The following is a 71,697-nucleotide window of genomic DNA, read 5'->3' on the forward strand; positions in this document are numbered from 1 at the left end:
TGTCTCTCTCACTGTCTATAACTCTCCCTCTGTCTCTCTCACTGTCTAACTCTGCCTGGCCTATATATATATATAGATAGATAGATAGATATAGATATCTATATATATATGATGCTAGCATCTCTGGAAATGGCTTAACCCGCTGTGCCACAATGCCAGCTCCTTGGAGTTACTTTTTATAGGCACTTCAGGTTGCCGGCGCAGAGGGCCTGCAGGCCACACTCCGAAAAAAAACCAGCTTCCACATCGTGGCTGCCTTTTTCATTAAATGCCTGCCTTGGTTTTTTCTTTGAGGATAAAACAGAGCTGGGGAGAAAAGGAGACCCGGCTACTGCTGGTGAAGCAGTAGCCAGGCAAGGCTGCACACCTAGGTGCATGGAAAACACACACACACACACACACACACACACACACACACCCCGGGGCAGGGGCCAGAGTGAAAATAGATGACCTGTGTTAGCAAGGGAAGCGCAGTTTCCAGTGTGCATTCCAGCGGTGGCGGGCGGGGGCAGGACGGTAACACTGGGGAGAGAGCCCTTCCCTCCCCTCCCCTCCCCTCCCCTCCCCTCCTCTCTGGAGAGAGAATTATGAACTCCATCGAGAGCAGAGGATCCAAGCGGCCACTGGGCGACTTCTCCTAGGATGATTCTATCAGGTGAGGCTGGACAACGTGGCGGTCACCCATGGCCTTGACCAAAGGAGTTGCAGAGCAGAGGTGCAGACAGAAGCCGGGTTGGAGGGGCTTGAAGAGCGGATGGAGAAGCAGCGATACCAGCGCGTTGTCCGCCCCCTGCTGGAGAAGTTTTGCAATGAAGCAGAGCGGAGAAAGGAGGGGAGAAGCCTAGAGCCCAGGGAGTTCTAGAAATACGCTGTTATTGAATGATGGGCGGCTTAGCACGTGTGTGAGTGGTGAGGGTGAGCCAGAGGAGCGGGATTGGTGGTGCAGGAGAACACACTTAACCGGGGGAGGCAAGTGCTGCTGCTTTGAGCAGACTTTCGGAGCTGACAACGCAGGGGGCGCTGCTCCAGGTGTGAGTCACAGAGCACAGGAGGGCCCTCACAGGCCCCCGTTCTCAGGACGCTGCAATTGCACAGCCCCAGCCTAGGAGCGCCTGGGGTCTCCAGGAGGACTGTGGTCCTGCCCATGCCTTCATTATGGATGCCTAGCTTCCAGAACCGACAGAGAATACTTTCTGAAATCTTGGGGCAGGGCAATTTTTTTTCTCTCCCATCTCTCTCTCTTCCTCTCTCTCGCTCTCTCTTCTTTTCTCTCTCCCCTCCCCTCCCCTCTAGCATCCAACCAGTGTTCCAACCACTGTGTCAGACGCCCGCCCCACTTTTCTGCTATCTTAAGCCACTAGTTTGGAGTAATTTGCGACAGCGTCCCTGAGACATGAATAGAGGAACCTGAAGCTGTGGCATTGGCTGCTCCTCCCTGAGGTTGTAAAAATCTCTGAAAGTGCTGAGCAGACCAGAGCTGTTGAAGGGGTTGGTTAAGGACAGTGAGGAGCAAAGCTGGGACATGACGGGTGGGACGGCACAGCTCTGGTATTAAAGGGAGAGGGAGGGGCCAGCGCTGTGGCATAGCAGGTAAAGCTTCCCCTACAAAAACCCCATCCCATATGGGTGCTGGTTTGAGTTCTGGCTGTTCCACTTCCCATCCAGCTAGCTCCCTGTTAATGTGCCTGGGAGGGCAGCGGGAGATACCCCGAGTGCTTGGGTCCCTGTACCCACGTGGGAGACCTGGAAGAAGTTCCTGGCTTGGCATGACCCAGCCCCAACCATTGTGGCCATTTGGGGAGCAAACCAGTGGATGGAAGATTCCCTCTCTCTCTCTCTCCTTCCCTCCCTCTCTCCCTTCCCTCTCCTCTCTAACTCTGCCTTTCAAAAGAATGAGAGGGAAAGCGAGAGAGAGAGAGAGAGCGAGCTTAGAAGTGGCAGTCCCAGCAGCCGTGAAGGGAGCTGGCTGAGGGGAGATTGAACGTGGCCTCTGCTGACCATACAGAGCCGGGGCGAGGGAGGGGACGGGGCCTTGAGGCTTGCACCTCTCTGGAGACCTCGTGGACAGGTGCTCGAGCCCTGTTAGGTGCAGTCCTGGGTTCAGAGAGGGCGGTGGGCAGGATTAGGGGCTGTGCTGCTCCACACAGGCATTGGGGTCACCCCGTGTGCCAGCTGAGGGTCTCCGCCCCCTGCCACCTCCCCACCCCCTGCCCCGCCAGGCAGCACACACACCTGCGAGCTGCTGTCTCTGGTGCAGCTGGCTTTATGGCTTCTGACAGTGACGCCCCCGGGGCACAGCAGAAGGCGTGCAGCATATTTGTCAAGATTAATGCCCAGATTGTATCTCGGGATTTATATCCGTGTGCGTCTAAGGGTCGGGGTCTCTTCCATAAATTATGATGCATTGCTGTGTCGGGATGTTGTGCAGTGACTCCGTCACATGGTTGAGGAATGAGGCAAAGCTTGCGGAGGTAGTGTCTGCACGGGCTCAGGTAACAGAGCACCGTGGACCCAGGGGCTGATGGGTAACAGCGGCCTCTTGCTCACAGCTCTGCAGCCAAGAAGGCCACACTCAAGGCCCAGCAGACTCTGCTGCCCAGGGCGTCCTGGCTGGCAGATGGCACCTCCCTCTGTGGCCTCAGAGGACACAAGGGTGCAGGAACTCCTCCGGGGGACTTGTGAGGGCACTCGTCTCACTCATGAGGGCTCCGATGGCCTCTCAGAGGCCCCACCTCCTCATGCCTTGGGGGTGGGGCTTCCATGTAGGACACAGGGAGGACAGAAAAAGGTAGAACACAGCAGAGAGCTAAATGCACAGACACATACGATAGGGTCCCGATCTGGCAGAACAGACAAGGAGAAGGTATGCTGCGGACAGAAATATGGGAAATTGAGGGCCAGCACTGGCTGTGGTGTAGCAGGCTAAGCCCCGCCTGCAGTGCCGGAATCCCATATGGGTGCTGGTCCAAGTCTGGGCTGTTCCACTTCCAGTCCCGCTCCCTGCTGGTATGCCTGGACAGCAGTGGAAGATGGCCCAGGTGCTTGGGCCCCTGGGGTCCCATATAGGCCCATAGTGGACCCACATGGGAGACTTGAAGGAAGCTTCTGGCTCCTGGCTTTGGATTGGCCCAGACTTCAGATCAGCTCTGGCCATTGAGGCCATTTGGGAAGTGAACCACCGCATGGAAGACCTCTGTCTCTCCCTCTCTGCCTGAAACTCTGCCTCTCAAATAAATAAAATAGCTCTTTAAAAAATCAAATATGGGAAATTTTAATTTTCTCCTTTGTTTTCATGTATTTTCCGAAAGCGATGATGAATGTCTGTCATTATCATGATCCGAAGACAAGAAAGCGAATCCGACCCAACATGCTTCTCAAACACTCCCCCGCCCCCCGCCGTGAGGAATATTTCGAGAGACGCTCGTGGTTTCTGACGCTCGCCATGTCTGGTTTTGCCTTTGCCTCTTGCGGCCTGCCCTTCCCACCCCTGCTAGGTTGAGCTGGGTCCTGAATCATCCCTCTGACAGTTGGAGGATCCATGGGCACCACGACCGTGGGGCGTACCCCACCCAACCTGGCTCTGTGGGTTTTCCCTACCGTGTGCCCGAGGAGTGGGCCCCTAGATGAGGGCAGATCCTGTCGGGTGCGAGGAGTGACCCACCAGTCCTCACCTCCTCCCAGCCTGGACCTGCTCCTCCCCAGCAACTCCATGTCCTCCTGGTCCCAGGCTTTGCGTGCCCTCCCGGGCCCTGCCGCTGCCCCTTCCTGCTTCCTTGGGTTTAGATTCCGTCTCTGGCTCCTCCCGCTCTGTCCCCACCACAACAGGATGCCCCACCCCCTCCTTGGAGCCCCTGGGACTGTCCCTCTCACCCTCTCCCAGCTTGGGCCTTTGGACCCAGGGAAGGTGTGGAGGGGGAGACTTGGACCAAGTGCCTTCCATGTATCCTCAGGGGTTTGCATTTGGTTCAGATGCATTGGTTAAGATTGCATTTGGTTAGATTTTCCTAACCGTCTTCTGTTCCAAGGCACTTACAGATCCAGTTTGCTTATTGTCTCTGCCCTGCTAAAAGACACGGATGGACTCAGCGAATGGGCTGAAGTCAGAGAGCCCCAGGTGCAGGTCTCCAGGGAATTCCTGTAGGCCTCCAGCTGCATGTAGCTAACGTCTGCCGTTCAGTTCACGATGCTCCACGAGGCTGAGGTCCAAGGCCTGGCTGAAATCCTGGCACAGATACCCCAGCACGCCCGCTCTCCTAGGCCTCTGCTCTGATGAGCGACTTGGGGCCTCACTCTCCATGCTGTAGGGTGGGGATGACGATGCTGCTGTGAGATGATGCACCTGGCCTGGTAGCTCCTGAGTCCCACGTCATGTCCAAATGGCAGTGCTTGGCCAAACCCTACCAACACCGAGGGTCCAGCGTGAGTTGTTTTTTGTAACTAGGTCCCTTCCCATGAACTTGACTTCCCTTCTCAAGGGTCACGCATCACCCACTTAATGACCTGTTTCAGAACCTTCCTGACAGTTGGGCTGAAACCCGACAGCCAGCAGTTCATAAAACGTGTTCTTGTCTCTCATTTGAAAAATGTGAGTAGAGCACCATCCCCTGATGTGCAACCGACGTGACAACAGTGTCCAGCACATGCCTGGGATACCCGCACATCAGTAAGGGAGAGGTGACCCCGCAGGAAAATTGGCACAGCCCATGAAGAAGCAACTCACAGGGGCTGTCGTTGTGGCATAGCGGGTAAAACTGCTTCCTGCTATGCCTTCATCCCATATGGGTGCCAGTTGGAGTCCTTAGAGTCCTAGCTGCTCCACTTCTGATCCAGTTCCCTTCTAATGGCCTGAGAAATCAGCTGAAAATGGCCAGAATGCTTGGGCCCCTGCACCCACGTGAGAGACCTGGAAGAAGCTCCTGGCTCCTGGCTTCAGCCTGGCCCAGCCCTCTCTCTCTCTTTCTCTTTCCAAATAATTTTAAAAGATTTATTTATTTATTTATTTATTTGAAAGACAGAGTTACAGAGAGGTAGAGGCAGAGAGAGAGAGGTCTTCCAACCACTGGTTCACTCCCCAGATGGCTGCAAGGGCCAGAGCTGTGCTGATCCAAAGCCAGGAGCCAGGAGCTTCTTCCGAGTCTCCCATGTGGGCCATGTTCTCCTGCTTTCCCAGGACATAGCAGAGAGCTGGATTGGAAGTGGAGCAGCCGGGACTGGAACCTGTGCCCATGTGGGATGCCGGCTAAACAAATGGAGAACAGAGGCAAAATGACTCATTCTGAAGTTCTTTTGAAACCGCTTTTGTATCTCTCCTGCAGTTTGCATTTAAGGCAGCACCAGAAGTCTTCCCCCTGCATAGGTCTGCTCTGTGCTTTCTCTCTCTTTACTGAGCCTGGCTGACTTAAGTGCACTGGGAGGCAAAGACTCTCTAGTTCAGCAAGGCTCCCAGGACGACTCAGATACAAATACAAATGGCTACAATCGGGGAAATTGCAGTGTATCCACAAAGGCTAGAACCTGAAGGAGCAGCCTTCTCATGTAAGAAAACCAAAAGCAAGTTAAGACTCTGCCTGTTGGAGCGGGCACTGCGGCGTAGCGGGTAAGGTTGGAAATGCCTCATTCTGCGGGTTCCCTTCCCACTGGGATCCCACGTAGCAGCTGCTCTGTGCACCTGCACTTGTGTGCCCACCTGCATCGCAGCATGTTGCATTCCCTCCTGCAGGGTGCTAGGGACCAGGTCTGAACCAGGTTTTGCATCCTGCATGGAGCCAGGGCTGTGGGCAAGCCCTTCCAGATCTCTTCCAAAGAGATCTTCCATTTGTTGGTCCACTCCCCAGGTGGCTGCAATGGCCACAGCCAGACCAGGCAGAAGGAAGGAGCTTCATCTGAGTCTCCCACATGGGTGCAGGAGCCCAAGGACCTGGGCCATCTTCTGCTGCTTTCCCAGGCCATTAGCAGGGAGCTGGATCGGAAGTGGAGTAGCTGGGACGTGAACTGACACCTATATGGGATGCTGGTGTCATAGCCAGCAGTTTGACCTGCTACACCACAATACTGACCCTTGTAGACACATTCTTAAAAGCACAAACATTCTCATTTCAAAGGCATTTGGTATTGCAATTGCTTTTATTTTTTAAAAAGATCCGTGTATATATTATTTGAAAGCAGATTTACAGAGAGAGATAGAGACAGAAGAGGGAGAGACAGAGAAAAAGAGAACATTTGCTCATTCACTCCCCAAGTAGCCACAACGGCTAGGGCTGAGCCGGCCCTCCATCTGGGTCTCCTGTGTGGGTGCAGGAGCCCAAGCACTTGGGCCATCTTCCTCTGCTTTTGTAGGCACATTAAGAGGGAACTGGTTCAGAAGCTGTGCAGCCAGGACTTGATACGGGATGCCAGCATGAACCCACTATGCCACAATGCTGATCCATTACAATTGCTTTTATTACAGTTATCCCGTGCAAATGTAGTTGGAATTGCTTTAAAACTACAATCTTGGGGGACCGGCACTGTGGTGTAGAGGGTGAAGCTGCTGCCTGCAGTACCGGCATCCCAAATGTGCACCTATTTGAATCCCAGCTGCTCCACTTTCTATCCAGCTTCCTGCTCATGTGTGTGAGAAAGCAACAGAAGATGGCCCAAGTACTTGGGCTGCTGCACCCACGTGGGAGACCCAGAAGAAGCTCCTGGTTCCTGGCTTTGGATCAGGCCAGCTCTGGCCATTGTGGCCATTTGGGGAGTGAACTAGGGCATGCAAAATCTCTCTTTCTATCTCTCTTTCTGTAACTCTGATGTTCAAATAAATAAATAATTTTTTAAAAAAGAACATTTACTTAAAAAAAAAGCACAATCTTCCAGCACAGTTAAACACACTTTAAAAAAAGCATGCTGTATTTATATGCTAATTAATTGTTCTTCAATGGTTTTATCTGTTGTACACTTCCTGCAAAGAAATTTACTATTGCATTAAGCTACTTAATGAACAGTTAGCGTTTTTAAAGCATGAACTATGAAAACTCTCAGCTACGTGCTTCACCCTTACCATTTATAAGTGGAATAGAAATGAATTCAAAACAAGCTGATCCTACCTCCGTTTCCCAGCTCACAGGTGGGAGAAGCCCTCTGAATCCAGAGTGTGACTGGCTCCCACACTGCCCACCCGAGACGTCCCATCCCATCTGGGAAGAAGCTCCCAAAGGAAACCGATCAGCATCGCCACCCCCCACTACGTCCGGTCTCCAGGATTCGAGCCCGGGGCTCAGCTCAGCGCCGATCGGCCAGGGGAGCTTATGGAGTCGGTGTGTGGAACACGTTTGAATTTTGGCTGTCCCACACCAACTCATGGGAAGAACTTGAAAAGAAAGTCACCTAACGGAAGACGAAGGTGATAAAGGAAATGACCCGCGCTGGTGCCCACGTAGAGTGTAGATCCTTTAAAAAGTTCACGGGAAATGGAGGTAAAAGGTGAGCTTATGAATGGGAAATCCACGCATCAGTTTTTTCACCACATGTATTTCCATGACCTTTCTGGAGAGCCCTGCTAGGTCAATGTCATATGTCAGAGCTGACCCCGGGGTGCTGCTTCTGCATTTCATTCTGGCCCATGTCCACGTTCTTCGTGTTGCCAAGAAAATGCCCTCAAAGGCTGCTGTTGCGTCTCTCTGCCTTCCCCACAGCCCAGGGCCCTCCTGTGGGCTCTCGCTGTGCCGCAGGTGTGGCACTGTCATGGGAGAGGGGGCTGTCTCATTGTGGGGTGAGCTGAGGTGACATGGACTGTGAGATCGCCGTCAGCAAGGCATGCATGCCCACCAGTACGAGGTGTGGTGCCTGCACCAATCACATATACAATAGATATTAATGGGGGCCGGCGTTGTGGGACAGAGGGTAAAGCTGCCATCTTCAACGCTGGAATCCCATATGGGCACCAGTTTGAGTCCCAGCTGCTCCACTTCCAATCCAGCTCCCTACTAATGGTCTGGGAAGAGCAAAGGAAGATGGCCCAAGTGTGGTAGCTCCTGGCTCCCGGCTTTGGCCTGGCCCAGCCTGGCCCCTGGTCATTGCAGCCATTTGGTAGGTGAACCAGCACCTGGACAATCTCTCTCTCCCCCTCACTATAGCTCTTTCAAATAACTAAATCTTCAAATAAGTCAACAATAATAAACACTGATGGGTTAAGTGAGTGGCTCCATGGCCAGGCGGCAGTGCAGGTCATGGCTAGGATAGCTCCCCCAGGAGTGGACACCACGGGGCCAGCTCCTTCCCCGCTCTGGGTCTCCCATTCCATCCTGTTTTCTCTTTCTCCATAGACAGGGTGCTCCATAGGACACCCTGAGGTTGGGTGATGGGGTAGGGTGGAGAATGTTCTAGAAATATGCACTTATCCTCTGTGTGCTTCCACAATAATCCCACTCATGTTGGATGCTGAGTAGCAGCCACCACAGAAAGAGGAGCAAGAGTAGAAGAAGGGCCTTCAGAGAGCCGAGGGGGAAAGAACCAGGTTATTCTGTAGTCTGGAGCAAACACAATCCTGGCAAAGAACCTGTTACAAAGTCAGATGAGACAGGCAGAGGTATAAAGAACCCAAGCCAGTGGCCATGCTCACACCTCCCCACTTCCTCCCCCAGAGCCCTGTGCTGTCCTGCTCTGGGCCCTGGGGGGTGCCATCCACTTACTGGCTGCCTGCCTCGGGCTCCGGACCCCCTGCCTCCGACCTGGGTCCCGGCCTCAGAAGCCCTCCTTAGCCAATGAGAGGGAAGGTGGACAAAGCGAGGGCACTCATTTCTCCCCCGCCTCCCCCCACCTTGTCTGCCTGGTTTATTGCAAGATTCAAGCTAGGTTCTACTTAAAAAAAAAAAAAAAGAATACTTATTGAGAGGCAGAGAGAAAGAGACAGAGGGAAAAATGGGGAGAGAGGGTAAGACAGAGCACTCCCATCTGCTAGTTCATTCCCCAGACGCCTGCAGTCCCAGGACTGGGAGAAAGCTGGGAGCGTGGAACTCAGTGAAAGTCTCCCACGCAGGTGGAAGGAACTCAGTCACTCAGGCTTTCACTGCTGCCTCCCAGGGGCTGCACTGGCAGGAAGCTGGGGCCAGGAGCCACAGTGGGGCATTGGGGCCAGGAGCCACAGTGGGGCATTGGAGCCAGGAGCCACAGTGGGGCATAGAACCCAGGGACCACAGTGTCGGATGTGGGTGTCTCAACTGCTAGGCTACTTACTCAGTTCTATTTCTTTTAAAAAAAGATTTTATTTATTTGAAAGGCAGAGTTATGAGAGGGAAAGCAAGAGCGAGAATGAGAGCGAAAGTGAGAGTGAGAAAGAGAGAGAGGGAGAGGGACCGTCCACCTGCTAGTTCATTCCCCAAATGGCCACAGCAGCCAGGCTAGGCCAGGCCAAAGCCAGGAGCTTCCTCAGGGTCTCCACGTGGGTGCAGGGGCCCAAGCACTTGGGCCATCGCCTGCTGTTTTCAGGCAGCTGAAGAAGCCAGAGAAGTGTCTGCAGCAGTGGCTCCCAGTGGTTTTGAGTCCAGACATGGACTCCGCGGCAATGAATTGGAGCTCCGTGGGCACCCAGAGGTTGCTTCCCCCGCTTCCTTTACTGGTTAACCTCAGCCAGACGTTCTCTCCAAAAGGTCAAGAGCAGCCTCTGGTGTCTTCAGGGGTCTTCAGGATCCTGCCTTGCTGCCACTTTGGGAGTGCAATGAGACACTGGAGAGTGTCACCCACTGCTGGCCAGCGGAGTCACCAGCATGGCTGGCCAGCTGCGAGATGACCAGAGAGGCCTCTCAGAGACGCATTTCTTCCAGGGGTCAGGCCAGCGCTAAGCGCTTCCACATGCACCGCCTAATTTAATCTTCTTAACATCCCTGATCTGATAGATAAGAAACCCGATTACTGAGAGCTTACGTAATTTGCCCAAGGTTACAGTGGCTCCTGACTGCCAAGGCGGGATTCAGACACAAAGACGCCAGGACGCTTGTTCTTAACCACCAGACTCCACCACTGTGAGAACTCGGACGAGCCTGTCAGCCTCTCCAAACCTGAATTTCCTCCACTGAAAAATCAGAGGGCATGATTATAAATCCTTGCTCCCAGCCAGTGCTTGGTCTCCTCGGGACACTGCTTTACCTTCATCTGCCGCCAGGTGGCGCGCGGCCAGCTGTGCCTTCAGGGCTGCGGCCCGTGTGGGCTGAGGGGTGAAGGGCTCTGTTTCCCTCTCAGCCCACAACGACTGTGGCGTGGGAATGGAGCGGAAACTCATTCCCAGTGGTAATTGGTGCAGAGACCCACAGCTCCCATGGGGAAGAGCCAAGCGTTTACCCAATTGCCCTGACCCCAGAGGGCACGATATTTCCAGCAGCTACGGAGCGGCTGCTGGCTGGGACCCGAGACCCTGCCTGTTAGCAGCTGCACTCACAGTGAATGGAGATGAAGTAGATGCATCGCCAGCCTGCGGTGCAGGGAGAGAATCGCACACCAATCCCACTCTCTGAGACCCCCCGTGAGGCCGCGGACCCCTACCCTCTGTGGATTCCACTGAATCCACTCCCTGCCTTTCGAGTCTTCAAATGGCACCTCCGGGAAGACCACGAGTAAGTCACAGAAGCACTGGAGGTCCGACCGTGTGTGTGCTCCGACCGTGTGTGCTCCAACAGTACCCCACCCCCACCCCCGGGCAGTGAGAGGGACAGGAACGGCTCCGGTGTGCCGACTTTCCTGGCTGGTAGAATCAAGAACACCCCGCCCCCTGCCCCCCCCCCGCCCCCCATGGCCTGCCTCTTCCCGCTGGAGGGTGGAGATGCGCACTGATGGCTGGGGACCCAGGGAGTGGAAGAGGAGAGGCGGGGACGAGGATTCTTCGCGGTCAGTGCCTGCCCGAGTGTGTGTGTGTGTGTGTGTGCACGTGCACACACACCCCGAGTCTCCCATGGTGAAGGGGACCCTCTCGGGAAGGTACGGGGACCCCGGTTCTCAGATCAGCACTACTGCCTCTTTCCTAGCTGCACACCCCAGTCTCCAGATTCCGGAGCATCGCTGGGGAGAGCGCATCAGGCAGTTCTGTTTCCTTAGAGCCCTGTGGGGGGAGAAGTGAGATCCGCAATCCTGGCGAACTGGATCTCTGGGGAAAGCAGTGGAAAATGCTAGAGAAGGCAGCTGGGAAGCTCACGGTGCCCGTTTGTGGCTGGGTTTTCCAGCGGAAGCGCCTGTTAACCACCGTGAAAGTGAAGAATGGCTCTGGAAGTCTTTTAGAAATTTGACTGCCTTAGCAAGCGGTGTGATCTGTGGAGATGATTCCACGGAGGGGTTACCCTCCCCCCCGGAGCTAGGTCACCCCGACTCGCTGAGAGCTGGAAGTCAGCTGGGGACCGGCATCAGCAGGCTGCGTGGGGGTCATTAGCGCTGAGTCAGGCTCCCCAGCAAGCTGGGAGCTTATGGGACATCCCGCTGTGTGAAAACGCAGGCATCTCTGTGGGCCCCGGGTCGGGGGCTGTGCGCCCCAGCCTGGGAATTTGCACTCCGGTCTGGATGAACAAACAGCACTTGCGGCTCCTTGGGTCGCACCGCTTTTTCCTGGGAGTGACCGCTTGCTTCAGCCAAGAGAACAAAGGGTGCGAGGGTAGTGGCTCCAGGAGAGCCGAAGCGCCATCTGGTGGCCGCTTGCCATAAATCTTGGCCTCTGGTGCAAATCCCTTGCACGGAGGGGCCGTTTGGTAAGACCTGGAGAAGCCTGGAGAAGCCGGCCCTTGCACGGCCTGCGGGCCTCCTCCTCTCTGTTGCCCCAGTGTGGGGTGCTGAGCCCCATGGTCTGCAACAGCGTCCAACTCACAGAGCCCAGAGCACGACCTCAGCCTAAGAAACAGACTCCTGGGCTCCCACGTGGTACCTCCGTGAGAATCCTTGGGAGGAAAAAATGCCCAAGACGCTCTGATTTTTATTTTCTATTAATGTTCTGAAACACAAGAGAAAAAAAAATACGCTGAGCCCGTCTGTCAGGTTCCCTCTCATTTAAAACTTGCTTCATCCACCGGCCGAAGACTGATTTTACAAGATGAGTACAGAGCCTGCCCCGAGCCCAGCCTCTCGCCTTGGGCTCCCTGACCGCAAACTGGCCCCTTGTCCTCGGCGGGAGCTGGCAGTGACTGCGGTGACCCCAGCGTGACATCTCCGCCCAGTGGCCACAGAGCGCGGCTCTCCCTGAGCAAGATCCCTGAGCGAGTGAAGTCCTTCCCCAGGGTTCCCCAGGGTCCCTTGTGCCGCCCGCTTCTCTCCCTGGCTCCAATTTTGAAGTCTGCTTGCCTTGCGGAGATAAAACTCCCTGAGAACCTTCTCACCAGTCAGGGGGCTCTGAAAACCTGCAGCAGCCGAGAAGGACAGCATGTCTAATGGCGTCCTCTGGGGGAGGGGGTGACAGCTACGGAAAGGCGCGCGAAGAGCCACTCCCCGGCCTCCAGGGGGCGCTCCCACACACGCACACCCTTCTTTCCCCTACCCCGGGGTGCCTGAGCCCCAGTACCCAGGGCCGTGGTCCACAGGGCCAAGCCCTCCGTCATGACTTCTTCCTCCTGCTGGGGTGGTGCAGCTGTGTTCAGACTTGCCTGTTCTGAAATAAATAGCTGGGCACCTCTCCGAAACGGGTGCTTCACGTTAATTAGCAGGAAGAAGATGAGGCAGGAACTGAGCTCAGAGGAGCTGGGGCGGGGGAAGGGCTCCGGGGCGGGGGCGGGGGCGGGCAGTGGAGCAGCTGGAAGTCTCAGCACTGGCCGGTTTTTCCTTGTTAGGGACTGGGAAAGGGGGTGGGGGCCGAGCCCCTATCACTCCCATGCACAGAGGCTGTGGTTAACCTACGGTGTGTCCCCGTAGGCAAAGGCCAACGTCTGGGACCACTGCTCCGGGTACTATTTCAAGATGCCCAAAGCACCTGGGCCCTAGGTACCTGGGGGGAAGAGAGAGACAGAGAGTACCAGACAGGCCACCCCAGGGTGAGGACACTCCTTTCAATTAGAATAACCTGAAGCACCAAGGAGAGGCAGTGCCTGGTTACCTGCTGCTCCCCAGCCTCCCGGAACACCAAGGCCGTGGCCCCCGTCCGCCGGCTCAGAATCAGGCCAGGAAGAGCTGAAGCCTGGAATACTCTGTTCCCTGGGGGGACGCCTTCCTACCTCCCAGGGCCACTGGCCCTGAGCTCTTGGAAGAGGGCAAATTTCCAGAGGTCCCCATGGGCCATGGGTGGGAGAGTGTCACAGGTGCCCAGGCACAGGAAGGGTTGACAGGAAAACTCGAGGTGTCAGGACCTGCGAGAGCCACAGCGCAAGGGGGGTGGGTGGAATCAGAACGCTCCGGAGGCCACCATGTCGCCCCTAGAACATACACCCCACCCCAGGAGTTCAGCATTCCCAAAGGTGACTTTATCAGGACAGGGAGTCTTTACAGGGTCGGCCCTGGCCAGGGATGATGGCTGTCCCTGGAACAGGGGGAAATGCAGACACACACACACACACACACACACACACACGAAGGGCCCCCAGCCACAGAGAGGCCTCCTAGCCCCACACCTTGGTTTTGGACATGGGAGGCGACCAGGTCCGTGACATCCCGTGACAGCAGCCTGGGAGAACAAAGCTCGGGCTCCACATCTCTGCCTAGGCTCCCCCACTGCTCTGGGAAATCAGAAGTTCGTCCAGACACTCTCCAAAATTTCTTCCGGCTCCACGGGACTCTCGCTTTCCTGGCCTCTGGGCATCAGAACAAGGAGGAACTTCCGGCCCCCCCAGAACCTAAGGCCGTGGCTGGGCTGAGACCCTTTTGGTGCAACACGTCCCAAGGATGCCACTTTTCTGGAGCGCAGCTGGGGTGGGGACTGCATCTGGATATGAAACATGTTCTAGAATAGGACAGAGCTGGAATTTGAAATGCGGTTTTAATAAAAAGGAATCAGTAAGTAGGTTAAAGAGCCCTTCTCGCTTCCCCACAAGCCTTGATCTCCTCCGGCCAGGCCTGCCTTCAAGTTCGGGACGTGTCGGCTCTGCACGTTATTATTGCACGGTGGTCAGGAGGAAGCCCACGCCTTTGAACCCACCTTGGTAACCACACTCCCTCTTCCTGCCTCTTTCCCACAGCCCGCACCATCAATTTGGTTGGGTTTTGCATGGGAAGGTAGCCGTGTCGGGTGAACTCTCTGTTTGAGCTGCAGGTGTGGGCTTGTTGGGCGAGGAGGTGCCCGAGGGGTGTGCCGAGGGCGGAGACCGAGGCTGGCACCCACGCCAGCCGCGGCACACTTTGGGGGGTGGGGGGCGTCTTTGGATTTCTGGCAGGTGCCTGCTCCCACCCATCCGTGGACACCTCGTCCTTGGCGAGATGCGTGGGGAGCAGACAGCCGTTGTGGAAGCCAGAGCTGACATTGAACTGGTTAATGCAAGAGCTTGTCCTGTCCTGGCACCTGGATCCCCATGTTGGTAGGAGCACCCCAAGCTGGCTGTGCCGGGTAGCTCCGCTCCAGCTGGTGCAGTGAACTCACAGAAGGGACCCTGGGCACAGACGAGGCCTCATCGGAGGTTGACCTCGTGTAACTTCTCACCACTGGGCTGCAAGGGGAGGGAGGGGGAGGGGATGGAGCGGCCGTGAGGGCCCCTTTGAGGCTCGGTGCGCGTGCAGCTGACTAACACGGGGGTGATGTAATGGATAACCGGCAGACTTGGCGGTTGCCGCAAACCTGGCTGAACAATCCTGATAATGACCCTTTACTCAGCGAGGGTGGCATCCAGATAAGCAGATTGCCACAGCTCTCCTGTCAGCTCCCACTGACAGCGCCTTCGATTGCCATCTGCCATGACGTAATGCCTTGCCATGATTGACATGTCCCAGCCGCACCTGCGGGGCAGGCAGGAGAGCCAGCCACCACCCGCCCAGGCGAGGTGCTGGGGGCTGTTCTTGTCCCTTCGCTCCTGCTGAAGTGACACGGGAGGGTCAGAGGCGCTCCAACTCTGGTAGAGGCGGGAGTAGAAACTCCTGTGTTCCAACTCATGTGTTCAGGGGGAGGCTTCCTCTCCAGCCTCAGCCCCGGAGGGGAGCTCAGAGCCCAGGCCTGGCCAATGAGACACCTGCCCCTCCCAGGCACCGGGATTGGTTCAGGCGTGGGCCAGTCAGGGCCACTTCTGAGATGTTTGTCATAGTCCTCGGGAAAGAGGCCGGAGCTGCTGAATGACTAAGATTAATCTAGAACAATCTGGAACAGCCAGCTGCGCCTCTGCATCCTGGGAGAAGAGGCGGAACAAGAACTAAACCAACACAGAGCAGAGCCGGGCAGAGCTGAGAGCAGAGAGAGGCAGAAGGAGACGACTGATTTCTGCTATCTGTCCGGGCCCTTTGACCCAGCTTGGCTTGAAAATGATCCCGCATTTGTCAGTCGTCTAAGCCGATGCACTCTCCCATATTTGTCAGTCGTCTAAGCCGATGCACTCTCCTCTCTTGCCACTTCGGGCTGGGTTTACATCGTTTGCAACTCACAGAGTCATCACCAAAACACAAAGCTCATCAGCTCCCCAGGGCCAGCATGGAGCCCACTGCCGGCTCTCGCGGGCTAAACTCTGCTCCCTGGGGCAGGGGACAGGCCAGCCCCCAGGAGGCGCCGATGAGCTGCGTCTGCGCCAGCCAGCTCCTTACGTTGGCCTCCCCATTACTCTCTCTTCCTTTTTTTTTTCCTCCTGATTTTTTATTTCCTTTCTCCTGTTTGCTTTATTCCTTCCTCCCTCCTCGTTCTGTCTAGAATTTTAGAAAGTTCCAAAAGGGCCAGTGCTGTGGAGCAGCGGGTTAACGCCCTGGCCTGCAGCGCCGGCATCCCCTATGGGGGCCAGTTTGAGACTCGGCTGCTCCACTCCGACCCAGCTCTCTGCTGTGACCTGGGAAAGCAGTAGAAGATGGCCCAAGTCCTTGGGCCCCTGCACCCGTGTGGAAGACCCGGAAGAAGCTCCTGACTCCTGGCTTCAGATTGGAACAGCTCAGGCCATTGCAGCCAACTAGGGAGTGAACCAGCGGATGGAAGACCTCTCTCTCTGCCTCTCCTTCTCTCTGTGTCTAACTCCAACTTTAAGTAAATAAATAAATCTTAAAAAAAAAAAAAGATGGACACAGAAGCAGCTGGAAGGGGCTCCCACCAGTCAATTCTGAAACAAACTGACCGCCGGAAACAGTGGATGAATGACAGACCATTAAAAAGAAGAATTTAGGAGTCCGTGAATCCATACGGATAGTACACGGATGGATGGATGGATGGATGGACAAACAAGTAATAATCAGAGAACAGAAGTAAAAGAAAGGGAAGTAAGTCTTTTGCTTCCAGCAGACATTGATGCCAGAAAGTGTGGAGAAAGTCAGTGTTAAAAATGTTTTAATTTTTTTCACGTGGAAAATCATTTTTAAGCTATCTTAGTAAGGATTTTGATAGCAATTGCCTATATATATTGCTTGTGGTATTATGGAAACTTTCACAATACTAATTAGGGGCCAGCACTCTGGTGCAGCAAAGTTGATTAAGACACTGCGTGCCACCTGGTCATCCCATATCAGAGCACTGGTTCAGGTCCTGGCTGCTCTACTTCTGATCTAGCTCCCTGCTACTGTGCCTGAGGAAGGCAGAGGAAGATGGTCCCTGCCACCCAGAAGGGAGACCTGGATGGAGTTCCAGGCTTCTGGCTTCCACCTGGACCAGCCCTGGGTGCTACTGCCATTTGGGGGAGTGAACCATTCATTAGATGGAAGATTCTGTCATTCTGTCTTTTAAATCAATCAATCAATATTTTAAAAAGCAATATAGGGCTGGTGCCGTGGCTCAATAGGCTAATCCTCTGCCTTGCGGCGCCGGCACACCAGGTTCTAGTCCCGGTTGGGGCACTGGATTCTGTCCCGGTTACCCCTCTTCCAGGCCAGCTCTCTGCTGTGGCCAGGGAGTACAGTGGAGGATGGCCCAAGTACTTGGGCCCTGCACCCCATGGGAGACCAGGAGAAGTACCTGGCTCCTGCCTTCGGATCAGCGCGGTGCGCTGGCCGCAGTGCGCCGGCCGCGGCGGACATTGGAGGGTGAACCAACGGCAAAGGAAGACCTTTCTCCCTGTCTCTCTCTTACTGTCCACTCTGCCTGTAAAAAAAAAAAAAAGCAATATAGGCCGGCGCCGCGGCTCAATAGGCTAATCCTCCACCTGTCGCGCCAGCACACCAGATTCTAGTCCGGGTCGGGGCGCCGGATTCTGTCCCAGTTGCCCCTCTTCTAGTCCAGCTCTCTGCTGTGGCCCAGGAGTGCAGTGGAGGATGGCCCAGGTGCTTGGGCCCTGCACCCCATGGGAGACCAGGAGAAGCACCTGGCTCCTGGATCAGCGCGGTGCGCCGGCCAAAGCGCGCTGGCCGCGCCGTGCAGGGGTCTTAGTCCACCCGTACAAGGATGGACTGGGTCCGAGGAAAGGTAAGTGCGCAGCTCGCCCGTTCCCCAGCTTCCTGATCCCAGAGACAATCAGACGCAGCGGGGAGTCAAGTCTAGCAAGAACTCGTGTAACAGAGCCTTTTATAGCACAAAACTGCAGAGTCATTGGGGCAGGGCTAAGGACCAAGCAATCACTTAAACGGTCATTTTACAGGGCGATTTCTATAGGACTAGCCATATGTCTATACACTTGCGACTAGTTTTGTTACCTCCCCTGATGTTGCATAGCCAATTAGCTTCAGTGGTAAACAACTTTGGATTCCGCCCACCTTACTTCCTTTGGGCAACATCTTTGAATTGCTTCGTGTAACTAATTTCCCCACAGCGCTGGCCATTGGAGGGTGAACCAGTGGCAAAAGGAAGACCTATCTCTCTGTCTCTCTCTCTCACTGTCCACTCTGCCTGTCAAAAAAATTTTTAAAAAAAGCAAGATAAATTCTCCCCATCCAAGAACATGGGATGTCTTCCCATTTATTTGTGCCTTAATTTCTTTCAGAAATGTCTTGTAGTTTTTTGTGTACAAGTGTTTCATATGATTAGTTAAGTTTGCTCTTCCTATCTTATTCATTTTATATTTTTGATGCTACTGTAAATGGTATTGTTTTCTTAACTTCCTTTATTAGTATATAAAAAACTGATTTTTTGGTGTGTTGCCTTTGTATAAAGGATTTTGTTGTGGGTTTTTTTTTTTGTTTTTTGTTTTTTTGTGTGTGTGTGTGTGGCATCTTCAGAGGTTGCTATAAATGAATGTTTTATTTTTAAGAGAGAACGGTAGGGGCCAACATGGCACAGTGAAGATTAAGCCGCCACCTGAGATGCTGCCATCCCATATCAGAGCACCCATGTGGGTCCTGGCTGCTCTTCTTCTGACCCTGCTCCCTGCTAATGTGCCTGGGAAAGCAGCAGAGGGTGGCCCAAGTACTCAGGCCTCTAGCACTCATGTGGGAGACCTGGATGGCATTTCTTGCACCTAGCTCTGTCCTGACCCAGCCCTGGCTGCTGAAGGCATTTGGGGAGTAAACCCACAGATGGAAGCACTCTCTGTCTCTGTCTCTCTCTTAATCTACCTTTCAAATGAAATTTTTAGTTATTCCCTAGTAATGCTGCGCCCTTGTGTAATCTCAGTCGGGTTACAAATGTCAGCAGATTAAGAAGCGATACTGGGGCCGGCGTTGTAGTGTAAGGGGTGAAGCCGCCGTCTGCAACACCGGCATCCCACATGGGTGCTGGTTCGAGTCCCAGCTGCTCCACTTCTGATCCAGCAGCAGAAGATGGCCATGTGGGAGACTTGGGTGAAGCGCCTGACTCCTAGCTTTCTGGTCATTTGGGGAGTGAACCAGTGGATGGAAGATCTCTCGCTATATAATGTAATATATATGTAATTCTGCCTTTCAGATAAATGAAACAAATCTTTAAAAAAGAAAGAAAGAAAGGATGCTATTCCTCCTCCATTTGTTAATTTTCCCAGTGATGCTGGTCATCACATTCCCCTCCTTTGACAGAGGATACTGTCCAAGATCAGGGATTGCATTTAGTTGTTTTGTTCCTTAGTCTCCTCCACTTCCATAATTAGAATTTTTTATTATATCAATATTTGTAAAGAATACAGCTCCCTTTAAAAAAAGGAGATTTGTTTAATTGAAAGAGTGACAGAGAAAGAGGAAGAGATGGAGAGAGAGAGAGAGAGAAACATCTTCCATCCATTGGTTCACTCCCCAAATGCCTGCAACAGCCAGGGTTGGGCCAGGCCAAAACCAGGAGCCAGGCACTCCACCTGCCACATGGTGGCAGGAACCAAGTATGTGGGCCATCGCCTGCTGCCTCCCAGGACCATCAGCAGGAAGCTGGCTTGGAAGCAGAGGAGTTGGGCTCTAGCCAGCACTCTGGTCTGGAATCAGAGTGCCTCAAAGAGTGGCTTAACCTGCTGTGGCAGAACGCCTGTCTCTACACAATGAAGATGCAGGGGCCTCAGAGGGCTCTGCTGCATGGATGCTCCCTGACTTCCACGGCGTTGCACCCTGAGCAACCCCACTGCAAGCTGGAAAAGTGTAAGTTGAAAATGCATTCAATTCCCCTCATCTGCTGACCATCCCAGCTTAGCAACACAATCCACTTCCCCCTTGTAACTGGGGGCTGCCCCGGGGCTGTGGCTGCTACCCCTGCCCAGCACTGGGAGAGGGCTTTGTCATACATCACACATCACTAGCTTGGGAAAAATAAAATCAAATTTCAAAAGTCAAGGTACAGTTCCTACCGAACGCATTTGGCCTTCGCATCATGGTAAAGTTGAAAGTCACGGGTTGTTCGTCCTGAGTTGGGAAGCATCTGTATGTCACTTACTCTCAAGTGGTTCAGAAATCAAAGAGGGCAAGATCGTGGGAGAGGGAGGCACAGGGAGAGACAAACGATAAAACACCGCAGAAGGTTAGCCTGAGAGAAGTGTGGCCGGCTGGCTGTCCCTGTTCTCGGAGCTGCCCTGTAGGTTTGCAGCATTTCCCAGGCGGTGCTGGTGCTGACGCTGGCGCCTGGCAAAGGGCTGTTTCCACTTGCCTGGGGCCGGCAGCTCCTGCAGCTGTGGCTTCTCTGGACAGTGCCACAGGCTCTGCTGTAACAGCCAGGGCAACACGTGGGGCTTCCTTCCACATGGGTTGGCGGTTTTGTCAACTGGAACTTAATCCTTCCAAATCAAGAGGATTATTTTGGATAAGCCATTAAGATGCTTCATTAAAACGTTACTGTCTGATTGCCAGTGATTCTGTTTGCAAGCGTTCTCATAACCCGTGGCGGGGGGGCACCTCTGCTCCCCTCCCCCAGCCCTGCCAGCCGCAGGTGACCCTCAGTGCCCTGACATCTCCATCACTTCTGCCTGCCCCCGAGGAGCCTCCCAAGGGTGGGCACAAAGTTTAAGGAAAGAGGCATTTCAGACATACTCTGGGGTGGGCGTTTGGTCTGGTGGTTTATTTATTTATCTTTAAAATTAATTTTAATATTTATTTAATCTTGAGAATAGGACAGCTTATTTAATTAACAGCTTTCCTTTTATTTTTAGAAAGCTTTTATTTAATGAATACAAATTTCATAGGTACAGCACTTGGAGTATAGCGTTTCTTCTCCCCATACCTGCCCTCCCTGCCCTACTCCCGTCCCAACTCCTACTCCCTCTCCCATCCCGTTCATCATTAAGATTCATTTTTAATTATCTTTATATACAGAAGACCAATTCTAAGATTTCAACAGTTTACACCCACACAGAAACACAAAGTAAAAAGTACTGTTAAGACAAGTTTTACCGTTAATTCGCATAGTACAACACATTAAGGACAGAGATCCTACATGGGGAGTAAGTGCACAGTGACTCCTGTTGTTGATTTAACAATTGACACTTTTATTTATGACGTCAGTAATCACCCGAGGCTCTTGTCATGAGCTGCCAAGACTATAGAAGCCTCTTGAGCTCACAAACTCTGACCTTATTTAGACAGGGCCATAATCAAAATGGAAGTTCTCTCCTCCCTTCAGAGAAAGGTACCTCCTTCTTTGGTTGGCCGAGTGGTTTAGACAACAGTGTTCCATAGTGAAGTACCTGACTTTGATTCCCAAGTCCAGTTCTGGCTGATGCAAACTCTAGGAGGCAGCAGATGGGGGCTCAGGTGACTGGGTGCCAGCCTCTCCTGTGGGAGACCTGGAGTGAGTCCTCAGCTCCCAGCTTTGGCCAGGTCCCATCCTGGCCATTGCAGGCGTTTGGGATGTATACTAGCAGATGGGAACTTTTTCTGTCTCTCAAAGAAATAAAATACATAATTAAACATTTTTAAAAAGTAAGATTTAGATCTTAAAAAAAAGACACCCAGTTAAGAGAAGGTTGAACATTTTGGACTGACTATTTCTGGAGCTTCTAGCAAGAGCAAGGTAGCTTTGGTAGAGAAGAATAAGACGTGGTCATTGTCCTCAAGCAGCTTAGCGCAAAATTGAGAAAGCAAAAAACCCACCAGAGGTGACACAGGAGGTCCCCAAGGGAGAATCATCGCCTGCTCACGGGAGCTGATTGCCCAGCAAGGGGCCAGACTGTGTGGACCCCAGACACCCAGGAAGGGACAGTCCCTCTGCAGGCAGAGTCGGCCAGCGGGCCGGGGAGCACCGTGGCTGCCCTGTGGGTGGGCTGTGTATTGAGGATCTTTCCCAGCGGGGCGAATCCCACTGGCCAGAGTGGGGAGCTGAGAGGGCTGAGGCCAGCGAGGGGACCTGCTCGAGGAGGAGGAGGTGGAGGAGGATTAGAGGTGAGTCTCTCAAGTGAGTTGTTAACAATGGTCCAGGGTCTCGAATTCCAGCATCTTGGGCTTTGGGAGTGATGGAAGATCAAAGAAAAGGCTTTGGAGCAGAGGCTGCGGTAGGAGGGAGCCTCCGGAGGCTGTTGACTATTGGAGCCCCTCGTTGTGCGCCCTTGTGAGCCAGGTGATTCATACATTTTCTGTAATCCCGACACAAGGCTGGCAGGTGTAAGGGGTGGGCGTTGGGGCGCAGTGGGCTAAGCCACCACTTGGGATGCCGCATCCCATACCACATGGTGCCTCATTTGAGTCCTGGTGTCTGTGCTTCCGATCCAGCTTCCTGCTAATGCTTCTGGGAGGTAGCAGCAGACGGCCCAAGAACTTGGGTTCCCACCACCCATGTGGGAGACCTGGATGGAGTTCCTGGCTCCTGGCTTTGGCCTGGCCTAGCCCTGGCTGTGGTGAGCCTTTAGGGACTGAAGCAGCAGGTGGAAGGTCTCTCAATCTCTCTCTCACTGCCTTGTTCAGCTCAATCCATCTTAAAAAACAACCACCACAACCCTGGAAGGCACACTCACCTCCACACTGGAATAGAGAACCATCGTTCCCAGCAGGGGCAGGTCCATTGCCTGGGGCCAGGCGGGCAGGCAGGGGCAGAGTCAGGGATCAGACTGAGGCCTGCTGAGGTCAGGGTGCAGGGCCTTCTCTGGGAAGCCATTCTGCTTCCCGTGGTTGTAGTAGGGGCATGGAGCCATAGAACCTGAACCACAGCAGTGGCCATGGATGTGCAAGGGGAAAGAAAGACGTGGGGAAACGTGAAGGCAAAAATGGACGATACTGAGCTGAGAGTTAAGTTTGGAAAATGACTGGAAAAGAACGGTTTAAGTAAAGCTCCATTTGGTTCAAGCAAGAACCTACCGTTACAACCGTGCTGGCACTTCGGAGACAGAAGTCATCACATACCAGGCATAAAAAGGAGGGTAATTTTGAAAGTTCATGCAAAATGGGATTAAAAGATGAATTTAAGGGCTGGTTTAGTGGTGCAGTGGGTTAAGCCTCTGCCTGCAATGTCAGCATCCCCTATGGGCGCCAGTTTGAGTTCTGGCTACTCCACTTCCAATCCAGCTCCCTGCGAATGTGCCTGGGAAAGCAGCAGAAGATGGTCAGAGGACTTGGCCCTCTGTGATCCACGGGGAGAGACCTGGATATTGTTCTTGGCTCCTGGCTTCCTGGCTTTGGCCTGGCCCAGCCCTGGCTGTTGCAGCCATTGGAGGAGTGAACCAACAAATGGAAGACCTCTCTCTCTCTGTCTCCTCCCTCTCTTCTGTAACTCTACCTCTCAAAAAAATAAATAAAGCTTTTAAATAAAGATGAGTTTATGTTGTTGCAAACAGAATTTTTAATCCGTTCATAGTTTTTTCAGGATATGCATTTCCCTATGAATTTTTAAAGACCCCACCCATGAATAATATGTGAAATATTTAGATAAATGTTGTCAAAGCATTATGTACCATACTATAGAAGATCAGAGGGGAGGGATGGTGGGCACTGTGACACAGCAGGTTAGGCCACTACTTGGGATAGCCACATCTCCTACTCGAGTGCCTAGGATCTACTTCTGCTGCTGTTTCTGACCCAACTCCCACCCTGGGAGGCAGCAGGTTATGGCTCACATAGGCCCCTGCCATCCATGTGGGAGACCTGGATGGAGTTTCTGGCTCCTGGTTTTAGTCTGGCCCAACTTCAGCTATTGTGGGCATTTATTATTAATTTTTTATTATAATTTAATTTATTATTAATATTTATTTATTTGACAGGTAGAGTTATAGACAGTGAGAGAGGAAGGTCTTCCCTCCATTGGTTACCCCCCAAATGGCCGCCACAGCCGGTGCTGCAATGATCCAAAGCTAGGAGCCAGGTGCTTCCTCCTGGTCTCCCATGCGGGTGCAGGGCCCAAGCACTTGGGCCATCTTCCACTGCACTCCCAGGCCACAGCAGAGAGCGGGACTGGAAGAGGAGCAACAGGGATTAGAACCTGGCGCCCATAAGGGATGCTGGCGCCGCAGGCGGAGGATTAACCAAGTGAGCCACGGTGCTGGCCCTATTATCTCTCTTTCTCTCTCCCCTCCTTCCCCCATTGCTCTGCTTTTCAAATGAATAAAAGCAAATCAATACAACTTTAAACATAGACTATCAGAGAGGAGAAAATCTAAGTGGTAAAAAAAAAAGTATTCACTGAAGAAGAGAAAATAATTGCTCTAGATTTTCAGAAGTGGAGATGGCTTTGAACAGCAGAGGGAAGAAGGGAGGGGCAGGGCAGGCGTCAGCCCCAGCAGGACTGTCATTGGGGCTGGGCTATTCCTTGCTGTGGGCTGCGGGGGTGGGGGTTGCCCTGGGGGCTGCGGACTGTTCAGCAGCATCCCCAATTCTGCATCGTTGGGCACTGGGGCAAGCGACACGTCTGCACGCAGAGCAGAGTTTCCCCTGGAGGGGCTAATGTCCAAGAATGATGCAGGAAATGGAGCCTGCTTGGGGAATAAAGAGGCATCTGTGTGGGCCTGCTGGAAAACGTGTTTCTTGGACCATTTGCGTCTTGTGAGCCAAGTGCGGGTCCTGTAAACAGGATTCGTGGTCACATGGAGTTGGGAAATCCCGCATACTTTTTCCCTCGACTGGAGGGTTACAATGTATATTGGAAGAGTGACGGCTTTGAGAGATTGTGCAAGCAAGCTGTCTGACTTTGATTACGTTTAAATACCACAGGACTTTTTTTTTTTTTTTTAATCCAGAAACGCTGAAACTTGAAAAAGGATGCGACTTGGAAACTGACAGTGCATTTCACTGAACCACAGCGTATGGGGAAGAGTTCAAGGTGGAAAAGGATAGAAGCAGATTCAGAGGACTTGGAAGTAGGCTCAGCAGCCTGGATTTGCTCAGTCAACAACAGGGAGGGAACCAGCAGGCAACATAATTGAAGCTGTGCTTCAGTTATTCATTCAACATATGTTAAGCAACATGAGCCTGGTGGCAGTGAGCCAAAGAGACTAGAAGATGTACAAACAAGAACCAAAGCATCTTGTTATTGCAAAAGTAATAATTTACGAGTAGGGATGACGGCAGGAAGGGACACATGTAAAAACCTTCCCAGAGATCAACAGAATATAATGTCTGATTTGTTGGAGGGTGGGACAGGAAAAGGTGTCAAGCACAACTATCCATTTCCCAGCCCCAACTCACTGGGAGTTTCTGTTTTTAACAGGAAAGGATTCTCAGGAAAGAAGCAGAGTTAGGGAGACTTGAACTCTCTCTGGAAATGTTGAGTTTGATGTGTAGGTAGGTCATCGAGGGGCAGAAACCCAGGAGGGAGCTGGAATTACAAGTCTGGAGTGAACACAGAGAGGACTCGGCGGATTTATGGAGAAGGCACGGGACAAAGACCTAGGAAACATCTACACAAAGAGTGGAGTGAGGACGACGATGGAGCAAGAGACAGAGGAACCCGTGGAAGAAGTAGAAGGTCCAAGGAAAATTATGTCAGAGAAGCCAACACGGGAGAGGATGTTCAGATGCTGTTGGCTACATGTTCTGGAAGGATCGAAGAAGGCAAAGCCAGCAAGAGGCCCTCGGGCTTAGATCAAAGGAGACTCTTGGAGGTTCCAGTGCACTGGCAGGGAGAGAAACAAAACTGCAAGCAATGAATGGGTGGTGAGCGAGTGGAGATGATGAATGCAGGTTACGTTTTAAGAAATTTGGTCATCAGCGCTTGGGAGATCACAGCAAGATAAGGCAACAGGATTGACGATTGACGCAAGAATTTGTTTTTGGAATGGGCAGATCTGAGCATGTTTACTGACAAGAGATAAGGAAGCAGAAATGTTAAAGAGATTCAATTGATGGAAGAAAAAATTCCAAGATGCCCTAAATTTAGTACAAGTTTGGAGGATGGACGAGAGGAGAGATAAGAGAAGCTATTCACTTGATAGCTTCAAGCCAAACCAATGATGACAAAAAACAGCTCCACATTCCTGAATGTGTGTTGAAACGCTTGACTCAAAACCGCAGGAGGACACCCATCAGGGTACCACTGCATTCTGCTCACCGCTCCCACAGTGAAGAAGCAGTAAGTACTTCTCGGGGACTGTCCTCTGAGTCCAAGTTTTGCCTGCTTTATCTTGTCCTGCCCTCTTATCTACAGCCAATGTGAGTTCAATATAGTTTCTTTTTAATGTTTCCAAATTTTAAAAAATGGCTGTAGCTCCAGATCCAGTAGGCATTGTCCTGCTTCGGCTCACCCCTGCTGCTGGTGGTCCAGGGCCCTTGTCCCAGGACCTGGCATTTGCTCTTTCTGGCTACCCTCTGTGTGGGCTCAATAAACCCCTTGGTTTCTGAGATTCTTTGACCTTAAGAGCCATGGCTTAACAAGAGGGAGAGAAGTAACCATCAATAGAGCTTGGCAGGAGTTGAGTGAGATGAGATCCATGAGTTTCTTTGACAGAAGATGTGTTTTCTTCTGAATCAGAAGCAAAAGAGGAGAGGACAGATAAGAAAATCAATCATTTTTGAAGTAGAAATCTAGATAAATTCAGACCCAATGAACTCGGACATCTGATCATTGGCTGACAGCAAGGGAGGCAGGATTGGGAGGCTGGAACCTCCAAGGGTTGGCATTGCAGTGGGGAAGGATGTAGGAGGGTTCAAAGGAGAGATGCTTAAGATGTGGTCCAGGTTGGAAGGAGGCCTACAATTTGCTCCATGAGCTGGTAACCTCCCCTGATAGTATATAACTTGGTGATTTTCTTCAGGAGTCCTTAGAAGCAAAGGACATCAACTGAGGTTAGACTTGGCAACCAGATATTATTTAATTAACAGGATCATTGAGCTAGAGGTCTAATAGGGGAGAGGTGAGAGGGGCCACAAGGCAACAGAATGGAAGTTTAAAAGTTGAAGATTTCTACTCTGGCTCTGACAAAGCAGCCAAAAACCAATCAGTCCTCCCTTGGAGAGGCCTGCAGTGCCGGCTTCCCGTATGGGCACTACTTTGAGTCCTGGCTGCTCCACTTCCCATCCAGCTCCCTGCTGATGCTCCTGGGGAAGGCAGCGGAAGATGACTGGTATGCTGGGGCCCCTGCTACCTATGTAGGAGACCTGGATGGAGCTCCTGGCTTCAGCCTGGATCACATGTTGCAGCCACTTGGGGAGTGAACCAGCAGGTGGACGATTTGTTTCTCTCTCTGTTTCTCCCTCTGTCATTCTGCCTTTCAAATACATAAACCAATCTTCAAAAACCATAATCCCACTGGACTCAATTGAAACAACTGAAAAACACAACACAAAAGACTACCCATCTGAGGCATCAGAGAGCAGCAAAAATCCAAAACACGAGGAAAAAAGATCAAGAGATGAACCGATCCAGCATTCTTGTGCTGTCACACATAGCACAAGACAGAGCTGAACAGCTCCCAGCAGTCTCATGGGAGGGGGAGGCAGAAACTGGCGCAGAGACTTGAGGCCATATCAGAATAGAAGTGGAGGCCAGCATTGCCCCTTGTGACACCGGCACCCCAAAGGGGCCCCAGCCATGTGAGGTTTGGGCACCTGACCTTGGGCGGCAGACGGTGGCCTTGGCAGATGTCTGAGTCCAGGGTGGGGAGGGGGCCTTCTCTGTGAGCGCCCTGGGCAGCTTTAGCTCTCAGCTCCACTGCCAGGGCTTCTTCACTTTGCCCCCACACTGGAATCACCCAGAGAGCTTTGAAGAAAGACCGACCCCTGGGCCCACCCCCCAAGGTCCTGATGCAAATCCTGCACCTGGGGAGGGGCGGGGCGGGGCGGGGAGGGGGATGTTCCAGAGCCCGCCCCTGAGTCTAAGGAGGCCCAAGCCCAGAGCTGAGCTGGCCAGGGATCTCAGGGCACTGCCGACCCCTTTCCTCCTTTGCTTGGAGAGCTGCCATTCACTGAAGCCTGTCACCTGCCAGGCAAGGTGCCAGCTGCGAACTGACACCTGCTCCCAGAGAGGAGCCTGGGGAAGAGGAGGGGACAGAGGCTGGGACAGGACTCAGCCCAGCTTACACAGCAAAGCTCAGGCTCAGATTCAGGCTCCTGACTTCCCCGCCCGAGCTCTGCCTGCCGGGAGGAAGGGCAGGGAGGGTGTGGAGAGTGAGGGAGCCTTGGGGGAAGCAGGTTAGCGTGGCTGCAAACACGAGGAAGGGAGAGGCAGGAGAACGCAGGGACGGAGGGAGGAGGAGGGGCTTCCACTTTGCATCTGGGGCGAGGATGGCTTTGACAGCAAAGACTTTCTTTGTGGGTGCAGAGGAGCTGCCTTCCTCTGCAGTCTGGGGCTGAGAGGCAGGCAGGCCTGCGTGGGGCCCGGCTCAGCCTGGTGTCAGCCTGGAGACAGAGGAGAGCAGCTCTCTCGCTGCTGCACCCGCAACGTCCTCCTGACTCCTCGGTGTGCAGCCAGGGGTCTATGTAATTTGCTCATATTTACAAAGTCGGTAGGTAAAAGGTGCAATTCTGCAGGGCACAGCCAGATGGGCCAGGGAGGAGGCGGCGAGGAGACAGCCTAGGACCTGGTGGTGTGTGGGCTTGAATTTTTCTTTAATCCATATTCTTATAAATGACTTTTATGATGAGAGAATTAAATCCTGCAACTAATATTGTGTGAGCACTTATTCCATCATATATTGCTCTTGAATTTATAATACCTCCAAGGGCACTTAGGATAGACTGAGAATCTGTGGTTTTGTTTTCTTTTGTTTTGTTTTGACAGGCAGAGTGGACAGTGAGAGAGAGAGAGAGAAAGGTCTTCCTTTGCCGTTGGTTCACCCTCCAATGGCCGCCGCGGCCGGCGCACTGCGCTGATCCAATGGCAGGAGCCAGGTGCTTCTCCTGGTCTCCCATGGGGTGCAGGGCCCAAGCACTTGGGCCATCCTCCACTGCACTCCCTGGCCACAGCAGAGAGCTGGCCTGGAAGAGGGGCAACCAGGACAGAATCTGGCGCCCCGACCGGGACTAGAACCTGGTGTGCCGGCGCCGCTAGGTGGAGGATTAGCCTAGTGAGCCGCGGCGCCGGCCTGAGAATCTGTTTTAAAAACCAAAATTTGGGGCTGGTATGGTAGTACAGCAGGTTAAGCTGCCGCCTGCAACACCAGCATCCCATAGGAGCGTCAGTTCAAGAGCCAGCTGCTCTGCTTCTGATCCAGCTCCCTGCTTAATGTGCCTGGGAAAGCAGTGGAAGATGGACAAAGTGCTTGGGCCCCTGCATCCACAAGGAAAACCCAAAGGAAGCTCCTGGCTCCTGGCTTTGGCCTGGCCCAGCCCAGGCCACTGTGGCTATTTGGGGAGTGAGCCAGTAGATGGAAGATCTCTCTGTTTAACTCTGACTTTCAAATAAATAAATATATCTTTTTTATAAAAAGCATAGAAGTGAAATGAACTGGGAATTCTGTACAGCAGTTATGTCACTTGGGACATCTGAGTCCCCTGTGGGAGTGCCTGGTTTGAGTCCTGGCTTCTGTGCTTCTGACCCGACTTCCTGCCCCTGCATAGCCTGGGAGGTGGCAGGTGATGGCTCAAGTATTTGGGTCTTTGCCGGCCATGTGGGTGATTCAGATTGAGTTCCAGGCTCCTGGCTTCAGCCTGGCCCTGACCTGGCCCTTGTTGCCATTTGGGGAGTGAACCAGTACATGGAAGATCTCCCTTCCCTCTCCTCTTACCTTCTCCCTCTCCGCCTTTAAAAAAAAAAAAAAGTGAGAGAATTTAGCCCAACAGTCTGCGCAGTTTCTCTAAAAGCATTCAGTCTTAACAGCACAGACCTTAAGGTTAGATAAACACAGCAGAAAGCGGCTGCTACGAGAATGAAAATGTTAGCTGAGCTCCTGACAGTCTCAGCAAGCCTGGGGAGAACACACGTGGGCATAGGGTCTGCTGAGGAGGAGGCTTAGGTCAGCCCCCTCATTGTTTATCTGGGACTCCTAAAGGGACACATTGGAGCTAGGCTAAATCAGAAATAGACCAGACCTTCAGAGAATGAAATCCAGCTTCAAATAAGATCACTCCCTAATCGGGTTAAAGCAATCTGTTCTTCCTCTGATCACCTAAGTGAAGCTAAAGAAATTATCTCAGGATGAAGATAATAACATCATTTAGGGCATCTACAGTTTTCCATAAACAATGACGTTCAGCCGGACATCAACAGGTACATCAAGAGACAGAACTGAGAGGAAGAAAGTGAGTAATAGACCCAGAGCGAACAGGGACTTTAGAATCACTGGAATCAACATGAAAAAAGTGAAGAATATTGGAGTCTGTAAAAAAACAACAAAGGAAACAATAGAGCTGAAAAATACAATAGTTGAAATGAAAAATGGGGTTAATGAGTTTGATGCAAATTAGGTACAGCTGAAGAGAGTTCAGAAGAAAATATCTAAACTAAAAGAAGGGGGTGTCCAACAGGAGTGGAAAAGACAGAGAAGGCTCTAAGAGGTATCAGGAACAAAGTACAGAAGGATCTTGAGTTTATAACTGGAGTCTCAGCCGGGGAGAAGGGAGCACAGGCAGCAGACACGGTATTTGAAGATAGCTGTTGAGGACTTTCTAAAACTGGCTAAAACCACCAGCCTGTAGCTTCAAAATCTGCAGACCCCAAGCAGAATAAATCCAAGGAAGACCACATGTAGGCATAAACTATAACAAACCTTCTGAAGACAAAACACAAAGAGGACAATCTGAGCTCCCTATTACCCTCAAAGTAGCTACAGAAAGTGACTCAGTGGCAGCTAGGGAACACGCCAATATTGACTTTAATATGCTGAAAAAAATATGTAAGTGTAATTCTTGTTTTAAAAAGATTTATTTATTTATTTGAAAGGCAGAGTTACGAGAGGTAGAGACAGAGAGAGAGGTCTTCCATCTGCTGGTTCACTCCCCAGATGGCTGCAACGGCTGGAGCTGAGCCGATCCAAAGCCAGGAGCCAGGAGCTTCTTCAGGGACTCCCATGCGGGTACAGGGGCCCAAGGTCTTGGGCCATCTTCTACTGCTTTCCCAGGCATAGCAGAGAGCTGGGTCAGAAGTGGAGCAGCCAGGACTCAAACCGTCACCTGTATGGGATGCTGGCACTCCAGGCGGCAGCTTTACCCACTATGCCACAGCACTGATCCCAGTGTCACTCTATATAGAAGCATTTGAGACAAGGGAAAACCATTTCAAATGGAAGCACAGCAACCCACAAAAGCATGAAGAGCAGTGAACGAAGGAATATATAGGTAAAAGGAGGCGCCTATTGCACGTATAGCGCTACAATAAAGCCATACAGGTTTAAAACCTGTGTAGGTAGAAAAATATCCTACAATAGTGTAATCCTACAAGAGAACACTGACGTTAAACTAGTGAAAGGTCTTACATCATCTGAGAGGTGGGAAAGTACTACTTCGTTAAACAATGATTACATGTTCTAATCTCTGTAGCAACCAGCAACAGCTTACTAAAAGCATGTTACTAACAAGCTGACAGGAGTGAGGAAGTGGAGAGACAAACACATTTTACTGAAACCAAAAACACATATGACTGATTCAAAATAAGTAAAAAAAAAAAAAAAAAACACACACACACACACACAGAATACCTAAAAATAAAAAATTGGCAAGTTGATTTAAATCAAAATATATCTGAAAATAGCATTAAAAATAAATGGATTGGCCAGTGCCATGGTTCAATAGGCTAATCCTCTGCCTTACTGCGCCGGCACACCGGGTTCTAGTCCCGGTCGGGGCGCTGGATTCTGTCCCAGTTGCCCCTCTTCCAGGCCAGCTCTCTGCTATGGCCCGGGAGTGCAGTGGAGGATGGCCCAAGTCCTTGGGCCCTGCACCCGCATGGGAGACTAGGATAAGCACCTGGCTCCTGGCTTCGGATCAGCACAATGCGCCGGCTGCAGCGTGCTGGCCGCGGTGGCCATTGGAGGGTGAACCAACAGCAAAAGGAAGACCTTTCTCTCTGTCTCTCTCTCTCTTACTGTCCACTCTGCCTGTCAAAAATAAATAAATAAATAGATTAAATATTTTGACTAAGTGACAAAAATTGATAGAGTGCATAAAGCAAAGCTCTAACTCTCCAAGAGATCTACCAGTATAGACATGGAAAAAGTTAGACCATGCAAACTCTTAAACAGATGTAAGGAGGTGCTAATATCACTTTAAAAAAGATTTTTTAAGAATTACTACTAGAGATAAATAGGGACATTTTATAATGTTATTGAGTCAATCTACCAGGAAGATATAACAATTCTCATTTTTATGTTCCTAATAACATTGATCCAAAAATATATAAGGCAAGGGTTGGCATATCCATAAGAAGAAATAGACAAGTTCACCAACAGGGTGGAGATGTTAACACATTTCTCTCAGAAACCAATGTGAAAAGTAGACAAAAGCAAACAAAATGCAAAAATGTCCAGGAAGGGCATGAGAGATTTGAAGCACAAAATTCACAGACTTGATCTAATTGAAAATTTCCAAACACAAACAATAGCAAGTTAGACTTCAAAAAAAAGTTCACACAGTTATTTTATCAAAGATCCACACTGGGCCACAAAACTTTTAAAAATTTAAAAATTTAAGAATTTTAAAACTTTTATGTAAACAAATCATGTAGATTATGTCTTTGACCACAATCGAATTAAATAAGGAATGAAGAAGAAAAAAAATGTGGATAATTCTCCAACATTAGATGTTACACAATGCACTGATAAATAACCCATCAGTCAATGACATAATCTTGGAATTGTAAAGTGCTTTAACTGAATTATAATGAAAATATCACATAACAAAATATGAAGGATGTAAGCAGGGCCACACTTAGAAGGAAATGCATGGCCTTAAAAATGATTAGTTTAGGGGCCAATGCTGTGGTGCCAATATCCCATATGGACGCCAGTTTGAATCCCAGCTGTTCCACTTCCAATCCAGCTCCCTGGTAATGCTCCTGGAAAAGCAGTGGAAGATGGCCCAAGTACTTGGACCCCTGCACCCATGCGGGAGACCCAGATGAAGTTCCTGGCTCCTGGCTCCAGATCAGCCCAGCTCTGGCCATTTGGGGAGTGAAGCAGTGGATGGAAGACCTTTCTCTCCCTGTCTCTGCCTCTCTCTGTAAACTCTGCTTTTTAAATACACACACACACATACATGCATAAATATTTAGAAGAACAAAAATAAAACAAAAACCCTGAATATGTTGAAAAAGAAGAAAGACTGAAAAATAATGATCCATCTAGCTCAGGAGTTAGAAAAATATTATCAAATTAAACATAAGCAAAGTACAAGGAAAGAATTAATAAGGAAAAGAGAAGAAAACAAAGAATTAGAAAATAACTAAGCAAAAAAAAAATAAGAAAGAAGGAAAGAAAGAAAGAAAGAAAGAAAGAAAGAAAGAAAGAAAGAAAGAAAGAAAGAAAGAAAGAAAGAAACTAAGCAACAGAAAAAAAATAAGCAAAGTCAATGCTGACCAAGGGGAAAAGGGACATTGTTCTAGATTCTACAGACATTAGAACAATAAGGTAATATCATGAATATCTTCATGTCACTACTTTTTAAACTGCGGATAAAATAAAGCACTTCCTAGGAAAAACACTTGATTTACCAGGAAGATGATACTGTGCACAGAGCAGAAAGGACAGTCGGCTTACTGAGTGGTTCTGAGCCAACAGAGATCCATATGGAAGACTTACTCTCTCGTCTTCATCTCTACCACGTGTCAATTACAACCACCCCAGCCGGATGGACAATCTAGAATGTGCAAAAGGAAAACTCTTACGTGCTCAGAAGATAACACAGGAGACTCTCTGTATGACAGAAGGTATGCCAGGATTTCTTAAGCAAGACATGAAAATCACTAACCATAAGAGAAAACATTCTGAAAACGAGGCAACGATAAAGAATTTCTGTGTATCACAGGATACCACTTGGAGAGGGTGAAAAGGCAAGCCACGGATTGAGAGAAGAGATGTGCAGGAAGCATTTCCAACAAAGGACTCATTCAGAGTGAATAAAGAAGGCCTTTAAGTTACTGAGAAAAAAAAAAAAAAACCTATATAAAAAAATGGGCAAGAGGCTTAGCACGCACGTCCTCAGAGAGGCTCCAGACGGCCAACATTTCTCTCTTTCTCTTTCTCTCCCCCTCTGCCTATGCCTCTCTGTAACTTTGCCTTTCAATAAACCTTTAAAAAAAAGATTGTACATTATTCAGTTGTCATTACCGCATCTCTGCCATAGTGTGGATGATTCTCACAAAATAATATTAATCAAAAGAGGCCAGACACAAAATAATACCGATTAAATGGTTTGAATCCTAATAAGTTCCAAAGGAAACCATCTCACACCCATTAGATGGCTACTATTAAAAACAAAAAACAGGCCGGTGCCGCGGCTCACTAGGCTAATCCTCCGCCTTGCGGCGCCGGCACACCGGGTTCTAGTCCCGGTCGGGGCGCCAGATTCTGTCCTGGTTGCTCCTCTTCCAGGCCAGCTCTCTGCTGTGGCCAGGGAGTGCAGTGGAGGATGGCTCAAGTGCTTGGGCCCTGCACCCACATGGGAGACCAGGAGAAGCACCTGGCTCCTGCTGTCGGATCAGCGCGGTGCGCCGGCCGCAGCGCGCCGGCCGCGGCCGCCATTGGAGGGTGAATCAATGGCAAAGGAAGACCTTTCTCTCTGTCTCTCTCTCTCACTGTCCACTCTGCATGTCAAAAAAAAAAAAAAAAAAAAAAAAAAAAAAAAAAAAACCACCAACATCAAAAAAAAAAAAAAAAAAAAACAGAAAAAACATTAAACACCAGGAAACAAGTGCTGGGGAGGATACGGTGACATTGGACCCCTAGCACGCTGTTGGTGGCAATGAGGAATAGGGTGGCTGCTGGGGAATATAGGACAGTTGCTCAAAACAGCAAAGTCAGAATTACTACGTGATTCAACCGGTCCACTTCTGGGGATAGCCACAACAGAACTGAAAGCGGGGTTCTCAGGGGTGTTTGCACCCTCACACTCCTTGCAACATTTTTCACAATAGTCCATGGGTGGGAGCAACTCATGTGTCCCCGATGGATACAGGGACAGACAAAACGCTGTCCACAGACAATGGACTACTATTCTGTCTTAACTAGAAAGGTGCTTTCTGACACACGCTACATAATAGCATAGATAAACCTTGAAGACATTACACACAGTGAGATAATGGTCCAGTTACCCAACACACACATGCAGATATGGTGTGATTCCACTCGTATGAGACACCCAGAGCCGTCGAATTCAGAGCCAGAAAGTAGGCTGGTGGCTGCCAGGAGCCAGGGGGAGGCGAACAAGGAGGTATTGTTCAATGGTTATGGGGTTTAATTCTGCAAGATGAGACAAGGGCTGAGGATGGGTTGCACAACTGTGGGAATATACTAACACTGCTGAACTCTTCACTTGAAAAGGGTTAAGATAGAAAATTTTATGTTGTATATTTCACCATAATTTTAAAAATTTTTTAAAATATGCAAATGAAACCAAAACGATGGTGGTGATTGGTTTCGGTACAGGGGTTCTCTTTGGCGAGGGTCCGGAGTGTGCTATTCCCTGACCGGGGATCTGCTACTCCCAATGGGAATGTGAACCTCTGCTCCTCTGAGAACTGATCACACCGAATCCCTGGACTCGTGTTCTCTTGCACGGGCTTCAACCAAATCAAAAACAAAGCTTCCTTTCCGGGGTAAGTAAGGGCTGAGCTTTTGGTAAGATGGTTAAGACACAGCTAGGAATGCTAAGCTTGGATTGGAGCCCTAGCACCATTCCAGATTCCAGCTTCTTGCTAACGTGTGCCCTGGGAACAGCAGGTGATGGCCTGGTACGCTGGTCCCAGTGGGAGACTAGAATTAAGCCTTGGCTGCCAGCTTTGGCCTGGTGCAGCCCTGGCTGTTGTGCGCATTTGAGGAGTGAGACAGTGGATGGGAGATCAGTCTGTCTGTCTCTCAAATAAATAAGATAAAGAAACAAACATTTTAAAAAATGTCAGACTAGAACACTCATAAATAGCCTTGGATTTGGGAGGAAATGAGTGGATATCTACTCGGTATCAGAATATATCATAAAAATATTAAAAGTGTGGCTACTGTTGCAGACATAATCAAATGGGTAAAAACAGAATCTAAAAAGTCAACCCATGTAATAAATAAGAGTTTAACATGTGATCCAAGAGTCATTTCAAATCAAAGAGGGAATTGATGAAAATCCACATATGATATTGAGCAACTAGAGAATCATTTGAATTCAAGGAGCTAGTTCCCTACCATATGCCTTATACCCAAAAGGGATTCTGGTAGAGCAGACATACATTTTTTAAAGGACTATAAACATATGCGAATAATCATGTGAGAGTTATGACATCTTTACTCACAGTCCTCCCAAAATAGTAATACATTTGACCTCATTACAAATAAATACTTTTGGGGCAGGTGATGTGGTACAGTGGGTTAAGCTGCTGGCATCCCATATGGGCACTGGTTCGAGTCTCAGCTGCTCCACTTCTGATCCAGCTCCCTGCTAACGGCCTGGGAAAGCAGTGGAGGATGTTCCAAGTCCTTGGGCCTCTGCACCCAGGTGGGAGACCCAGAAGCAGCTCCTAGCTTCAGCCTGGCCCAGCACCAGCCATTGTGGCCATTTGGGGAGTGAATCAGCAGATGGACAACTCTCTCTCTCTCTCTATGTGACTCTGCCTTTCAAATAAATAAATTTTTAAAAATAAAAACTTAAGCTGTAATAAAGACACATGTCCATAAATGTTAAAAATACTTTTTTATACTACAAAACAGACAGAAAATCATATATTTCCAAACCAGGTGGCAGTGGAAAGTTTGTCTTTCTAATCCGTAAAGAGTTTTTGCAAGTGAAAAATCAAAGTGGCAGCACCCTTTGAGAAAAACAAACCATGGACTTGACTGATTCCCAGAGAGAGAACTGGGAAGGGTAGGCAGGTGCATTTCCCCTTCTGACCTCACCAGGTCTGCCATTTTCAATTGGCAGAGTCCATTGCTTACATGTAACTGTGCTTATATCCGATCCTTGGCACCCAGCCTGCTGAGCTGCTGGGCATGACTGGAAGTGCACCAGAGTGGGTGAACAGGAGAGGCCCCGCATGGCAGTGTGCTGTGGCTGCCTGGCCTTCAGCACCCTGTTCACACGGCAGCTTGGGAAAAGGCCAGCATTTCATTGTCACCCAATTTCCACGTGAACAAGGATTTGTTTGCAGAAAATGGTGATGCAAAGAATGGTTAGCCTTTTGTCTCTGAACCCTGAGTGAAATACATGTCCAAAGATGCTGTTCTCTATTTGTATGTTACTGGATCAAGTTCTATGTAAATTATTAAGATGTAGCCATTTAATACTCAAAAGAGTTTAATAGTGTGTCCCAATCAACCTCAGTGTTGTCGTTAGCATATTACATTCTGCAAATGCCATTCTGTTGTGTCCCATTCCAATTTGTAATGAATATGTCTAAGGCACCCGGTAGAAAACTGGCAGATTACTCCAGTTCCACCCTTTCCCTATGATGTGGAAATGATAAATCTTTATAGAAAAAGAACTTGGCTCTTTTATTGAGGAAAGAATGGCTCAATTTGTGTTGGGAAGAATTGCATTCATTCATATTAATAATGCTCATTTTTCCTCTGGCCACACCATTTTCCTCACGAACCAGACTACCTCTACCATTCGCGAGGGCTCTAGTTTATCACAGATGTTTGAAATATTTAAAACAAGCCTACGCAGGTTGTAAGGAGGAAGAGAAGGGAGATGTGACTGGAAAGTAATGTTCGTATTTCACTCACGGGGCTTAAGACTAGCCACCTGATCAAGTGTGGATAGATGTCCTCAGCACAGACTTGACCAGCTGGCTGATGTATTCTGAAAAAGACACACTCTTAGAATGAAAAGAGCAAAATGGAACAATTACAGAATGATAACCCAATATTCAGTTTTCATTCTCTTTAGTGTCATTTCTTTCAAAAGGAAATATTTAATTGGCCCCAAATGAATTATCTTTGCTTTTTTTTTGTTTTTTGTTTTTTTGTTTTTTTTGTTGTTGTTGTTGTTGTTTTTTTTTTTTTTTTTTTAGGATGTAATACTTCAAACCTAGTGTCTCTTGTCAACTGGAACTGGAATCTCTGTGTAACTTTGTAAATGACAAACAATTTTCAAATCTTAAAAATAAAATAGGAAATGGTCAAAAAGCATATAAAATTTACTCAATATAGAAAAAATTGAAAATTCAAATAAAAGCTACTAGGCAAATGGGTTCATCAGATTGGCAATATTTAAGTAGAATCCCAGAGCCCAGGGCGGGCAAGCACACGAGGCAATGGCCACTCCCCTTCTCCATTGCTGAGACTGTACATTGCAAGGCAGAATAAACATTTGCATCAGAATTAAAAAAAAAAAAAAACTTTGATCCAGCAATTTAATTTCTAAAAATTTACCTTTAAGGAAATAATCAGCCAACTACCCAAAAGATGTCCATTGCAATGTAGTTTATAATAGTGAAATATTAGAAAAAAATTTTATATCAGAGTTGGCAAACTATGATATGCACATAAAGTAGGTCACTAAGTCATGATGATACATGGTTACATTTATTATCCTGCAGAGATAGGCTGATAATGCCTTGGCTTAAATCTATCAACAGGCCAGCACCTCGGCTCACTAGGCTAATCCTCCGCCTTCAGTGCGGGCACACTGGGTTCTAGTCCCGGTTGGGACATCGGTTCTGTCCTGGTTGCTCCTCTTCCAGTCCAGCTCTCTGCTGTGGCCCAGGAGTGCAGTGGAGGTTGGCCCAAGTGCTTGGGCCCTGCACTCGCATGGGAGACCAGGAGGAAGCACCTGGCTCCTGGCTTCGGATCAGCTTAGTGCGCCGGCCGCAGCAGCCATCTGGGGGGTGAACCAACGGAAGGAAGACCTTTTTCTCTGTCTCTCTCTCTCACTAACTCTGCCTGTCAAAAAAAAACTAATTAAAAATTAAAATTAAAAAAAATCTATCAACGGACATATACATACACACTGTTACAGGCCGACTGGTGTCCTCTAAAAATTCATGAATTCATAATTGAAGCATTCACCCCCAGTATCTCAGAATTTGGAGAAAGGGCCTTTGAAGAGGTGATTAAGTGGCAATGAAGTCATTGGGCAGGCCCCAATCTAGCAAGACCAGAGACCTATCAGAAGAAGAAATTTGGATGCAGACGACATAGAGAGAGAGAGGACCACATGAAGATGTGGGGAGAAGACGGCCGCCGGTCAGCCAAGGCGGAAGGCCGGGCAAGAAACCGCACTGCCGCCAGCTTGGCCTGAGCCTCCAGGGCTGTGAGCACGCAGACCCCTGTGGTCCCAGCTGCCCAGTTGGTGGTGTTTGGTTATAGCAGCCTGAGCAGACGGACATCCACATAACAGTCACTAAATTCCAACAGTGGTTATCACAGGGTGGCAGAATCCAGCTTTTAAATACTTTTCCTAATGTTTGCATGTTTGTCAATGTGTAGTATGTCATTTTCATGATAAGAAAAATACTGGGGCTGGTGTTGTGGCATGGCATGTTAAACCATGGCTTGCATGCGCACCGGTTCGAGTCCCAGCTGCCCCACTTCCCATCCAGCTTCCTGCTAATGCACCTGGGAAGGCAATGGAAGATGGCCCAAGTGCTAGGCCCCTGCCACACACATATGGGAGACCCAGATGGAGTTCCAGGCTCACGGCTTCAGCCTGGCCCAACCCTGGCCATTGTGGCCATTTGGGAAGTGAACCAGCGGATGTAAGATCTCTCTCTCTTAGTTTGTCATCAAGTAAATAAAGACATCTTAACAAAAATAAGACCCATGTTAGTCTCTTGAAAATATAGCGATCTGGGACCGGTGCTGTGGTGCAGTGGGTTAAAGCCCCAGCCTGCAGTACCGGCATCCCATATGGGTGCCAGTTCCAGTCCTGGCTGCTCCACTTCCTATCCAGCTCTCTGCTATGGCCTGGGAAAGCAGTGGTAGATGGCCCAAGTCCTTGGGCCCCTGTACCCACGTGGGAGACCTGGAGGAAGCTCCTGACTCCAGTCATTGCGGTCATTTGGGGAGTGAACCAGGGGATGGAAGACCTCTCTCTCTCTCTCTCTCTCTCTCTCTCTCTCTCTAGCTCTACTTCTCTCTGTAACTCTATCTTTCAAAATAAATAAAATAATTCTTAAAAAAAATAGAGCGACCTGTCTTCTTGACTGTGTGAATGAACATGTCATCAAACCAGTCGGGGGACAGCCACCTGTCTGTTTACTCACAAGCAACTCTTTCACATTGCTGTGCACCTCCTCCTCTGTGGGTTTGTCCTCCTCACCCCCAGGGCAAACAGCAAATCAGACTGAGAACGACTGGAAGCTGGCAGTGGGCTGCGGTGCGGAGTCTCAGCTGAATTCACAATGAGTGACAGCCAACAGGACCACTGCAGGGGTGGGGGGTGCTGGCATTTAGTCTAGCAGTTAAGACACATCTTCACATCTCATATTGGAGGACCTAGGCTCCACTCCCGGCTCCAGCTTCCTGCTAATGCAGACGCCGGCAGGCGACAATGATGGCTCAGGTAATCGGGTTCTTTCCACCCACGTGGGAGACCTGCATCGAGTTCTGGCTCCTGACTCTGGCCCTGGCCTGGCCTCTGCTCATCATCGTGGGCATCTGTGGAAGTGAACCGGGGATGGAAATGTGTTTTCTTTTTCTCCCTCTCTCTCTCTAAAATGAAATAAAATAATTAGAAACAGAAAGGATCGTCACAGGAACCGCCAATGCTGCAGAAGATTCAGATATTTCTCTTAGATGGAAATGCTTGCCTTCTCCCAGCAGCTGGGGCTGTACCCAGCTCAAATGGCCCCCGCTGGCCTAGGGGTCCCCAACACCCCGCCTGTTGGTTCTGGGCTGGTGCTGTGTGGTTCACTATCAGCCCTCGCCTGGGGTGTAAGAGCTTGGAGCCACGCCTCCTCCTTGCAGACCCTGGTGGCGCAGGGAGGCAGGGGGAGAGCTGGTTGCCCCAAATTTTAGGGGAGATGGGTGTTCCACCAAGGACAAGTGCTCCAGAGTCTGCATCTGTCAGCCTTCTGCAGAGAAACAGCGCCGACAGTACGTGCACACACATACGCACAGAGTCACGCCGTGTTTAACGCCAGCAATGTGTCCTGAATAAATGTGTCATTAAGCAATCCTGTCACGGTGCAATGAACACAGAGTATTTTCACAGCCCGGTGTTTGTGACCTGTCCGTGGCTGTCCTGTGGCACATGCCTGGCGCTTGCTTGATATACACACACAGATCATCCACAGAACGTGGAAGTGGGTATCTACAGAGAGAGCATGCCGTGGCTTCAAACTTTTTGGGCTGTTGAACTCATCACGCACGACTTTAAACCCCAAAGTCATAAGTTAATTGCACTAAGTGGGTAGACTCTTACCCCAAGTGTGGTGTTCAGGAGGTGGGCCTAGAGGCGGGCCCCCATGTCCCTGGGGACGTGCCCTCACAAGGTAGTTCTCCAGAGAGGACTGGTATGAAGTCCTGAGTCAGGCCCAGCTGCTCTCTCTGCCTCCCAGCTCATGATGTGATTGGTCCACTGCCAGCCTCACCGTACACAACACCAAGAGGGGATGCCTGGAACCTGGACTTGACCCAAATAAACCTTTTCTCTTCATGAAGTCAGTTGCCCTGGGCATTTCACTGTAGTAGCAAAAAGCTGACTACTGCAAATGGATTACAAGGCATTGGCCCTCATAACTGTTGGAGGCAGTCCAGGCTCAAAATGGGCAGGCTGGGGACCCAGGAAGAGGGACCCAGTGCAGCTGGGACTGGCAGAATTTCCCTCTTCTCTGGAAAGATCAGTCTTTGTTCTCTTAAGGTGAGGCCCATCTGTGTGATACAGAGTAAGCTGCTTTACTCAAAGTTCACCAGTGTAAATGTTGGTATTATCCACAAAGCACCTTCACAGAACCATCCAGAATGGGAATTTGACCCAAAGCTGGGCACTGTAGCCCAGCCAAGTTGGCGTGCAGAATGAGTCATTGCACAGATAGAACGTTCTACTGCAAGTCCGAAATGTTCCATCTTGCCCATGATCACTCTCACCACTCTCGCAAGTCCTACAGGGAGAGACATAGTTTTCCTGTTAATCAGCAGCTAGGACGCAGTAACTCAGTTCAAAGAAGGAGGCGGGCAGAGAAGAAAGGACACGCAGATCCGTGCCCCAAAAGCGACCCCTTCTGAGAATCACAGCACTGATCCGGGAGGGCTGAACACATCACTTAAAGAAGACCTTGAATAACTGGACATCTGGAGCTTCCTTGAGTGGCTCCTGCTGGTATAGACATCTCAGTGCACCAGACACTCTTTATAAGGGGACAAAACGTGATAGAATTCCCGACTTTAACTCTGTGGGAAAAAAAATCCTACACGGAGGATCTCTGTGAGACCTCAGAGGAAAGAAAGGGTCATCAAAGAAGGAGACACTCTTCTCTGAAGGGAGAGAACATCCTCTTTGCTTATGGCTGTGCCCAAATACCAACAGAGTCCATGGTCACAAAAGGCCTCCATAGCCCTGGCAGCCCACGACAGGAGCCTCGGATGATCACTGACATCATAAAAAAAACAGTGTTAATTGTTAAAGGAACAACAGTAGTCACTGTGCACTTGCTCCCCAGGTTGGACTTCTGTCCCTATTGAATTGCAATACGAGAATCAACTGCAAATTCTCTCCCCAAACTGTACTCTGTATGTTGTGTGTGAGCATGGGGGCAAATTGTTGAAATTTATGATTAGCATAGAGTTGGTCCTCTGTATATAAAGTCATACTAAAAATCATCCATAATGAAGAAGGAGATGGGAGAGGGAATGGGAGGTGGGATGGGGGAAGCGTTGGGGGGATGGGGGAAAGAACCAACCACTGTATTCCTAAAGTTGTATCTATGTAAAAATGCATTCATTAAATAAAAATAATTCCCTACTTTAAATGGGGACAGTTTTGAGAATTGGCAATACCTAGAGTGTTGGCCTGAAAACTTCGAAAATGGGCTCCAGGACCCACCTGCAAACAACTGCATGCTACGACCCCTAGCGCACACCTGGGCACACACCCAGACAGCATGACCGGGGAGCACACAGGCCAGCCGGCTCTCCCCCTGCCGACTCCCGTTGTGGGCAGGGCCCCTCCAACTAATCTGGAAGTTTGATAACAAGCCAAGGTCATGGTTATGTAACTCTGAAAGTCTAAACTTGGGAACACACACACACGCACACACACACATTAGCAAACAAGAGCCTAGGTAAAAAGAAAAAAACCACAGCAGTGGATCCCATGTCCCTATCTTATAGCCCTGTAAAGCAATTATGATGTGTTCTCTGTTACAGCTCCCCATCTCCCCGGCTGCCCAGATGGTCTTATCATCAACGTAATCGAACTGCTTCTCGGGGTTCTTCAGATGCTGTCCCCGGCGTGTGAATAAGCAGGAAAGATGTTGTACATGTCTTGGCATTTCTTTCTTATGGTGCATCTCCCAGCCCCGAGGAGTGAAGACGATGCCCTCCCGGGAGCCTGCATGTTCCCCGGGGTCAAAGGCCCCGGGATCTCACTGGGTGGAGGAAGCAGCACCTTCCCAAGGCCAGCGAGCACACACTGAGAGGGAAGGACCGAGACCCGAGAGACACGGCCCTGGGCTCTGTGCTCCTGTGTTCCCGGCCACTTCACTCTGCGGAGAGCTGCAGGGCCCGGTGGGCCAACAGGCGGGCAGGCAGCTTTCCCAGGTGGCGCAGAGAGCAGGGAAAGGGGACACTCTTCCCAGGGAGAGGAGGAAGCCTGGGCCTCTTGCTAATCCCTGTGAGAAATGTTCTCCGGGGAGAGCCAGGGCAGGAGGCCAGGAGCCAGGGCCCTGTGCTCCCCGTGGGAGAACCAATGCCACTCAGTGGGAGAGGGCCGGGGCCAGGGCCGGAGGCAGCCAGGAACCAGGAGGGGTCCTGACCCTGGCAGCATTCCTGCCCCCCCCCCCAGCCCTGGGCAACCGCGCACGCCACTGCCATTCCCACCCAGCTGGCTCCAGGCTCTGCTGCCCTGGGCTTCTGCTTGTCTGACTTCTGCAGGCACAGGCAGGTGGCTCAGCTCAGTGCTCATTGCTGCCTTTGGCCTGGACGAGACAAATCAGATGGTGGAGGGAGATGCTCACAAAGCTAAATGTCCAGCTGCCCCCTTAGCCTCCTGGGGGAACATTCCAAGACCCCAGACAATGCCAGAAGCTGTAGATCATACCAGATCCTGTGTATGAGGGCACTTCAAAAAGTTTGCTAGAAATGTGCTTTATGGGGACAGCGCTGTGGTGTAGCAGGTTAAGTTGCCGCTTGCAGTGCCTGCATCCCATATGGGCGCCGGTTCAAGTCCTGGCTGCTCCACTTCTGATCCAGCTCTCTGCTATGACCTGAGAAAGTAGTAGAAGGTGGCTCAAGTCCTTGGTCCCCTGCACCTGTGTGGGAGACCCGGAAAAAGCTCCTGGTTCCTGGCTTCGGATCGGCGCAGCTCCGGCCGTTGTGGCCAGTTGGGGAGTGAACCATCAGGTGGAAGACCTCTCCCTCTCTCTCTCTCTGCATCTCCTCTCTGTGTAACTCTTTCAAATAAATAAATAAATAAATCTTTAAAAAAAAAAAAGAAAGAAAGAAAGGAAAAGGAAAAGGAAAGGAACCACCTCCGAGGTGTCAGTGCCTTCTGGTGCTTGCTGAACCCTCCACAGCCGTCTTAGCTCAGCCTGGTGCTGCTGCGCTCCTCGCCTCTCGCTCACTCTAAGTGGGGCCGTGGGCAGGGTGCCCCGGAGCCCTGGCTTCCATCTGAGACATCGCCTGGACTGAGCCTTGGTTGTGCAACCGCAGGCCTCTCCAAGCTGCCCTGCCTTTCTCATCAGGCTGTGCTAGGTGTTGCACACCGCGGAGCACGTCCCCACACTCAGTGACGCGTTGTTGTCACGGAGTGAGAGGCGTGGCCGGGGCAGCCCTCACACAGCCTCGTCACCAGAGGGCCTTAAGCAGTGCCAGCTCACTTGCGCGCAGGTCTGGATGCCGAAGGTCTGAAATCAAGGCGCTGGCGTGGTTGGTTTCCTCTGAGGCCTTGGGCGGAGGTGCACCTGCTCCAGCCTCCTCTCTTGCTTTCTGGCAGGGCTGGCGTTCCCTGGCCCGCAGCTGTGTCCCCCAGCCTCTGCCTTGGTTCTCCCTGTCTCTGTCTCACACACCGTCTTCTTACGGGGACAGCAGTCAGACTGGATGAGGGCTCCCCCTCCCCAACTCCAGCACGACCTCATCTTAACTAAGTCCATCTACAGTGATCCTATTTCCAAATAAAGTCACGCTCCAAGGTCCTGGGGCTCAGGACTTCACGGAGTCTTCCTGTGGGGACACGATGGACTCATAACACCCAGCTAGGGGTTTGTCTGTCCTTGCAATCTCTAATTGCTTCATGATTTTTCTGCTACCAACCAACTCAGCCCTGTGTCCGGGGTACACCATCACCCAAGGCGGACTCAGTGGCTGTCACCTCGCCACCGCCATGGCGGATCCTATCCATCTGCCCAACACACCCCTCTGGAGAGGAAAGCACTGCTCCTCCGGCCACTCCCGCCACAGAGGGCTGCCCTCACCCTCGCCCCCTGCCACGTCTTCACCACCACTCCAGCCTCTGCCCATCACATCTGGAGTGACAGGAGACAGCACCACGGGAAGCAAATGGCACTGACCCCATACACAGGCAGTGAGCCCGTGATACAGCGAAATCGCTCTGCCAGCCTCCTAGGGAAGTGCAGGCTTGCAAGGCAGCTGCTCTTCACACACCCACTAAGCTGCCACACACTCACACTCACACACACTCACACACACATGCACTCAAACACACGCACTCACACACTAACTCACACACTAAGCTGCCACACACACACCCATACATACACGAACACACACACTCACACGCACTAACACACACATACACTCACACACACTAACACACACAAATGCACTAACACACACTAACACACACATATGTACTCACACACTAACACACACAATAAGCTGCCACACACACTAACACACACAAGCACTCACACACACACTCACACACACTAACACACACACACTAAGCTGCCATACACACACACACTAACACACACACACACTAAGCTGCCACACACACACATGCACTCACACACTAGGCTGCCACACACACATGCACTCACACACACTAACACACACACATGCACTCGCACACACTAACACACACACATGCACTCGCACCTGCTTTTCTAGCCACCTGAAGATATTGGCCAGTGGCCTGTCCTGCATACAAGAAAAACTCGCTTTTGCAAATTCCTGTTCTCCCTGGTTGTAACGTGTCAGTTCCCCTCCCCCACCCCCACTCCCATTTTGCTTTCTTTTCCACACGGAATCTTATTCTAGAAGCACCAGGGGAGTTCACTCCCTAAAGAAAGCCTACAACCTGTCGTGTTGTCAGCGGGATAAAGTGATCACTCACGGTGGTGTTTAGGTTTCGTAGTCGGCAATGGGTTTGCTGGCTGGAGATGAGTGTGATCCCAGGCCCAGCTCTGCGGCTTAGAGCCTGGGGCAGGGCCTGCAGAGGACAGGCGCATTCAGATACGGACTTCTGCCCGCGGCAGGGCCTGTCTTACAGGATCTCTGGGTACCTGGGATTCAGCGTCTTTCCTCCGTGAGCCCACAGAGCCAGGATCATGGCGGGGTGTCCCAGCTGGCCCCAACCACAGAGGTTGGGGACTTGGAGACACCCCTTTACCCCAACAGGCTGTGCCTCAACCCGCCTCAGGAGACGCTGGCCTCAGGAGTCGAATTCCAGAGCCCAGAGGAATCCACCTGACTGCCCCACGCCCCTGGCTGGGAGTGAAGGGGCGAGCGGAAGGCAAGTTCTAGCCCTCCGTTTGGCACCCAGTTGAATTAGACTCTCAGATAACAAGAAGTAATTTCTTAACTCCTGTAGTTTTTAAATTTTTTTCAGCTGTATAGTCAGTAGTGTTAAGTGTATTCATAGAGCAATTTTTTAATTTATTTTTTAAAGATTTATTTTATTTATTTGAAAGAGTTACAGAGAGAGGTAGAGACAGAGAGAGAGGTCTTCCATCCGCTGGATCACTCCCCAGATGGCCGCAACGGCAGGAGCTGTGCCAATCTGAAGCCAGGAACCAGGAGTGTCTTCCTGGTCTCCCACGTGGGTGCAGGGGCCCAAGGACTTGGGCCATCTTCTACTGCTTGCCCAGACCACAGCAGAGAGCTGGATCGGAAGAGGAGCAGCCAGGACTAGAACCGGCACCTATATGGGATGCCAGCACTGCAGGCCAGGACGTTAACCCACTGCACCACAGTGCCAGACCCTCATATAGCAATTTTTGAAATAAGTATGTGCTAGTCAATATTTGACACATATGGGGATCTTTTAAAAGTTTACACAAAATGTATATTATGAAAAAACTATACGCAGATGCAAAAATGTGTTTGCACCAAATAAACTTATCTTTTAAAAAAGAGAAGATTTTTTTAAGGCAGAGAAAGGGAGACATAGAGGGAGATCTTCCATTCACTGGTTCAATCCCCCAGATGGCCACAGCAGCCAGGGCCAGGCAAGGCCAAAGCCAGGAACCTTGAAACTCCATCTGGGTCTCTCACCGGGGTACAGGGGTCCTAGTACGTGTGCCATCTTCCATTGCTTTCCCAGGCGCAATAGCAGGGAAGTGGAGCAGCCAGAACTTGAACAGCACTCGTAAGGGTGCCGGCACTGCCAGCTGCGGCTTAACCCCCTGTGCCCTGATGCAGGCCCCCAACTTTTCTTTTAATTCTGCTTTTCCACAAACTTTTTGAAGTCCCCCCCATGTGGGTGAACTTGGTATTTGTGGGTTCCACATCCTCTGATTCAATGAACCGCAGATCCAAACTTTAAACCAATTACATCTGTACTGAACGTGTCCACACTGTGATTTGTGTCAGAATTCCCTAAACAATGCAACACTATTTACATAACATTTGCATTGCATTACGTATTGCATGTGATCCAGAGATGACAAAGTCAGCGGAAGGATGGGCGGAGATTACATGTGGATGGACATTTTACACACCGGATTTGAACTTCATGGATTTTGGTCCCGGAGCAACCTAGAACTAATCCTGTGTGGCTACAGGGAGATGACTATGCTTATACTACAACGTGATTCTTTGTCCACCTGCAACCCAGATTTAACTGGGTGCCCTGTGTTTTATCCATCACATTTGTCATTTGGTTATTTGCCCTTCTGTTTGTGTTACCAGTTCTTTTCTCCTGGACCTCCTGTGGGAAGATCAACAGCCCTGGACGCATACGCTAAAAGCTTACATGGTGATTTTTGAGCCGTCAAGACCCTAACAAAGTCCTGAAGCAGGGCAGTGTGTCTTGGGCACTTCCTGTCTCTCTGAAGTGTTGGGAACAGCTCCACCAGGTCCCTAACTCATTCTAGCTGAGCACTGGCTGATGTTAGCGGCTGATAAGCTGGACATGTGACTGCCTCCCAGCTATACTCCCTCCCACCCACCCTCAGTGGGCTAAAATGATCAAGGCAGATAGTGGTGATGCAACAGTGTGGCAGTTGTTTGTGTAGAATCATGGAGCCTCTGATGTCTATGACTTCTCACCTCTGCCCAGACCCCTCACCTTCCAGATCTTTTGAGAGGAAGAAGGTATTGGCAGGAAATTCCAAGAATTATTTATTGCACAGTAAATTCAAATGCCCCCCTGGTGTTCTATTCTTTTTTTTTAGTTTTAAAAAATATTTATTTATTTGAGAGTTAGAGTTACAGACAGTGAGAGGGAGAGGCAGAAAGAGAGGTCTTCCATCTGCTGGTTCACTCCCCAAATGGCTGCAACAGCCAGAGCTGGGCCAATCTGAAACCAGGAGCCAGGAGCTTCCTCTGGGTCTCCCATGCAGGTGCAGGGGCTCAAGCACTTGGGCCATCTTCTACTGCTTTCCCAGGCCATAGCAGGGAGCTGGTTTGGAAGAGGTGCAGCTGGGACTAGAACTGGTACCTATATGGGATACCGGCGCTGCAAAAGGAGGCTTAACCTACTGCGCCACAGCACTGGCCCCAGTCTTCTATTCTTACAGTACCTCCATGCCTGGAGGGGAGCTCTTCAGGAAAAGCATCCCCCACATGAGAAGAGCTGCAGCCCAGGTGCGTGGAGGCAGAGGTGCTTTCTCCAGTCCTGGCTGGCTTTGGGGTTCCAGGGTGCTCAAACATGGTGCCTATCAAGGCGGTGATGGACGGGGTGTGAGGTGCTGCTGGAAGGCACACTGTGGGGTGGGCATTTGGTGTCGTAGTCCATACACCAGTTAAGAGGTCCAGTCCCATGCATTGCACCTGGGTTCTAGTCCTGACGCTGGCTACCAGTTCCAGCTTCCTGCGAGGACAGACCTGAGAAGCAGCAGGGGATGGCTCAAGTACTTGGCTCCCTGGCCTCACATGGGAGACCTGCACTGAGTCCCAGCTCTGGGCTTCAGCCTGGCCTAACTCAGGCTGTTGTGAGCATTTGGGAACCCAGTAGATGGAATCTCTCTCTCTCTCTCTCTCTCAAATAATAATAATTATGATTTAAAAAATATACACAGTGATCCACACACGAGCAATTAATTTCTACCCTGAGGGATTTTCCTGGCAGAAAATTACAGCAGTACCAAAATAAACCATGGAAACATCTCAGTAGGATTCTGAAGTCAATGCGGCTCAGAGCACGTTGGGTATGGCCATGTGCTGGACCACGGATAAAAGCCAGAATCTAAGGACACTGAGACACGGCGCTCACAGAGGTGCTGAGGTCAACTGGCAAGGTTTGACCACAGAACCGTGAACCTCAGCACAGAGGGGTTGATGCTGTGCCAGGAGCATGCACAGCATGCGTGGGAACTCAGCGGCCACCGCCACTCTGCTTGTGCGTGGTATTGAGAAGGAGTTGAGGAGGTGAGTTCCAGCGAGGTCTCAGGGAGCAAGTGGGGTTTCCACCAACGCACCTCTCCGTTGGCAGAGAGGGCTCTGCACTAAGCCTGCCCAGATGAGGGCTACCCCTGGACAGGAGGAATCCCGGCTCAGCGCCTCCACCCCGGGTATTCTGGCTCCACGGCTTCTTTTGAGAAGCCCTCGGAGAGTCCACCAGCAGGACTACACGGAGAGGGGGAGCCCCCTTTGTCAAGCTTCTTATTTATTCATTTCAGCCAAGCAGTTAATTAACGTTGAGAGATTCTCAGAGTGATTCTAGCGCTCCATTCAAGCTTCAGCGAATGAAAAGCTTCTCCGAGGTTGTTCTCCAAAGCGTTCAGATTTCTTTCTCCTGTTGGCGCTGAATAGGCTGTCTTTGGGGCCAGCAGTCTGGGAGGGCTGCTCAGTGGCTTGCCGGTTTCCATTTTCTGCTTTGCAGCTGTCACTAAGGGTTTTGGCCCCCAGCTGGGCTTTCAACAGTCCTTCTCCATACCCTCCTTGTAAAGGCTGCTCTTGCTCAAAGAGACCTTGTCCCACCCCTAGGCCTACAGCCACGCCCCCCCGAGAGCCATGTCCCATTCATTCTGTTCATCCAACCCTATTTGTAATGCTTGGAGAGCACTACACCTCAACGACAGTATCTGAAACGGAGTGCATTATAAGATCCTCAGCGGGAGATTTACACAAGGAAACCTGACAAAGGGCTCTCCCAAGGATCCATGTCGGGGAGGGAATACAAACCCAGGGACTCTCAGCCCAAGTAAGAGAAAATGAGGGACAGTTCCTACACTGGGATCTGAGGATCTCTCCTGCAGGAGACTCTACTGGCCTGTGCTGCCCCAAACCACAGCAATGCATTTAATTTGAGGAGATTTGCTTGAAGAATACAACTACATACAACCAAAAGAGTCAAGAAGTATAAATAAGAAAAAATCTGAAAAAGTTTATAAAATAGGCACATATGAAACATTAAAAGAAATAGGCAAGTGTATAAAGAGTAGTGGTGGATTTTTTTTTTGAAGTGTGATTATTGATACACAAACCTCGGTGAGCAGGTGGAAAATTAACTGGATGCAGTCAGAGAGAGAACCAGTCACTCTGAAGATAAACCTGGGGAATCACCAGAATGCAGCCAAAGATGGACAGACGAACAATCTGAAAGAAAACTTAAGAGATGAAGTGTCCATAATGAAAAGCTCTAATGTGCTCCAAGAATGAAGGAGAGATAATGTCCAAACACGTGAGAATATTCCAGAGTTGAAGAATGACAAATATGCTCAAGTTGAAGCAAATCTATGTGATGGGCTGGATTTCAAAAGCAAATCCCTCATGTAGATATATAACACTGAAACCTCAGAACAAACACAAAGAAAAACTATAAAAGTACCAGAGAAATGGAAGTGATAGAGTACTAACCCCCACAAAAGACTATTAGAATGATAATTCATTCTAGAAAATATAAAATTTTACCTTTAAAAAACCAAAGAAAATATTTTTCCCAACCAGAAGCTTATAAAATATCCTGTATGGGCGGGCGCCAGTTCAAGTGCTGGCGGCTGCTCCACTTCTGATCCAGCTCTCTGATGTGGCCTGGGAAAGCAGCAGAAGATGGCCCAAGTCCTTGGATCCCTGTACCCACACGGGAGACCTGGATGAAGCTCCTGGCTCCTGGCTTAGGTCTGGCCCAGTCCCGGCTGTTGCAGCCATTTGGGGACTGAACCAGCAGATGGAAGATTTCTCTCTCCTCCTCCTCCTCCTTCTCTCTCTCTCTCTCTCTCTCTCTCTCTCTCTCTCTGTAACTGTGCCTTTCAAATAAATAAATAACTTTAAAAAAAAGGTTTAAAGAAAATAAAGACATTTTTAGGCATTCAAAGATTTAGAGTTTCCTCGTTATTAACTGTCAATGCACTATTTTTTTATTTTCTAAATTAATTTATTATTTGATTAACTTGTTTTTCAATGCACTGTTAAATGAGACACACCAGCAAGAAAGAAAGGGAAGTCAAAAGAAAGTCGAGGATGTAAAGACTCATAATGAAGAAATAAGTTGCTCCTAAAATTGTTGGAAATTTTAAATAAAACTTTTTTTTTAATTTGGAAGGCCGAGTTACAGAGAAAGAGAGAGAAAGGGAGACAGAGAGAGACAGAGAGAGAGATTCTCCACCTGCTGGTTCATTCTTCAAATGGTCACAACGGCTGGGGCTGGACCAGGCTGAAGCCAGGAGCCAGGAGCCAGGAGCTTCTTCCTGGTCTCCCACGTGGGTGCAGGGGCCCAAGCACTTGGGCCATCTTCCTCTGCTTTCCCAGGTGCATTAGCAGGGAGCAGGATCAAAAGTAGAGCAGCCTGGGCCAGCGCTGTGGCGAATTGAGTTAACGCCCAGGCCTGCAGTGCCAGCATCCCATATGGGCACCAGTTCTAGTCCCAGCTACTCCATTTCTGATCCAGCTCTCTGCTGTGGCCTGGGCAAGCAGTAGAGGATGGCCCAAGTCCTTGGGCCCCTGTACCCACATGAGAGACTCGGAGGATGCTCCAGGCTCCTGGCTTCAGATTGGCGCAGCTCCGGCTGTTGCGGCCAATTGGGGAGTGAACCAATGGGTGGAAGACCTCTCTCTCTCTCTCTCTCTCTCTCTCTCTCTCTGCCTCTCCTCTCTCTGTGTAACTCTGGCTTTCAAGTAAATAAATAAATCTTTAAAAAAAAAAAAAAAAAAAGAAGAGTAGCTGAGTCTCCAGCTGGCGCCCATATGGGACGCTGGCATCATTAGCAGTGGCTTTACCTGCTACGCCACAGTGAGGGCTCCTAAACAAAACTTTAAAATACGGAAAGGAAACTCTTTGGAGGGGAGGGAGAAGGGATAAAGAAAAGTCAATTCAAACATAGGAAAGAAAATAAAATGATAAAAACCACTGAACAAGATAGCTCAAGTACTTGGGTCCCTATGCCCATGTGAACGACTTATTACAAAGTTCCTGGCTCCTGGCTTCAGCTTGGCCCAGCGGTGAATATTGTGGGAATTTGGGAAGTGAACCAATAGATGGTAGTTCTCTCTCTCTCTCTCTCTCTCCCTCACCTCTCCCCACAGCTTTGCTTTCAAATAAATAAAAAGAAATAAACATTCAAAAAAGGAAATAGAGACTTTATATTCCTTTCCAACATTCACAAATTATAAAATTAAACAAAAAAGTGTATTTCAACCAACTCCATAAAGATGCAGATCAGTTTCTATGATCAAAATGTAATTAAGAACTATATGCTCATTGCAGAAAAATTTGAAAATACAGGAAATAAAACTGAAAAAGGAGGAAGTTAAAATTGACCAGACATTTCTGTGCAATATTTTAGTGCGCATCCTATGTAGTTTTATGTGTATATATTTTACATGGTTGGAATCATTCTGTGTGCATTGCTACCTTTTCTCTCTTCAACATTATTAATGGCCGCTCTGGACTGAAATTACCCAGAAGGAACCAGGCAGTGAAGGTTCATTTTTCATTTCTTAATGAGAACTAAGGGTTTCCTACCACACCGTTAACCCTTTGGGCATCTTCTGAGCTGTGCTTACTGCCATAAACCAAAACCACAGGTATCACTGTTACAGTCCACATTCGGGGACAGGGAGAGCAAGATCCAGGCCCCACCCACAAGTGGATAGCATAGCAAGTGCCACTCTCTGGGTCTCCAGAACTCAAGCATCCACCTTCCCCTTGGTGACAGCACCTTATTCACCCTCCTGGTGAGTTCTTCTTCTTCTTTTTTTTAAGATTTATTTCTGTATCTGTAAGTCCAAATTATGGAGAGAAATGAGAGAGAGAGAGAGGTGTCTTCCATCCACCAATCCATTCCCCAGATGGCCGCAATGGCCAATGCTGGGCCAAACTGAAGCTACGAGCCAGGAGCTTCTTCCAGGTCTCCCACATGGATAGCAGGGGCCCAAGCACTTGGGCCACCCTCTACTGCTTTTCCCAGGCACATTAGCAGGCAACTAGATTGGAAGTGGAGCATCTGGGACACAAACTGGCACCCACACGGGATGCTGGAGTCACAGGAGGTGGCTTTACCTGCTATACCATAATGCCCCCTCCAACCCTGTCCCCATAAGCTCTTTCTAGAGTTTGAGTAAGAGATCTTTCTTGCCTTCTCTCATCCCAGTATCCCACTTCTGGGTCCCCCACATGGATGGCAGGGTCCTAAGCACTCGGACCATCTTCCACTGCTTTCCTAGGCACATTAGCAAGGAGCTGTATCAGAAGTGGAGTGACCAGGTATTGAGTCAGTGTCCATATGGGAGGCTGACACTGCAGGAGGTGGCTTAATCTGGATTTTCAATGGCTTTTATATTGCCAAATTTTTTAAAAAGTTATTTTATTTAATTTTTTTTTACTGAACTGAGAATGATAAGAAATTAAAGAAAACCTAAACAATGGAGGCCTATACCAAGTCCAGTGATTGCCAATGTATCAGTTTTTTCCCCAAATGCCCTGTGGATTTAACACAATGTCAATCAAACATCAGCAAGTTGTGTGTGTGTGTGCATGTGTATTTGTCTGAGAGAGACACAAAGAGAGGAAATTGGTAAGCCAATGCAAAGATTTATATGACAATGGAAAAGACAACAAATTGCCAGGATAATGTTGGGAAGCAATGTTGGAAGTTTCATAAGTTTCATTCCAGCAAATGTCAAGATTCCTTATAGGGGCTGGTGTCGTAGCATAACAAGTTAAGCTGCTGCCTGCAGTGCTGTCATCCCATAATGGTGCCGGTTCGCATCCTGCTGCTCCACTTCCCATCTAGCTCCTTGCTAATGTGCCTAGGAAAGCAACAGAAGATGGCTCAAGTGCTTGGGCCACTGCCACACAAGTGGGAGATCCAGATGAAGCTCCTGGCTCCTGGTTTTGGCCTGGCCCAACCCCAGTCACTGCAGCCATTTGAACAGTGAACCAGCAGATGGAAGATCTGTCTGTCTGTTGGTCTCTCTCTCTCTCTCTCTGTAATTCTGCCTTTCAAATAAATTAAATCTTTAAAAAAATTTTAAAAAATAATTATAAAGCTACAGTAACCAAGACAGCATGGTAACAGCACAAGAATATTCAGTTAGGGCCATAGTACAGGATTGAGAGCCCAGCAGTAAACCTATGCATGTACAATTACTGCATCTATGGCAAAGGCACACTCAGTGAAGGAAAGATGGCTTTTTCAATAAATAGTTCTCAATAAAATATATATATATATGAACAAATACATATGTGTGAGTCATATATATATATATATATGAAAAATGAACTTTGGCACCTAATTCACACTACAAAAATAATTTGAAATGGACTGCACATTTTTTAAGTTTATTATTTATTTGAAAGCAGAATGACAGAGAGGAAAAGAATGAAAGAATAATATTGTATCCACTGGTTCACTCCCCAAATGCCCACAATAACCAGACGGATCAGGCCAAAGCCAAGAGCCTGGAACTCCATCTAGGTCTCCCATATGGGTGACAGAGACCCAAGCACTTGGACCATCTTCCACTGGGTTCCCAGGGGCACTAGCAGGGAGCTGGATAGGAAGCAGAGCAGCTGGGACCCAAACCAGTGCTTCCATATGGAATGCCAGCATCGCAAGCAGCGGCTTAACCCACTGCACCATAACGACGGCCCCTGGGCTGTAGATGTTAATGTGAAAGGTAAAGTGAGGGGTCAGCATTGTGCTGTAGCAGTTAGGCCACCTCCTGCTCTGCTGGCCATCCCATATCAGAGTGCTGGTCCCAGCCCCAGCTGTTCTGCCTCTGATCCAGTTTCTTGCTAATGCACCTGGGAAGGCTATGGGATATGACCCAAGTATTTGGGGCCCTGCCATCCATATGGGAGACCTGTATGGAGTTCCTGGCTCCTGGTTGGCTGATCCCAGAGCTGATGATGGCATGATCCCACCATGTGGGGAGTGAACCAGTGAATGAAAGATCTCTCTGTCTCTGTCTTTGTCACTCTGCCTTTCAAATAAATAAATAATCTTTAAATATATATAAATAAATAAAAGGGTAGAACAATAAAGCTTCCAGAACATAGGAGAATATTTTCACCACCACAGGGACACTCAAAGATGTCTTCAATCGGGCACAAAAGGTATTAACCATTTATTCATGGATTTAGAAAAGTTGGCACCAAAATAAATGCTTATTCCATGGACTTTTTTGAGGCATCCTGGTAATGTTGATCAACTGGGCTGCATTAAAGAATCTGCTCTTTACCAAAAGATACCAAGAAGAGAGTGAAGAGGCAAACCCTAGGCTGAGAGATATTCAGAATACACTCTCAGGTAAACCATCAGTGTCCAGAACATGGAATGAGCTACAAAAAATAACAAAAAAGATAAATAACCAATTTTTAAAAAATGAACAAAAGAGTTCAGCAGGAATTTTGAAAAAAGGATATTCCAATTGCCAATAAGTATATATGTTAATATCAGCCTGCATCAGGGATACAAATCAAAATAATGATGAGGTACTCATATACACCCACCCAAATGACTACAATTCAAAGGGCACAAACCAAAGTGTTGACAAGGATATTGAGTAACCGGTACCAAAATCTTACATATCTGAAGTAGTTCTATCATTATAATCTCTATTTTACACAACAGGAAATTGGCTTAGAGTAGTGAAATAACTCGCTCGAGGTCAACACAGGTAGTTAGCACCAGGACAACTTCCTAGTTATGGTGTCTGAGTTGTTGTCATGAGCTACTTGCAGGAATTGGTCCACCTCATTGGAAGTGTGGCCACTGGAGCTGTTGCCACTGGATCACGGGATTGAGGCAGGGAGGGACTGGAGGCTGAGGGTGGGGGCAAGTTCCTGTCTTGTACCTTCAAGAGTCTGTAGTACTGGTTATGCAAGGTCACCCTGCCAGTTAGTGCAGAGCTGGACCACAACTGCTCCCTTGAGGACCCTTGGATTTGATAAAAGAATGAAGGCAAGTGGGAGCTTGTTATTGGAAGGATGGATTTCAAGTTCATTCTCCCTGCAGTGAATAGCCAAGGGAAAGCCTGAGCAAAGGACATTTTGGGGGGTGTGAGCAGAAGGGATGAAGGGCAGGGAAGTGACCCTCCTGGGGGAGGGGAAACTTTCCAACAGATGCTGCCTCAGGTTAGCTGAAGACATTGAAAACAGCAAGTGCCTCTGAAGAGATGCCTTTTCAGATATGACAAAGGATGCCATGGTTCCAAATCAAACATGGCAACTCCGGAAGAAAATGCATTGTTAGGTGAGAGCAGGCTGGGGATGAGAGGGAGGGCAAGAAACTTCCACAGAGCTAACAGCCCAAGTGTGCATTCCCAGCCTCTGCAGGGAACCACAGGGCCTCTGTCCCATGGCTCCCTGGGGCAGCCCCCCAAGCCGTCTCTCCAAGCTCTAGTTGTGCCAATATGGAGCCCACTATAGAGAAGGAACATGAGGAAACCAAAGGATGGATTGGCTGTGCTTACCAAGTCAACGAAAACTGCTTTCCTGGATATTTTCCAGGTGCCTGCTATAAATCACTCCACCCCTGGGTGAATCCAAGGCAGAAATATCTTTGGAAGGCAGAGGGATTATGCATACAGCCCTTAGTGCAACATTGCATAGCCTCTGCTATCAGCAACATCCCCCACAGAACCATGGGTGGATTACAACTGTTGCATTTACATGGACGCTAAGAGTCCATGGACGCCTGCACCAGGGCTCCCTCTTGGTATTGAACACTCTGGGTTGGATCAGAAGAGGAGCAGCTGGAACATGAACCGGCACTCATACGAGATGCCAGTGCCACAGACAGAGGCCTAAGCCTACTACGCTACAACACCAGCCCTTGTGGTTTGGGATAAATGTTTAATAACAGGGGAACACCAGTATAGTATCAGACAGAGTATTTTCACTGCCCTAAACCTCCACCGTACTCCACGTGTTCTTCCCTGTCCCCTTTGTAACCTCTGGCAACCACTGGTCTTGTTTTTGTCTCTGCAGACTTGTCTTTTCTAGAGTGTCATGTAATTGGACTCACACAGCACATCACCTTCCCAGACAGCCCTCTTCCACTGGCTAATCTGTATCTAAGGCTCCTCCAAGGCTTTTAATGTCAGGTGAGCTCAGTTCTTTCCACTGCTCAGTACTAGTCCGTTGTCTGGCTGTCCCACAGTTTATTCCTCCACTCACCTGTTGGAAGGCATCTTGACGACTTCCAAGGTTTGACATTTATGAGTAGAGCTGCTGTAAATATCCATATGTAGTTTTTGTGTAGATAGAAATTTTGTACTCCTTTCAGTAAATGCAAAAGAGTACAGTAACTGTGTGTTTAGTTGTTTTTTTAAAGATTTATTTCATTCATTTGAAAGATGGAATTACAGAGAGAGGCAGAGACGGAGAGAAAGAGAGAGGTCTTCCATCTGCTGGTTCACTCCCCAGATGGCCACAACGGCTGGAGCTGAGCCGCTCTGAAGCCAGGAGTCAGGAGTCAGGAGCTTCTTCCGGGTCTCTTGTGTGGATGCAGGGGCCTAAGGACTTGGGCCATCTTCTACTGCTTTCCCGGGCCATAGCAGAGAGCTGGATCAGAAGTGGAGCAGCCGGGACTTGAACTGCTGCCCATATGGGAGGCAGGCGCTGCAGGCCAGGGCTTTAACTCGCTGCGCCACAGCACTGGCCCTGTGTTTAGTTTTGTTAGAAACTGCCAGACTGTCTCCCGAAGTGGCTGACCACTTGCATCCCCACTGCAGTGACGAGAGTCCCTGTTGCTCCCATGCAGTCCCTGGTGTTGTCCGTGGTCTGGATTCTGAGCTTTCTGATGGGCACGTCATGGCATCTCGTTGCTACTTTAGTCTGCATTTCCTGATGACGTATCACATGGAAGCATCTTTGGTGAGGTCCTTGACCCTTTTTTTATAATTGGGTTGTTTGTTTTCTTTCTGTTGAGTTTTGAGAGCTCTTTGTATGTTTTGGATAGCAGGTCCTTTATCAGATGTGTCTTTTCCAAATATTTTCTCCCAGGAGGTGCTTTGTCTTTCATTCTCTTAAAGTCTAGTTTTAATGTGTGTATGTTAGAGTAAAATTTATCCGTAATCTTGTGTTACAGTGGAGGCAGGTGGAAGATTAACAGAATTTTGTTTTAATTACACGCATCCCAATGACCATGATGTAAATCACTCCAATTCTAAGGCTCTGCCCATGGGATTGGGGACAGCCTGGACCAGAAGTCAGTGGGATCTGAGAGGCACCCGTTCCTGCCTCACCCTGCCCCCCAACCCCTGTGGCTCCCTTCCTTGCTTGGCCCAGTTCTGTTGCCTGGGAGCAGTTCTGTGGCCTCCTCTGCAGTGGGGCTGCCATCGTGGATGGAGGTAAAGCATGCCTGCTCTGCAGGAAGGCCACAGGCACAGACACCAAGGACAGAAGGGAGACTGGACAGCGGGGCCTTGGGGCCTTGGGAAAAGGAACCATTTGCTGTGTGAATGTTACTTCAACTCCAAGAAATGTCTCAAAGGGGAACCTCTGTCACTTTCACTGACTGCTTGGTGACTTGGTGACTGTGAACACGAAAGCACATGTGGGCACATTGACCCATAGCATCGCTGTTCCGAGTGGCCATCAGGAGAGCTGTACCCTTACACTCCTGCCAGGATGCATGGGTTTCTAAAACCCTATGCCTCACAGGGGTCTGAGGGCTGCCGTTTGGAAAACACAGCTCAGGCCACATTTCCAACACCTCATTAGGATCAGGGAGGGCAGTGGAACTGAATGTGTGTCAGGTGCCATCACAGTCACACACAGGATGCCACACCGGAGCCCTGGGCGTCTTCCATACGGTGTCCCCAGGCCCCCGGGCCCTACGCCCCGCCTCACTTCTTAGTGTCCCCTTGCAGGGACACTTCTATCTCCCAGGCCCTCTAGTTATCTCTTCCCCTTTCCATAGCCCTCAAATGAGCAAAAAAAACCCAACCCAACCCAAACCAAACCAAACCCAAACCCAAACCAAGCTAAATCAAATCAAACCCAAACCAAACCAAATCAAGCCAAACCAAACCAAACCAAACCAAACCAAAATACCTCTCCTGTCTAATTCCACACAAGGACCAAGGCCACATTCTTTTTTTTTTTTTTTAACAATTTACTTATTTATTTGAAAGTCAGAGTTACAGAGAGAGAGAGAGAGAGAGAGAGAGAGGTCTTCCATCCGATGGTTCACTCCCCAATTGGCCATAATGGCCAGAGCTGCACTGATCTGAAGCCAGGAGTCTCTCCCATGCGGGTAGAGGGGCCCAAGGAGTTGGGCCATCTTCTACTGCTTTCCCAGGCCACAGCAGAGAGCTGGATGGGAAGTGGAGCAGCTGGGTCTCGAACCAGCGCCCATATGGGATGCCAGTGCTTCAGGCCAGGGCGTTAACCCGCTGCGTCACAGCACCGGCCCCCAAGGCCACATTCTTAACTGGACCTGGTCAGAGGCGAGCTGGTCAGGCCTGACAGTAGTAAAATCTGATTTATCTCCTGCAACATTTTGCATTTCTCAACCATCTCAGGCCTCTCCAGGGAAAAACCAGCCAAAGGATAAGACATTTCTTCCAGTATTTAGGCAGAGTCCTACGTCCAGGTACCATTTTTAACATCCAGCTTTAAGGAAAAACAGATTTATTTATGTATTTGAAAGGCAGAGTTGCAGAGGGTACGATGGGGAGAGAGAAAGAGATCTTCCCATCTGCTGGTTCTCTCCCCAGATGGCTGCAGTGGCTGAGGCTGGGCCAGACTGAAGCCAGGAGCCAGGAGCTTCTTCCTGGTCTCCCATGTGGGTGCAGAGGCCCAAGCACTTGAGCCATCTTCTGCAGCTTTTCCAGGCACAATAGCAGGGAGCGGAATTGGAAGTGGAGTAGCCAGGACTGGAACCAGTGCCCAAATGGGATGCCAGCATCGCAGGTGGCGGCTTTACCCGCTATGCCACAACACTGGTTCTCCCTGTGGAGGGATTGGGGGATCAGAAGCCTGGTCAGAGAGCAGAGAGCGCCAGCCCTTCACCCAACATGACCAGGAGGGGGCGCTCTCAGGAATTCACCATCCTACAGTCGGTACATTTCCCCTGTGGGTTCACAAAATGCTTAGTTCACGAAAGCCCCCATCAGAGCCCCAGACAACGGCTATGCATTCCGTCAATGTCAACGCCGCCTTCGTCCCTCTTCTGTGCACACGACACGCAGACGCACGTGTGCACAGTCTTTCCAATTTCATTAGCTGAGACACAATCTTTCAAAATCCTTTTTCAATGACCTCGATGACAGAGGGACTTGAGGGAATTATTACAACAGCACTAACTAGTGTTTTGGGTGTATTAACTGCAAGTCTTTGATCCTCTGGGTTGTAGTTAGAACCCTTGATAAGTTCTCCAAAAAAGGAGTTGCAGGCACTCAGGAGTCTCAACAAGAAACAGCAAGTCACCTCCTTGGGATTTCCTGCTTCTGCAACACCCAGAGACCTGTGTCTGACCCGGGTCCCTGGGACAACCGTGTCGGAGCCAGGGAGAGAAGAACAGGACAAGAAACCCGCTCCTCGCTAGGGAGGGGCCGCTCCAAGCAAGTGCATTCTTGTGACGTTGCAGATCCAACTTCGAGAAGGAGTGAACCAAACCCACCTCAGCCTTGAGAGACAGGAAGTGGGAATTGGTGGCTCAAGCTAACAGGGTGGCAGGCCCGAGCCACAGGAAGGCCACAGTAGGGCAGGAGGTCCCCATGGCTACTCAGAGACCAAAGCGTGGGGCTCCAGCAGTATTTTGAACCCCAGTGCCTTTCAAAATTCAAGCCCACACACCACCAGGTCCTAGGCTGTCTCCTCGCCGCCTCCTCCCTGGCCCATCTGGCTGTGCCCTGCAGAACTGCACCAGGGTCTCTGGTGCTCGGTAGAGTCCCGGCTGACATCTGTCTGCACACCGAGGGGTCAGGAGGACGTTGCGGGTGCAGCAGTAAGAGAGCTGCTCTCCTCTGTCTCCAGGCTGACACCAGGCTGAGCCGGGCCCCACGCAGGCCTGCCTGCCTCTCAGCCCAGCAACAGAGCCCCAGACTGCAGAGGAAGGCAGCTCCTCTGCACCCACAAAGAAAGTCTTTGCTGTCAAAGCCATCCTCGCCCCAGATGCAAAGTGGAAGCCCCTCCTCCTCCCTCCGTCCCCGCGTTCTCCTGCCTCTCCCTTCCTCGTTTTGCAGCCACGCTAACCTGCTTCCCCCAAGGCTCCCTCACTCTCCACACCCTCCCTGCCTTTCCTCCCAGCAGGCAGAGCGAGGGCGGGGAAGTCAGGAGCCTGAATCTGAGCCTGAGCTTTGCTGTGTAAGCTGGGCTGAGTCCTGTCCCAGCCTCTGTCCCCTCCTCTTCCCCAGGCTCCTCACTGGGAGCAGGGGTCAGTTCGCAGCTTGGCGCGCCTTGTCTGGCAGGTGACAGGCTTCAGCGAATGGCAGCTCTCCAAGCAAAGGAGGAAAGGGGTCGGCAGTGCCCTGAGATCCCTGGCCAGCTCAGCTCTGGGCTTGGGCCTCCTTAGACTCAGGGGCCGGCTCTGGAACATCCCCCTCCCCGCCCCGCCCTGCCCCACCCCAGTGCAGGATTTGCATCAGGACCTCAGGGGTGGGCCCAGGGGTCAGTCTTCCTTAAAAGCTCTCTGGGTGATTCCAGTGTGGGGGCAAAGTGAAGAAGCCCTGGCAGTGGAGCTGAGAGCTAAAGCTGCCCAGGGCGCTCACAGAGAAGGCCCCCTCCCCACCCTGGACGCAGACACCTGCCAAGGCCACCGTCTGCCGCCCAAGGTCAGGTGCAGGAAGACAGCACAGTGTCTGTGGCCACAAAGGGGACCTGGCCCTCCCTGGAGCCATGGTCCTGGGCTTCTCTCTGCCACATTCTCTGGGGGCTTCCTTGGTAGGGCTCAGCTTCCCGCTCTGTGCCAGCAGGGACCTTGGCTGCTCTGGCTGACCGGCTCTGTTAAGGTCCCAGCTGCACAACAACAACAAAAAACAGCCCAGTGAAGAAATGGGCCAAGGACTTAGACATTTTTCAGAAGAGGAAACCCAAATGGCCAACAGACTCATGAAAACATGCTCAAGATCACTAGCTGTCAGGGAAATGCAAATCAAAACCAGGAGGTTTCACCTCACCCCAGTCAGAATGGCTTTCATACAGAAATCAACCAACAACAGATGCTGGTGAGGATGTGGGGAAAATGGTACCCTATCCACTGCTGGTGGGAATGTAAACTGGTACAGCCACCGTGGGAGACACTATGGAGAAACCTCAGAAATCTGAATATAGAACTACCATATGACCCAGCCATCCCACTCCTGGGAATTTACCCAAGGGAAATGAAATCAGCAAATAAAAGAATTGTCTGCACCTCCATATTTATTGCAGCTCAATTCACAATAGCTAAGATGTGGAATCAGCCCATCAACTGAAGACTGGATAAAGAAATTATAGGAATATGTACTCTATGGAACACTACACAGTGGTTAAAAAAAATTAAATCCGGTCATTTGCAACACAATGGATGAATCTGGAAAACATCATACTTAGTGAAATAAGCCAGTCCCAAAGGGACAAATACCATACACTCTCCCTGATCTGTGATAACTAATAGAGCACCTAAAATGAAATCTGTAGACGTGAAATTGAGACTTTAAGAAGCAATGACTTGAACAGCCCTTGTCTTGACTGTTGAGAAACAGTTTTATCTATTTATTTTTTTCTTGAATGGAGAATGGGACTGGGAATGGGAGAGGAAGGAGGAGATGGGGTGGGAGTGGGGGTGGGAGGGTGGCTATGGTGGGAAGAATCACTATATTCCTAAAGTTCTACTTTTGAAATTTGTACTCATTTAATAAAAAATTTCTTTGGGGGGAAAAAAAAGCAAAAAAAGCCACGGCCGCTGGTCCCCAGCCCTGCCTGGCCTCACCTCGGGACACCCGGCTGTGTCTCTTTTCACACCACCACTCACACACAACCTCGGGGAAACAGCCCGTGGGGCCCAGGCCATTGGCTTTTCCACTCAGGAAGCTGGGAGGTCAGCAGGCCCAGTGTGCGCTGGTCCCCAGAGGCTACTGACACAGGCGACACGTCTGAAAAACAAGCCGGGACAGACTGCCCCGACCCACAGCCAGTCCTGGCGGGGGCTTCCAGGGGCCGCTGGATCCTGCCCTCTGCCCCTGGCCCGGGGCTGGGGATTTTGCCACAGCCCCCGAGCCCACTGGGGGATCTCCAGACCTGGAATTGGGTGGGGGCAGAGAATGGGGCTTTCCCAGGGGCCACCACTCGCTATTCCCAGCAGGAGAGCAGAATAAAGAAGGATGCAGAAATGCACCCTGGCATTTAGAAGGACGCCACGAACGGAAAATTGGAAGACAAATTCCAAAGGGGAAAACACAGTGAAAAGGCACCAGGAGCCAGGATGCACCTTGGGGTCGCTGAATGTGAGATGAAGGGTAAAGCTTTGCATTGGAATACGTATTTAATGAATACAGATTTCTTTAAAGAAAACATTTGGAATTAAAAAAAAAAAAGATGATGACTTTGGGTGAGACAATAGACCACCAGAATTACTTTGGAAAATAATATGACCGCCCATTCAGCTCCATCAGGGATTGTAATTGTAGGTGTATCCCCAGGCACCAAACACACAGACGCGAAGTTCACAAAGATACTGCTCATCATCACAGCCCAAGCCCAGAAACACCTCAAATGTCTGTGCCAGGACACTGATGAATTCCTGGATACGCAGGACCAAGAGGTAGTGAAAGGGGCAGGCATTTGGGGCAGGGGCTAAGTCACCAGCTGGGACACCCGCATCACATGTCTGGGTCAAGTTCTGGCTCCGCTTCCCATCAAGATTCCTGTTAATGTGCACCTTAGGAGGCTCAAGCCCTGGGGTCCCTGCCACCCACATGGGAGACCTGGATGGAGTTCTGGGCTCCTGGTTGGCCTGACTTGGCCCTGACTGTTGCCAGCATTTGGGGAGTGAAGGGGCAGATGGAAGATCGTCCTGTCTTTCTCCCTGTGTCTCCCTGACTTTCAAATAAAATGAAAATAAATAAACAAAAACTTAAAAAGCAGTAAAAGTGAACTACAGTTGCATATATCAGCAGAATTTTTAAAAAATATTCATTTATTTATTTGAAAGAGTTGCACAGAGAGGGAGGAGAGAGAGAGAGAGAGATCTTCCATCTGTTGGTTCACTCCCTAGATGGTCACAACAGCCAGGGCTGGGCCAGGCTTAAGCCAGGAGCCAGGAGTTTCTCCCGGGTCTCCCATGTGGGTGGCAATGGCCCAAGCATATAGGCCATCTTCCACTGCTTTTCCCAGGCCACTCAGCAGGGAGCTGGATCAGAAGTGGAGCAGCCAGGACTCCAACAGGCACCAAAATAGAATGCAGGCATTGCAGGCAGCAGCTTTACCCGCTATCCCACAATGCCAGCCCCCCCCCCTTTTTTTTTTAAGATTTATTTTATTTAGAAAACAGAGTGATGGGGTGGGGGTGGGGCTGAGAGAGAGAGGTCTTCCATCTGGTGCCTCACTCCCCACATGGCCACAATGGCTGGGGCTGTACTAGGCTGAAGCCAGGGGCCAGGAACTTCATCCAGGTCTCCCATGTGGCAGGCAGGGATCCATGTACTTGGTCATCTGCTGCTTTCCCAGGAGCATTAGCAGGCAGCCGGATCTGAAGAGGAGCAGCCAGAACTCAAACCAGCACTCATATGAGATGCTGGTGTCATCGGCGGTATCTTAACCCCAGTAGCCACAATGCCAAGCCCAGCAAAATGAGTCTTGCTGAAAAGCAGTATCAGTAGCAAAAGGCTGACACACACACAAAATACATCATTTCTATAAAGACCTCAAAAGTGGCGAGGCATTGTTTAGTGTTATCACATGTGGTTCAAAAACGCCATGGGGGGAGGGGGGACCTACAAAATCCAACACACAGGTTATCACCTCTGAGGGAGTGGGCAGGAGAGAAACAGTTGAGGTTGTGGAGTACAGTGCACGTGTTCTGGTTCCTCCACTAATAGATGCTTTGCATTGAGAATAGATGCACCTGCATTGTATGTCCTCTTTTAATATGTAACCTATTCTGTAATAACACAAAAAATGTAAAGGGACAAGATGATGAAACAGCACAGGAAACAAGGGAGGACTGAAGGAGGAAGAATGACCGTGAGGGAGGAGAGGATGAGGGGGGAAGACACTTTGTTGCACAATTAGAATCAGACTTTGGTCTGAGCTGCAAGCATTGCTCTGGTGGTTGCTACAGTCCTTGTGCCACGCTTCTGATGGTTGCTACAGCCTGGGCACCTGTTGTTCTGGTACAGCAACAGTCCATGTGCTCATGGCTCCAGCAGTGGCTCCAATCCGTGTGCCCCTGCGTTGGAAGCTGGTGTAGTATCTGGTCCCATCTGTGGTTCCTTGCTCCTCCCTAGCTAGGAAGAAGCGATGACTTGCTTTAAATTTCCTTACCTTCCCCTCAGCTCTGTTATTACGGGGAAGTTGACTCACGTGTCTTTCTCCTGCCTCCATAATTCTCTTAGACCAGTCCTCCTCTATGTCTACCATGTTGGTCTGGGTTTATCTGCTTATGTGCTTGTCTCCTTCAAAAAACTATACACTCTTGGCAAGGATGAACAAAGTACTTCGAGTATGGGAGTGTGGGTTGGTGGTGTGATATGGAACAATACGCGGAAGAGCCTGGCATGAGAAGGAAGGTGTGAGTGATGTAGGCAGGGAGCAGCTGAGGATGCCAGCACTGCCCTGCCTCCCTCGCCCCTCCCCTGCCATCATTCCACTCAGCCCTGCATGCACCACCCACACCCCTCGCACCGTCAAACCTCCCCCCTCTCATGCACCAGAAAACCCAACTCCTCGCGAGTTCACCACTTAGAACCAGTGCCAGTTAAACATATCCAATATGGCTGCCCATGACCTCCTGGCAATGAACTTTAGTTCATTGTAATGTCCTCAAAATAAAATTTACCATAACAAAATAAAACTACTCCACTCCCAACAAGCACCTGATGCCCTGACATTTGCAAGGTTTCCCAAAAAAGGGTGAGAAAATAGTTGGCACTCCAGCCTTGCCCGAAGCCCCACCCCTTTGACTACTCAGTGCAGTCACACCCATGCACGACCTCCTGTGTCTGCAGACCATATAAAGGGACAGCACAGCCCTGCACCTTGCTGAAGATGCTGTCTCCTGAGCTTGCCCACACTTGTTTCTGTGTTTAACTTCGCTGTTTATGCAAATAAATCTTGCTTCTCTGCTGACCTGTAGCTATGTCTCCTCTTTGAATTCCTTCTTGCAAAGGGGGAAAGAACCTGGGCCCAGCCAAGTCACAACACAGTGCTTCTTGAATCATTTTCTCTAAGAGAGGAAAGCTGGCGCGGTGTCTACTTTATAGGGGTTGTAACCATAGAAGGGTGGCAAAATAGATGAATGAAGCCAAAATTCCACTGAAAGCCTGCTTGCTAAGATTTGTTCCTATATGTCCTGGCAATAGCCACAAACCAAAATAAAATCATCTATGAAAATATTCCTCAAGGATTCCTAAATGCAAATCAAATCCCATCAGAACAAACCAGAGGACTGTGTAATTGCTGTTGTTAAGTGGGTCACCAGCTGGGGCTCGGAAATGTTTTATTACATGGAGTTCTTATTGTTGTTGTATGTGTTATAATTGGATTTAACTAAGAGTTCTTCTAAAGCATGCATCCGAACACAAAACCCACGAGAATGAAAAGAAAAGGTAGAGGACGTCCATCTCAAGTCCATCTTTTTCTATTGATAGAATCGGAGTCCATGCAGCAATTTTCAAGATACCTTAAGGGCCTACAGCCTTTGGCTTCCGACCCGGCCTAAAACCAAGAAGACAATTTCTGGTTTTGAAAACTGTCCTTGCACGTTATTTCTGATTCAGTGGCACGCCAGCCTGCTCCTCGTGCCAGAAATTAGGCCCTCAGGGAACAAAGCAAGGTGTTTTAAAACATGACTTGCACCCCCCACCCCAAATCCTTTCGCTTCACAAATTAAACTACTCAAGCATAGTTCAGAAAAGTCAGAAAAAGCCATAGAATGTACAACTGAAATTTACCCCCTGTAGCATCCCAGGACATTTTCCGTAGAACGAATGGTAGAACAGCCTGGAACAAAAGGCTCTTACCCAATTGATTAGCATTGCCCCAGCGTCCAGCTGGCTACATGAAATTCACTCGTTCAATAAATAACTGAGCATCAATTCTGCAGGACTTTTCATGCTGGCAAGTAGGGAATCTGCAGACCCAGCCCCTGCCTACAAGGAGCTTTCCCAGGGAGACACCCACAGGTGAACAGACCACGTCGCACACTGCCCCCGGGCTCCCTCAAGCAAAAACCCGAGAGCACAAAACTGCGCCCATTGTCTAGTTACCAGTGAATATCTATCAGGTCCTGTGTGAAAGATTTGGGCAAATCCCTGCTCAGATTTTCCCAGGGGGTTTCATAATAAGATACAAACCTTTCCCAAAAGAGAATCAAAAGGAATAAAACAACAAACGCTCCCACACCTAATCACCTCTTACTGGGATGTCATCCCGATTTGAGTTAGTGACCGTTTACCGCTTCCAAGCAAAGGGGTTGGCACGGCTTTCCCTATTCGGACAGTGTCTGATCTCGTTCTTACCCTGGCTTCGTTATCCGCTGTCATAATAACTTGTGGCAGTGAGCTCTCCTGGGTTACTATTCACTGTAAGAGGGAGAGAATTCTTCATTTCATTGGTTTGGACTCAGGGAGAACCATTACGCTTCCATTAGGAGACAAGCTAAGTATAAGCTGGTTAACAGCAGCTGAAAGGGGCCATTCATCACTCTGCTGGGGACATGGATGGGGAAGAGGGTTGGAGGTCTGGCACCTGCTCCCCATTCTGCCTCCCTATAGAAGCCTTTTCCATCTTTCCAACTTCCTCGTCTGTAAGAAGAGAATAAAGCTTGTATAAACAGTGCTTGAAATGTTGCCTCTTGGGCCTGTGTACTAACAGAATCGTCTGTTTTTTTTAAAAATAATAAATTAATAAATTTATTTAAGGGAGAGAGAGAGAAGCAGAGTGCGCCCATTGGCTGGTTTATATCTCATAGGCCCACAATGAAACCAGGGGCTAGAAACTCAGTCATGTCATCAGTAGATACCCTACTTTAGCTATCACCTGCTGCCTCCCAGGGTTGACAGTAGCAGGGAGCTGGAATCAGGGGCAGAGCTTGGACTTGAACTTGGGAAGTCCGATATGGTCTGTGGGCATCCTAATCAGTGTCGTAACCTTCCAGGACAAACATCCACTCCCAGTCTCTTCCTCTTTGAGGAACCGCTCTATCATCAAGGCACACAGACAGGGGGCCACCCTTGGGGGCACAAAAGAGGCCACGGCCATGCATCCTATTGAATATGTTTGCTGTCTTACTTCTACCAGGGAGGCTGTCTCCCTCCCTCTAATTGTTTTATTTGTCCACGTTCTAGATAGTCTTTGGAACCAAGGGTTTTGCATTCCATCATCCAACTGGTGCATTGATTGGACACCTCTATCAAGTCTCAAACCACCAATGTTAAAGGCAGTGGTTGTCGAAATGTGGTCCAGGAGCCCACGAACCACAGACTCTTCATGGGCTCCACAAGTCAAGCACAGGCAAATGCCCTGCAAAGTGTACAAGAGGTGAGCAAATTTCAGTGTTAATGGAATATGACAAACACATTGATAGAGTTTCAGATTATCCACTGCATCTTTAAAATACTGTCACTTGTCAAGCATTTGTTCAGTATCAATACAGAATGTCTACAAACATCTGAAAAAGGCTATGACAATATTCTGCTCTTCTCCCAAGGCGGGGCCTAGATTGTCCTCAACCAAAACAACATATTGCAAGAGACGGAATGCACGAGCAGATGGGAGAAGCTGGCTGCCTGCGATGGAGTCACATGTTACGGAGAGCCGACAAAGGAGAAACAATGCCCTCTTCTCACTAATTTCCCTTTGTTTTGAGAAACTTAGTTGATTTTAAAGAAAATGTGCGGATGTGTTCAGCGCTTTCCAGTGAATTAAGTAAATTTCAAATATGTGTGCGTATTTATTTAACTGAGAGGCAGACAGGATATGGAGTGTTCTCATCTGTTGGTTCAGTTTCCAAAGGCCCCCAGTGCTGGTTGACCCAGGGCCAAAGGTGGGAGCCAGGAATGCAATCCAGATCTCCCTCGTGGGTGGCAGGAGCCCAGTTACTGGAGCCATCCTCACGGCCTCCCAGGGTTTGCACTGACAGGAAGCTGGAGTCAGAAGCCAGAGCAGGGAATTGAACCCGGTACCCCCGTATCAGACATGGGTATCTTAACTGCTAGGCTAAATGTCTGATCCCAGCGTAAATGTTTTCAAATGTCTGTGTTTTTTAAAATGATTTAACTATCAATAGGTATAACGGACACAATCCAGTAACTTTTTAAGTTAAACTTTGTGCCACGAGACCGTTGCAGATTCGCTAGAAACAGTCCAGAGCTTGCCTGTGAGTTTTCCTCCATTCCTGAGAAACGGTGGTCACATCTTGTTAAGCCATAGCACAGGATGTTGACTCCGGGACCCTCAGGTCACAGGGTCCCTTCTGCTGCTCTTGGAGCCACAGCCACGCACTTGTCATTCCCTACTTCTTCTTTAACCCGGCAAACACGAGTCTGCGCAGTCAGGTCATTTTATCACTTCCTGAATGTTCGACCTCCAGGGTTTTGTATCAATGCCTCACTCTTTTTACAGCTGTGTAGTATTCCACAGAATGGATATACTAGAGTTGTCGATGATTCACTCATTGAAGGACATCTGGGTTATTTCCTGTTTTTGTGCTGTTACAAATAAAGCCACTGTGCACATTCTTCTATGGGCTTTTGTATCAACAAAAGTCTTCATTTCTCTGGGTTAAGCTCTCAAAATTGCAATGGCTGCGTGATAGCATGGTTGCATGTTTATTTCTGTTAATTTTATTTATTTTTATTTACTTGAGAGGCAGACACACACACACACACACGCAGAGAGAGAGAGAGAGAGAGAGAGAGAGAGAGAGAGAAAGCGTGCTCCCATCCACTGCCCCAAGTCCACAATGGCTGGGGCTGGAGCAGGCTAACACCAGGACCTGGGAACCCGAGCTAGGTTTCCCACGTGGGCAGCAGAGGCCCAACTACTTGATCATCACCTGCTGCTTCCCAGGGTGCACATTAGCATGAAGCTGGAATGGGGAGAAGCGGGACTTGAACCCAGGCACTACATAACGAGATGCTGGAATCCCAATCAACACCTTGGCCACCAGAACAAACGCCTGCCCTTCATGCTTAGTTTTTGAGAGAAACAGCCGAACTGCTATCCCAGTGGCCTGGTTTTCCTTTGCAGTCTCATCAGCATTGTCTGAGGGATCCAGTTTCCCCTCAGCTCTCGCTGGGGACTTTTATTCAGCCCTTCAATGTGTTTGTGGCGATGGCTCATTGGGGTTTTAGCTTGTATTTGCCTGTGGCTAATGCTATCGCGTGTCTTTAACGAACTTATTTGCACCTGTAGCTCCTCTTTGGTGAAGCATTTCTCCATGTCTTTTGTCAGTGTTCTAACTGGGCTGTTCCCTCTTCTGTTAAATTTCAAGGTTCTTTATATAATTCTAGATAAAGTCCTTTGTGGGATGAGTGGTTGGCAAACATTTTCACCCATTCTGTAGCTTTTTTATTCTCTTAATATTGCCTTTTTCAAAGCAGAAGTTTTTGGTTTGGATGAAATCCAATTTATCAAATTTTCGTTTTATGGATTATGCCTTTGGTTTCAAGACAAAGAATTTTCCACTCTAAATCCTTAAGATTTTCCCTTATGTTTTTTTTTTTTTTTTTTTAGACAGATAGAGTT

At 49.7% G+C, this 71,697-nt stretch overlaps 1 long non-coding RNA gene and 1 pseudogene across 1 annotated transcript; both read left to right on the top strand.

Annotated features, from left to right (window-relative positions):
- The first annotated feature begins 24,513 nt into the window (after positions 1-24,513).
- Positions 24,514-33,189, top strand: LOC138843374 (uncharacterized). The gene is made up of 2 exons (XR_011378027.1): positions 24,514-25,852; positions 32,692-33,189. It is a non-coding gene; the product is annotated as an uncharacterized lncRNA (long non-coding RNA).
- A 323-nt stretch (positions 33,190-33,512) lies between these two features.
- LOC127483232 (protein kish-A-like) lies at positions 33,513-37,768 on the top strand (annotated as a pseudogene).
- Positions 37,769-71,697: the final 33,929 nt, after the last annotated feature.

The sequence above is a fragment of the Oryctolagus cuniculus genome, chromosome 8 (assembly GCF_964237555.1).
Source record: "Oryctolagus cuniculus chromosome 8, mOryCun1.1, whole genome shotgun sequence".
Lineage (NCBI taxonomy): Eukaryota > Metazoa > Chordata > Mammalia > Lagomorpha > Leporidae > Oryctolagus > Oryctolagus cuniculus.